Raw genomic sequence first — 72,089 nt, 5'->3', positions numbered from 1 at the left:
CTTTCAATTTCTTGAATGATTCCTCACACTCCTCTGTCCATTCAAAGTTCACTATTAGCCTGTAAAGTGGTTGGCCTATTATAGCGTACATGTAAATGAATCGTCTATAATATCCGCAATGTCCCATAAAGCTCTGTACTTGTTTCGCATTGGTTGGTCTAGGCATATCCACTATAACTTTTATCTTCTCTAAATCCGTGGATATTCCGTTTTGTGAGACAATATGTCCCAGAATTCTGCCCTGTCGGACCATAAACACACATTTCTCAGGATTGAGACAAATGCGATATGTCCTACATTTCTCAAATACTTTTCTTAGGTGTTCTAGATGCTCATCTCTCAGTAGAGAATGTACACATAAGTCATCCATGTAGATTTCTAGAAACAGCCTTAAGTATGCTTTGAAAGCATGCGTCATCAGCCTCTGGAAGGTTGCGGGAGCATTGGTTAGACCAAAAGGCATAACTCGATAAGCATAAATTTCCCACTCCGTTGCAAAAGCTGTTTTATGTTGATCTTCTGGTGCTATGGCTAGCTGGTTATATCCTGAAAAACCATCAAGAAAGGAGTATGCTATTTTCCCTGATACACGCTCTAGAACATGATCAGTTATCGGCAGGGGATAATTGTCCCTGATTGTTGCAGCATTCACTTTTTTTAAGTTGACACACACTCGGAGTTTTCCGTTCTTCTTAGGTACTACTACAATCGGAGATACCCAATCAGTGTGTTCAATTTCGTATATGAATTCAGCTTCCATTAGCTTATCTATCTCCTCCTTGATTCGCTTAGCAAAAGTATCATTATATGTGTATGGTCTCTGTCTGCTAGGCTTTGCGTCTTGTTTCAATGGGATTGAGTGTTGGCATATCGATGGGTCAACTCCCTTTAAGTCCTTATAAGACCATGCAAACACATCCCTGTACTCTCTGAGAAGACTCAAAAGTCTCTCTTCCTCGCTTGGAGACAAATCTGTGGCTATGTAGACCGGTCTAGGTGGCTCACCTGGAGCTGCTAAATTAACTTTTTTTGCATCCTCCGGTCCGTCATAAGATTCGTTCTCCTTCCTCTCTCGAATAGGTGGGGTTAATATCACCTTCCTATCCTCTATTGTGAATTTCCTATAGTGAGAGGGAACATCCATGTTTTCCTTGATTTTGACGTTTTCGTCCTCTCCACTCTCAATTTCTGTCGTCCAAACTTCCTTCAGAGTTTTCTTGAGCTCTCTGTACTTGTTTCTACGTTCTAACTTGGACTCCGTGTATTCTCTGTTGCGATTGTTCTTTTCTGATTTTTCTGTTTCAGTTTTCGTTCCATTCTTTTGAACTTGATTTCTTGAGCCTCTTTTGTCTTTTCGTAAGCTCTTTTGATCACTGCCTCTCATTCTTCCAGAAATCTTATCCTTAACACAATCTTCAGCCTTTACTAGCATTAGGAATTGATTTTTTCCTCTTATTCTAGGCATCGGATTGGTTCTAACCCCTTTTGTTTTTTTCTTTGCTCTATAGTGTTTCTGGCGTTGTTTAGTTTGGTTCGGAAAATCATAAAATCGGACATCCATTATAGTTTCTTCGTTTCCACTTGAATTGTCCGTTGACTCGTTGTCTGCCTCATTTCCCCACTCTGGATGATTGGGAATGTCGTGAAACACCTCTTCTTCATCTTCCTTTTGCAGTGTATTGTTCTTTTCAGTTTCTTTTTCGAGTACAGTTCTCAACATGAAATATGGAACCACGTCGTACCCGTCCTTGTCGCAAAATTTCGTTGTGGGACCATCCGGAATTGCACAAACATCTAGGGTTGCTAGAATGTGTGTCCATTCTAATGGTTCAAACGTGTCCTCTGGAAAGGGTTCTCCTACATAAGTTTCGTCTTCGATAGCCCTTTCTAAAACACACTCTTCTCGTTTCACACTTCCACATTTCAAAGCTCCACACATCCATAACTCCTTGGGTTTACCTAACCAAGCTGGAAATTCGGATCCCGCCAAAGTAGCTGAATCAAACTCCTCTACCGGTGTTCGGTTTACATCTTTGTAGCTATGGTCTTTCAGGTTCACACGTGTAGTGGTTTCCATATTTCTCAAGTATATGTGATCGTAGCCCCAATCTTGGACCATTTTCAACTGTCTCATGAATGGTCTTCCCAATATGATATCATAGTTATTCTCCTTGGCAAAATCGACAATAGCAAAAGTATGTTCGTATTCAATGCCGCAAGAAGTCACTACAACTTCCTCTAATAACCCCATAGGTTTCTCCATGTGTCCATCTGCTAATTGGAGTTTCAACCTAGTCTTCCTTATTGCTGGTTTCCCCCATTTTTTCCAGATTTCTTTTGTAGCAATGGCTACCCCTGCTCCGCTGTCTAGTATTGCCATCGTCTTCACTCCTTGGAATTCAACTGGTAAGGTTGTATTCCCCTCTTCACCTTCGCAATACTCTCCGACCTTGTTTAAGGGTACAGGCTTAGCGTTCTTTTGTGGCTTGCTGAGCTCCTCTATGCTCTCTTACAATCTCAATGTTGGATCTTTTATCCCGAATTTCTCCAAGCATTTTCCTACAGTGGTCCACATATGTGGTCTTAGCCTCAAAAGCTCAGCTAGAGTGATAGTGCATGTCACTGGTGTTGACAAAATCTCTATCAATCCTTGCGAGTCCATGACTTTTTCTGATGAGATTTTTCGTGAGGGAAGTGCTCTAATCTCGGATTTTGCTTCATACTCTCCTAAGTATGAAGGTAAGGTTTTCAGTGAATGAGGTTTGCTCTCCATTGTTCTAACAGAGCCCCCATCTCCCCAGTAAGATTGCAGATCCAAGTCCACTTGAGATCCTGCCTCAAATTCCACTATGGGAGGATTCCTGATGTCCTTTTCCCAATTTGTCTGATTAGCTTGGCAACTTAGCTCGTTTGCAAAGTTTGCCTCTCTCACTTGTTTCCAAAATTCATTGTAATCCTCATCTTTTCCGTAACTCCTCTGTATGACTGGATGAAAACTCTCTATCTCCTGATCGGTTGTGTTCAATACTATGCGGTCATCCTTTTGTGTATTTTCAGGCTTTTGTGCACTGGGAGTCTTTTCAGCTACCCGTGAAACGATAGTCTCTTGCTGAATTGGGTTTTCCTTCCCACAATTCATTGTTTCTTTTGGTGGTTCTAATAAGGCTTGTGCAGTCTCGATCATTCTCTGGCACATTTCAAGTCTCTGCTTTTCCAATTCCGCGTTTGGGTATGTCATCCACCTCTGTTCTTGTGTTTGGTTGTTCTTTAACCTAGCTTCGTAAGCTCTCATCAGTGCGTCCAATGGTTCGTGTACTTTGTCGACTAGCACTGATCCCCCTGAGCTTAAGCTCGTTGTTTCTTTGATACTCTTTTGTTTCGTTCTTTCCGGGCTCATCTCTCGTTTCCCGTTTTGACTCTCAAGTTTTTCTAATCTAGCTTTAGTTTGCTTTAGTTCCTCAGCTAGAATAGCGTCTTCACGTTCTTTTCTCAACTTCATGCGTGCTTTTCTAGCTTTCCATGTGTTTTTCTGACTCCGCGGTCCTTGACTAACCACTTCAGTCGCTAACTTTCCATTCTCAGGTTCTCTAGTGGTTTTCTTAGCTTGAGCTCTAGTAACAACTTGCGTTGGTATCAGAGTTTCATTTTCAGACCCACTGCTGGTAGGAATAGTTTCTAACATATTCAATGTCGTCTTTTGCACTTTGTTTGGATTCTTTGAACAATCCTCAATGAAGTGAGTAACCCCACACTCAGTGCAATAAGCGTTAATTCTAATGATTTCCGTATGTGGGCAAACATTCATCAGATGGTCACCTCCACACTTGTAACAGGGTCCTAGTGCTGGTCTTGGTCCCATTTGATTCGTCCTTTGTGGATAGGATGGTCTTTGTCCTGTTAACCCTCCATGAGCTATGAACATCAATGTTCTTGCGTCCAAATTGTATCTCTCTTCATCAGAAGCACTTGTAATTGTTGGTGTTCCAACATTCCCCATCATGCCCCATGGTTCTGGTTGTTTTGGTTCTTCTGGTGGGTAATACACTGTCGGAGACAGGTGTGCACCCGATTCTTCGTAATAGGCTTGAACAGGCACTAAGGCTTGTTCTTCCTGATTCTCTAAGGTTGGTGCATATCTAATGCCCACTGGTCTTGCTCCTGGTAAAGGTGGTTGTTGTCCCAATACCGGTTGCGGTCTTTCTATCCCCATAGGTCCCGGTACATTTTCCGTTGGGTATCGAGGTACTGGATGTATCTGAGGTGGTGCTAATTGAGCAGGAGGTGCATACGGGCGCTCCCTTACATACCCTTTGTTGTAATAACACTCCTCTGTTGGATGATTTGTCCATTTTTGTTCAATAGCACACCATTTCAGTGTTTTTGGCAATGGTTTTTGGTATGGTGCCATCCTTTTTAGAGCATCTTCTATCATTTGCTCTACATTTGGCATGGTTGTTGTTTGAACATTCTTTTTAGTGGTAGTCTCACTCGCTACGGAGGAGGAGCTACTGGATGCAAAATCTGTATCCGCTGACACCTCTCCATAAACCGTACAGTTATCCACTAAGTACAATGTCTCTCTCGTTACTTGCTCGAAACTTGTACAAGCTTTCAAGTGCAAGTCCTTCTTGAGAGTGTCGTTCCTCAGTCCCTCAATAAAGAGAACAGATAGTCTGTCATCTTGTGGTCGTTCACGTACTGGACATCTCTCAATGTATTGTTTGAAGCGAAGTGAAGCTTCCTTCACCTTTTCGTGTTCTCTCTGTTTAAAAGCATATATTTGTGAGACCGTATTGTGCTTAATCCCTCGTTTTGAGAATTCCTCAGCAAACTCTCTTAGCAAATGGTCAATGTCATGGAATCCCCCTATGTTCATTGGTTGAAACCATGTCAATGCAGTACCTTCTAGAGTAAGACCAAATCCCTCGTATTGTGTATGGAAATCTGTTATCTGCTCAGCTCTTAAGACTTGCTTAAAGAGTGACACATGTGCATACGGATCTCCTGAACCACCATACTTCTTTGGCACACACTTGGCTACTTGAGATGGTCTCATACGTCTATGATCTGCTACCAATCTCATTGCTCCTGTGTCTCGGCTAAAGCTTTCTCTAGCATCATGGACTTCATGGGTTACCCTTGTCGGTTCCTCTGCCCTGAATCTACTACTGGGAGGTAAATGTGATGGTTCCGCTTCAAACCTTGGACCTGGAGTGGTATAGGTGGGGATTGGAACTGCACTACCTCGATTCGTCTCCATTGACTCTCTGGAATGTAATGATCCCATTGGTCCGAGCTTCGAGTCCCAAGGTTGACTGAAAGAGTCAGCAACCTGAGTTCTTTGTCCTCCTGTTGTCATTGAGTTTTGCACTCCAGTTGGTGGTGCTGGTCTATGTGAGCTAGAAGTAACATAATACTGATGTAGTGGTCCCCCAAAGTATGTATATCCTTCTAATTCTTTCTTGCCCATTGTTGAGTATTGCCTGCCATACTTATCGTAAGCGGCAATTTTCACTTCCGATCCCTCTGTGTAGGTAAAGACATAGAGTCTTTTTTTGTCTGTCAACTCTCCGGTGTAGGGTTCTTCACATCTATAATAGAGATCTTGCTCCCCATTATTATATTTGTATAGCCCCACATAGATGTTATCAGTGTTGATCCTTGTAGTTTCATTCTCTCTTCTTAACCTCGCATTAGGGAAGTTCATTATTGGTGCTTTCTCCTCGAGTTCTTCATCTATTTTGGCTTTGGTGCCCATCAATCCCCACTTGTCCACAATGTTAGGGTTTAGGACTACCAAGTACATGGTACCCTCGTCATCTAGATATCTATCTCCGCTATAGCTCACAGGCACTAAGTCCTTGAACTCACTAGGTCTCTCTTCTATCTTTACACAATAGCGGTCCATTCCATCTTTGTAGATCTTGGCACCTTGCTCATTGTCGTACTGGTATTTTATGAACAATAGCTTCATGGTGGCGGAAGGGTTTGATGATCCTGCTGCCATATTTTCTCTGTTGTTCAGGTTCAAGTGTTCCAGTTTTTCGGTGAAAATCTCGTAAGATCTCTCCGAAGAAGTATCAGAGACACTTCCTTCAAAGATCGGCTCTAATGGTTGCACCCAACTTTGGTTTACACTTCCCTCGGTTGATATGACACTTGCTGGTTCCCCTTGTTTTGGTTGATTATTCCGGAGATTCCTGCCCGATCTCAAATTCATCAATTCCCCTGAAGGATTTTAACTTTTCCGTCTCGGCAATTTGTTTTCCTCGAGTTTTTGTGGTCAGAATTGATCCAAACTGATTGATACTTGGTCAATTGTCTAATCTTGTCAGTTGGACAACTTCTGTTTCATCACGTGAGAATTTTGTCGCAGTTATGCTGAAAAAGACATTATACGCGTATGATGTCTTTTTTTCACAGATTTTGACTATTTTGGTTATGCTCACTCTCAGTGGCCCCTTTATGCTCTGTTCACTCACAAAATTCAGTTTGAACTCTGTTTGAGCAAGTTATGGCTAATTTAGGCTTTTCTTGGCAATTTTCCGCTTTTGACTTGTTTTTTGGGTCAATTGTGATCCAAATGGGATGAAACTTGAAATATAACCTCTAGACAGCTATTACAATGGATCTGTGTTAGCAAAGTATCAAAATATGTCCAAATTTAGGTCAAAGACATCATACGCGTATGATGTCTTTTTCATCAATTTGGGTCCAAACTTGATATTTATGCTTCCAACAGTGCCTGTAACAATCTTGTCAGGTCAGATATCAAAAATAAGCAGTGGATGTGCCAAAAGACATTATACGCGTATGATGTCTTTTGTCCCAGATTTTGACTATTTTTGGTTTTAAGCCTTCTCCAATGTTTATAATTGAGTTTCAAGTGTTTTTGTCAGGTTTGAATGTAAAAACAAGATATGAATCCAAAATTTCCTATTCTTTGCGTTTCTTGGACTCCGACTTGTCTTTTTGGGTTTCTTTGAGTGTTAATGCTCTTGTATTAAGTTGATCTTAGGGTAAAACCCCCCTTCTAAACACTCTGGCAATGTCAAATTTTCAATTTTAGTCTCTGTTTAGGTCCTAAGACATCATACGCGTATGATGTCTAAAGTTGCAGATTTCCAGTTTTTCAGCACAGAACTCTTCCAATAGCTCTTTTAAGTGCTCAGCAACAATCAATTACACAGAAAATTTTTCTGAACTTTGTGTATTGCATATTTCACTACCAAAGCAACTTTTTCAGTGATCTAACATGCAATCAAACACATCAAGCAAATAGAACACCAATTGATAGCTCTAGATCAGGATCAAATCAGGCCCTACCTAAGCTACTTCTAATCATAAAATGGATTTTTTGCAATTGAAAATATAAAGACATTTACTACCACACAAGGAGTAGCAAATGCTTTTTATGTTAACAACCACTTAACCACCATCAAAAACAATCTAATCTAAGCTAAACTAAAAATACTGTCAACACGGAAGACCCAGGAATACCCCACTTCCTAGTATCTCTCGAGACCTTCGGAGTCCACCACTCCTAGATCTTTTCTAACTAAAGTATACAAAGTAGTTTATACGACTCACCTCGTAGGATTAGTCTAAGGTCACCTACTTAGGGCTCTCGTCCCCGGCAGCGGCGCCAAATGTTAAGGCGGTTACGCCGCTAGCGGAAGCTAAATAGCGAGAACTCAACCAACAACAGAATTTGTCAGACGAGGACGGAGCTTGACCCGCAGGCGCATGGAAACAACTAGGTGGGTGTCAAATCACCTACTCGACCTTCTAATGACAATCACTACTAAGGAAATCAAATCTAAGTTCTAAAATACGCAAGTGACTGAAATCCGTACTACGAACGAATGCTATACGAAACAGGATCTAGAATCATCGAATCGATCTCAAACTCAAGGGGAAGTCTATACACTAGGTAAGAACAACACCCTAAAGACTTGAACTGCAAAATCAACCTATAACCACTCCGTGCGGTAAACGCGTATGAAGACAGGCCAAAAATTACAGGCAACCGAAACTTGACCCCGATGGTACTAATGTGTAGCTCTACTCGTTGTGGTTCTATAGATATGCTGCATACTCTATTCCGACACACGAGTTGGAAGAAAACTCACACCGACGCTCGTAGGAACTTACCACACGTAGAAGCCGATAGTGCGCACTCTTGGTATCTGTGCATAGCTCTCACCGTTGCTAACACAATGGCGGTGTCACTTCTCCAATGGCAGCCCCGTAGCTCGCGTAGCAAGAAGATAAGACTCTCTCTCTCTCTCTCTCTCTCTCTCTCTCTCTCTCTCTCTCTCTCTCTCTCTCTCTCTCTCTCTCTCTCTCTCTCTCTCTCTCTCTCTCTCTCTCTCTCTCACTCAGACACAGTCACGGCGCTCAAAAACTCACTTTGATTAATAATTGAATCCCTCTTAGGTTACAAAACTTTGGCTTATATACCTCAGCCTTGGAGGTGAGAACATCTCTAGCTATTTACATCAACAGGTGAAATTACTTCGGGATTACAAGCTGGAAACTCAATTGAGTCCCGTTACTTAATGAATGGCTCAAATCAAAATTAATGTCGGAAAGACATTTATTACAATCAATGGTTACAAAATGATGGGTGTGAGCAAAAATGTGGGTGTGATCCTCTGCTGACTCAACAGCAACTACTGACAGAGTTAAAGCAGGGAGATCTACTAGACTATGCCACTTACAAATCCAAGTCTGTGGATTTATAGGAGCGATGGGTTGGCTCACTGTAGGAAGATGAAGGAGCACCTAATTTTCTGAAGAAGGACCATTTCATTTTTTTCGCATGTGCCTCTTAAAGAGAATGTGAAGGGGAGATTCCTGTAACATATGATTTGGCAGTGGAAGTAGCCCGTCTTAAAGAGAAGAATTTGCACATGCAAGCAAGAGTCAACAAGTCAGAGAATCAAGCTCAGTCCGACTAACCCCAGTAATTACCAACAAGTCGCTCAAAGAACCCAACCACAAGAGGCATCAAAGAGCAGCAAAACCTGTTGAGTCGCATCACTACTCAGTTTGAGAATCTATCTGTGCATTTGATGCAACAAGGGTATGCACACAACCTCAATCAAGAGCAAGGGAGAGGAAAATGAAGGCAAAACCAAGAATACCAGTGCTATAATTGTGGGGAATATGGCCATGGCATGTATTACTGCCCGCACCCAACAAGAAGAATTTCAACAGAGGAGCTAGACAAAAATAGGTTTCACCACCAAGAGCAAGACCGCCACCATTGAGGACACCACAACAAGCACCACATTTGCAAATCCTACAACCACTTGTTCAAACCACATCCACCACTACAACCCTCATTCCACCCTTACCCCCACCACCACTCGGTAACCAACAATAAGTGTCATTAGTCTTGAAGGTAGGGAAAGGAGAAAGTGGAGGAGGATATCAAGGGAGTGGCAAAAGGTAAGGCCAAGGTTAAAGGGGTAGATACCATGGGGTAAAAGCACGCTAGGCATGGTGAATCTTCCCAAAAGGAAGAAAAGATGAAAACTAAAGGAGAATCTAGCAAAAAGCCATCCAAGTCACGATGTAAAATTGACATTGTATATTTCTCTTTGGGTGAATGTTCTAAACCATATGATTTGGTTCAAGATGTTTCTATACAGGTCCCAAAAATCACGTGGCCCCAGTTACTACACCTAGCACCTAGGGTGAGGAGAAAATGGACAAAGATGGTTAGCACGAGACGACCAAAGCCAAAGATATTTGGGGCTATCTCTGGGAGGAATCTAGATGACATACTACCAGTGATGGATGCTAACATCAAAGGGAAACACATCTCCAATATTTACATCAATGGTGGCACACAAATATGGTGGCACACAAATATTTACATCAATGGTGGCACACAAATATGCGCCATGAGTGAAAAAATGATGCATTGTTTGGGTTTAGAGGTGAGTAGGCCGGAACCATGCCAAGACAAAATGGAAAATAATGTAAAATTTCAATGCGTTGGTGTTATAAATGCAGTTAGGATAAAGGCGTTCAACACCGAGGTAGAGGTGGACATCTTTATCATGCCACAGAAAGGGGAGGGCTATCCTATCATTCTAGGGAGGCCTTCGCTTATGGCTATGAGAGCTAAGCAAGATTGGGACACCGACATAATCCAGATGAAGGATGCCAAAGGGAAGCCAATAATTTATGACATGAAGACAGGTCAGCAATGTGACATGGATCTAGAAACCTCTATGGATGAGTTTAAGGTATATAGAACACAATCAAAATTTTCCTAAAAGGTAATTACAATGTATAATCTCAAGGTGTAACCCCATGAGTTCAAATAAATTAACAAGATTTAGTCTAAGGTAAAGGCTTATGAGTCATCACGTCCATAGAGGAGTTTAAAGGTAAAGGTTTAAGGAACATCAAAAGACACAATCTACAACAGCTCTAATATGTATATCATGAGCCAGAATCCTCCATTGGGGCAGTACTTATCCAAGAGTTCACCCATCAAACAATAAATCATTAGCCTCATCATAGTTCAAGTAGCAACCCCTATAAATCAAGTATAATGTGAGTGTAGCTAGATGTACCAATCATAGTCAAATGAAGTGACCAAGTGTGTTGTGTGGTGTGTGTGTGTGTGTGTGTGTGTGTGTGTGTGTGTGTGAGTGTGTGTGTGTGTGTGTGTGTGTGTCCACCCTTATCCAAGCACCATACTCAATGTTAAGGGAGTAGGTCCGTACTCATGTTAAGGTAGTAGGCCCATTGAGTATTTCATAATAATCAATATCTAATTTCTCCTAAATGATTTTCTCATGTTAAACCTGATCATTTAGTATGGGGAAGTGCCAGGGAGAAAAAGCTAGAATATTGGTTAAGTTAGAGCAACCTTCCACAGTAGGGATTTAAAGGAGGGAAAATAGGGATCCAAAGGGGGGCCATCTGCAAAGATCTATGTGCACCAATGGGCTTAAAAGACCCTAAGGTTCAGCCCCATTAAGACTTCCAAAATGTTAAGGTTCCAAAATTCAAAGGTTGTGTCCAAAGGTCAAACATTAGGGAAATTGGATGCTTTGTGTGTGCCCCGAAAGTCTTCATCCATCCCTACATAGGAGGGGGCGAGCCTTGCAAGTAGGGGATGAGAGAGAAAATCACACACACACACACACACACACACACAACCTCCCTTTACACAAGGGGAATGAGGGACACATGTCAGCTCCCTAGCCCAAATGCCCACAAGGTGTACTCAAATCCTATTGGATGGCCTTGGAGGTGGACCAATGAGAATTAGGCTGGAGTAAATCTAGTTTAAGTAATTTAAAAACACTTAATAAAAGAACCAATGGGAATTAAGCTCTCTAGAAGACTATTGGACAGTCTCCCAAGGGGTCCAATGAGCATTCAGCAGCCCAATGGCTTGCCTGATTCCTATTGGCCACGCGGCAAAGGGGTCCAATGAGAGTTTAGTTGCATTTATTAATTACCTAAAGCTCTCACAAAAGGGGAAAGGGGGACACATGTCGGAAGGCTATCACTTATCCTGCTTAATTACCATTGGCTAAGCCTGGGAGGTCCAATAGGATGCTAGCAAGAGCAAATAGCAAGAGGGCGACCAAGAGAGAGAGAGGGGGCTCATTTTTCAAAGGATTATCACCTCACACTCACACTACCTCATGTGTGAAGTAAGAAGACTCTCTCTCCTCGGGGGTTTCACTATGTGTAAAACTACCATATCACGTGCGTTCAAGACATGTTTATAAAACCCCTCATCTGTAAAATTTTTTAGGAATATAATATACCCTTTTCTCTCTTAAATCTGTAAGTTTTTTCAAATTTCAAAAAATAATGCCTTCAGTATATATATTTCTGTAACTTTCAAGAACTTTAAATACCCTTCTGTTGAACTCACGTGATAGGTTACATTTTTTATTAGGTGGCCTCCCGGGTCTCTCTCCTCTCAAGCTTTAATGGAAAGCTTGTCACCTACTCCAAGCTTGTGAGAAGGAAGGCCTACACCAACAACTCTTGGCTTTGTGATGCAAATCCAACTCAAGATCCAAGCTTCAATGCATGCTTATCTCCTCTACCATGCTAATTACTAAGCTAAGCTATGCTAATATGAGTGATTATGTGAGGAGATGTACATCTTTCTAGTAAGAGAATACTCCTTCTTCCTCTCATCTACTCTCATACCCTGCTAGCTCTCACCATCTTTGAAGGTGTGTGAGGTCTTGGGCCTGAGACCATGAGGGATTGAATGTTGTGTTTGATAAGTTTTTTGCTTAGTGTATGAAGTTCCATCTTCATTTCACTAGCTACTATTGAATGAACACAAAGAATTGTATTGTAAAATGTCTCTCTTGATGGGAGAAACCATATACAAAGCCTTTTGGAGTGGGACCGGATCCATGCAAATCCGGTCCTCACTGTTGTCAATTGCTTAATTTCTCTCTCTTTTGAAGTATTGTTCATGCTATCTAGCTAGGTGTTATGATTTTTGTTGCTATCTCCACCCAAGAACTCTTGTTATTCTCATTAGGAAGTTGTTCTAATGAATGCTCACTATGTTCATTCAATTTTCCACTACACACAAGTTACTAGACCATTAAATGTTACATTGGTATCAGAGCACAAGGTTTCTCTTTTCTTGCTCAAGAAGGGTGGTCCTCAAGCTAGAATAGGGATTTTTCAGCCTTGCAGTGGGCCTGCCTTGTGCAGTTAACAGGGCATCACCGTCGAGAGCTATTCTTAATAGTGAGTCCTAAGGCTTGCCTACGGCTAACCACTTTTTTGCTATTAGAAGCTTGACAGGAGCCTGTTGTTTTGGTGTTGACGACCCCCTCTTCTATTCCTTGCAATTAATGGTATGCGAGCCATGGGTACAGTAGATTGAGTGCTTTTCTAAAGGGGTAAAGAGTAGCAATAGAAACTAGGCTTGAAGTGCCAAAGTACACCTAAAAAGTTTACACCTAAAAGTTGTTAGAATGGCTGACAATAGTAAAGAGAGTGAAATCAATGTTGATAACTTTGATTTTTCTAATGAGCAAGCTACTAATGATGCCCCGATGCTTGTTAACTATTTTGTTTCTAGGCTTCAACAAGCCATGGGCAATCCATCCCTCCAAAGTGAAGTGCAACGGCAGCTCCGTGCTCATGGGATTCTCCAAGCTCCCCACCATGATGAGAGAGCACCTAGGAAGCATCCTTGCGAGACTTCTAAAAGAGGTCTCTCTCCGATTCGGGAAGAAGAAGAGGATCCCTATGAAGGGCTCATAAATTTGCTCCTTGATGACACATCTCCTTCTCAAAGGAGAACTCAAGAGCCTCCACCAAAGGAACGAGAAAGAAGTGAATCTCCCGCCACCTCGGTAGAGATGGCTCCACGAAGACGGCGGGCTAAAGGCTCTCCATCGCCTCCAAAACGGAGAAGACCATCACATACTTCTCCACACCATACTTCAAAGAGGGATGACAAAATGCAAGAGAAGAAAAAGGCAAGAAAGAGGACATCCTCTTCTCCATCTTCTTCATCCTCTTCCTCTTATGAAAGTGATGGTGAAGACAACAAAGATCAAGGCAAGAAAAAGGCGAGAAAGGGGTCACCCTCTTCTCCATCTTCCTCAAATTCTTCATCTTTTGAAGAACGTGATGGTGCAAACTTTGAACCATAAAAAAGAAGAGGCCATAGGAACTCCTATGCCGCATGGAAGAGGTCATCCAAGCTCAAGAAGTTCAAAGAGGGAGGGAAGAGCATCTCTTTCCTTACCTACGATGGCACTTTTGGTGCTACGGACAAAGTCTTGGCCTTTATCCAACAATTCGATGCGACGTTTGGAGATGAGGGCTTCACGGTGTCCTCTAAGCTATGCCATGTAGCTATGCACTTTCAAAAGTCCGCCAGACAATGGTGGTCTAGCCTACGGGCCAATGGTGAAGCTCCACGAACATGGAAAGCTTTAAGAGCTTCCATTATGAAACAGTTTTTGGCCACCAATGCCAAAGACAAAGTACTCACCGAATGGCGAAGCTTAAAGCTCTCTCCCTATGAATCCATCCACAAATATGTAGACAAGTTTTGGAACTTACAACTCAAAGACATTGTCTTCAAAAAGTTGGATTTTGGAGAGCAAAAGCAGCAATTTTGTGCGGGCTTAACCGAAGAAATGGCGGAGTATGTCAACTCCCAAAGGCCACGCACCATATCGGCGGTAATACATCATACTATGGTGGCCTCTCAAATCAATTTCCAAACAGGGACTAAGAGGAATTCTAAGCCCCTAAAAACAAGGGTTCCAATGAGCCTAAGGGGAAGGACAATGTCCAAAAGTCTCCTAAGGGCAATTCAACAAAGCTAAGGAGAAGGGAGTTTACAAAGGCAAAAATAAACTCTCTCCTAAAGAGCTTGAGCGTTATCGCAAGGATAATCGGTGTTTCAAGTGCAGCGAACAAGGGCATGCGTACCGCACTTGTCCCCAAAAGAACAACCACCATGATCCTCCTAGAGCTACCTTGGTCGAAATCCAAGAGGAGGAAACTCACCACAAAGGATCTCCTCTATGCCATGCTTGGGGAAAGGTAAGAGAACATGATTCTTTTATTCTCTTTGACCCTGGTTCTACTCACAATTTTATATCTATAGAGTTGGCCACCAAGCTAGGCATACAAGCCTATGAGATGGGAGATATCCTACCCGCAAACGGTGCTTTCAAGGGGCAAGAAGCTTCAGTCACTCCCTTAATCGGGAAATTGAGGCTCCATGTACAAAGCTATGTGGACAAAGAGGAATTCTTTATCTAACCTCTCAAGCATGAGGATGTAATCCTAGGGGCACCATGGTTTGATCGCATGGCTGCCAATGTTAAATTCCCTGAAAGGAGAATCTCCTTTAAGTCCAAGGAAAAGGATATGTATATAGATGCTAAGGAAATGGGTAGCACTATACCCATTGTACATACACAAGCTTTCAACAAGTCAATAAAGAGCTCTATTTCCGTGTACATGATTTTTGTTAAAGATTCTCAAAATGAACCTAATGTTTTAGCAAAAGAAAATATACACAATCAAAAGGAATTAGAGTTATCCAATTTTCTCAAGGGGTTTCAAGATGTCTTTATTGACGACATCCCTTGTGAGCTACCTCCTAAACGAGGCAATGATGACCATGCAATTGAACTTCTTCCAGGAAGTTCACCGCCTAACAAACCTCCTTATAGAGTTTCTCAAGCTCAACAAGAGGAGATTATGCAGCAAGTGCATGAGTTAGTTGAGAAGGGCATGGTTAGGCCTAGATCATCTCCATTTTGTTCTCGTGTGCTACTAGTGTAAAATAAAGATGGCATATATCGTATGTGTGTCGACTATAGAGCACTAAATAGGATCACTATCAAGAATAGGTTTCTCGTTCCACGAGTAGAAGACCTATTTGATAAGCTACAAGGGTCTACCTACTTCAGTAGGATTGACTCAAAAAGTGGCTATCATCAAATAAGGATAGTTGATCAAGACATTGTAAAGACCACATTTCATGCTACGTTTGGTCTTTCCAAATACATTATCATGCCTTTTGGCTTGACCAATGCACCAGCCACATTTAACCGCTTGATGGAGAAGCTATTCAGGCCTCACCAAACCTTTACTAGAGTGTTCTTTGATGATATCATCATCTACTCTAATTCATTACCCGAACACAAGCAACACCTCCAGGTAATATTTTAAGTTTTAAGAGAAAATAAACTTTATGTTAATCGGAAGAAAAGTGATTTTTTCCTTACAAGAGATTCAGTATTTAGGTACATTATCTCTCAAGATGGCATCCAAATGGATCCATCAAAGTTAGAGGTAATAAAAGGATGGCCTAAACCAAGGAACCTTCATGAATTAAGAAGCTTTATAGGTACGTGTGCATACTATAGACGCTTCATAGAAAATTTCTCACTAATAGTAGTACCATTACATGACCTAACAAAGAAAAACGTTAGGTACACATGGTCTACCAAGGAGAACAATGCTTTTGAAAAGCTTAAAGAAAAGCTTATCTCTCAACTTGTGCTCACATTACCGAATCTCTCATAGCCATTTGAGGTCCAATGTGACGCTTGTGGTGATTGCCTTGGAGTTGTTTTGCTTCAAGAAGGGCACGCCATAGGCTATGAAAGTCGAAGGCTCGACCCTGTTGAGCAAGATCTAGGCATATATGAAAAGGAACTCCTTGTAGTTCTACATGCCTTAGACTCATGGAAGCACTATTTATTGGGGACTCCTTTCATTCTGCGAACGGATCACCAAAGTCTTAAGTACTTCATGACGCAGACCAAGCTCTCCGACAAACAAATGAGGTGGGAAAATTATCTTTCGCAATTTCATTTCATATTGCTCACATTTCTGGCAAGCATAATTAAGTAGCGGATGCACTCTCAAGACGATCAAGAGTGAATGCGGTTTCCATAGCAACTCATAATGATCTATCTTCTATGATAGATGAGCATGCTATTGATCCCAATTTTAGAGATGTGATTTCTGCCCTTGCACTAGGGAAGAAAGAGGAACCATTTACTTTACAAGATGGTTATCTTCTCTGTGGCAATAGACTACGCATTACTAGCTCATATGTGAGAAAGTAATGTATGAATCTCATGCTCCTCCTTATGCAGGGCATAGAGGGACTCGGTCTACCAAAAGGGGATTGAAACATACTTTTATTGGCCTACCATGAAACCAAACATACAAGAGTATGTTTCTAAATGTGTGGTATGCCAAAAGACGAATTTTGATAGAGGAAAGCATCCTGGATTGCTTCAACCTTTGCCAATCCCTAATTCACCATGGGAGAGCATATCCATGGATTTTATCTTTGGATTGCTTAAGTCTATCCATGGGAATACGGGAATACGGACGATAGTAGACAGGTTCAGTAAACAAGCTCATTTTATACCTGTCAAAAAGATTATCAAAGCCCATCAAATGGCAACCCTCTTCATTTCACAAATCTTCAAGTACCATGGCTTGCCAATGTCCATAGTGTCCGATAGAGTGACTAGTAATTTCTGGAAGGGTCTCTTTGAGAATTTAGGAACAAGGCTAAACTTCTCTTCGGCCTATCACCCGCAAACGGATGGCCAAAGTGAAATAGCTAACCTAACAATTATAGATCTACTAAAAGCCTATGTAACAGAAGTAGATCAAAGATCCCAATGGGAGAAGTACTTACCCTTAGTGGAGTATGCCTACAATAACACTGTACATACTTCCACGGGAAAATCACCTTTTGAGGTAATTAAGGAAGATCAAAAAGTCCCTTGCTACTTAAGGTACACGGGAAGATCTTCACTGCAGATGAGTATAGCCAAGACCTACAAGAATCTTTTCAAAAGATAAAGGATGCTATCTCTATCCCATAGCAAAGGCAAAAGGCTACTGCTGACAAGCACAGAAGATCCCAAGCCTTTAAAGAAAATGATTGGGTCTTGCTCAAATTTTCCAAGGCTTGATTAAGGCACACGACAGGCAAGAATCCTATGGGACACCAAAAGTACTATGCTAAGTTAGCAAAAAGGTACTATGGTCCCTTCTAAATTCTTAGGCCAATCAATGAGATGACCTATCAACTCAAGTTGCCTAATCACTGGCTCATACACAATGCTTTCCATGTGAGCCTATTAAAGCCTTACAAAGGAGAGCCACCTCAAGAACCAACTACTGAAGACCCACCGGAGATTGAGGACCAAGAAGAGGTGCTGCAGCCCAAGTCCATTCTCCGACATGAAGACAAGGTACTAAGAGGCGGTAAGACTATCAGACGATATCTTATTAAGTTTAAGATTATCCTTTTGAAGATGCTAGATGGATGCAAAACATACAATTAAAGGATAACCTAAACCTTGTCAATGCTTACAATGCTTTCCAAGAGTAAGCAAATGTACAAATGTTAAAAATGAACAAAATTTTTGTCTTATAAGACTCTCTTTTTCTTTATTGTGCACAAAAATGAAGTAGTATGCATGTATTAGATCAAGTTTGCAGGGACGACGTCTCTCAAACACCAAGTAGAGCTTGTCACTCTGCTATGGAAGATGATAGGACTAATATGCAGACATGTTTGCGGCAACCTCAGGCTCTCAAGCACCAATTGGACTAGTCATCCATTGTGGAACGATGTCGTAGGGTAACATAGGGATCCTCTACCCTCTAGGAAAAAGGACTAATGAATATGATTTATCTTCTCTATCCCATAGTCGAGGACAACTATGATTTCAAGAGAGAGGTAATGTCATAATAATCGATATCTCATTCTCCTGAATGATTTTCTCATGTTAAACTGATCATTTAATATGGGGAAGTTCCAGGGGAGAAAAAACTAGAATATTGGTTAAGTTAGCAGACCGGCCACAGTAGGGATCCAAAGGAGGGAAAATATGGATTAAAAGGGGGGGCATCTACAAAAGAGCTATGTGCACAAATGGGCTTAAAAGACCCTAAGGTTAAGCCCATTAAGACTTCCAAAATGCTAAAGTTCCAAAATTCAAAGGTTGTGTCAAAGGCAAACATTAGGAAAATTGGATGCTTTGTGTGTGCCCCAAAAGTCTTCATCCATCCCTACATAGGAGGGGGCGAGCCTTGCAAGTAGGGGATGAGAGAGAAAATCACACACACACACACACAAGCTTCCTTTACACAAAGGGAATGAGGGACACATGTCATCTCCCTAGCCCAGATGCACACAAGGTGTACTCAAATCCTATTGGATGGCCTTGGAGGTGGACCAATGAGAATTAGGCTAGAGTAAATCTATTTTAATTACTTTAAAAACACTTAATAAAAGAACCAATGGGAGTTAAGCTCTCTAGAAGACTATTGGACAGTCTCCCAAGGGGTCCAATGAGCATTCACCAGCCCAATGGCTTGCCTGATTCCTATTGGCTAGGAGACAAAGGGATCCAATGAGAGTTTAGTTGCATTTATTAATTACCTAAAGCTCTCACAAAAGGGGAAAGGGGGACACATGTCAGAAGACTATCACTTATCTTGCTTAATTACCATTGGCTAAGCCTGGGGAGGTCCAATAGGATGCTAGCAAGAGCAAATAGCAAGAGGGGTCAACCAAGAGAGAGAGGGGGCTGATTTTTCAAAGGATTATCACCCACACACTCACACTAGCTCATGTGTGGAGTAAGAATACTCTCTCTCCTTCTCAAGCTTTAACGGAAAGCTTATCACCTACTCCAAGCTTGTGAGAAGGAAGGCCTACACCAACAACTCTTGGCTTTGTGATGCAAATCCAACCAAGATCCAAGCTTCAATGCATGCTTATCTCCTCTACCATGCTAATTACTAAGCTAAGCCATGCTAATATGAGTGATTATGTAGGAGATGTACATCTTTCTCGTAAGAATACTCCTTCCTCTCAATCTACTCTCATGCCCCGCTAGCTCTCACCATGTTTGAAGGTGTGTGAGGTCTTGGGTATGATACCGTGATGGAATTGATGTTGTGTTTGATAAGTGTTTTGCTTAATGCATGAAGTTTCCGTCTTCATTGCACTAGCTAGTATTGAAGGAACACAAAGAATTGTATTGTAAAATGTCGCTCTTGATGGGAGAAACCATAATACAAACCCTTTTGGAGGGGGGACCGGCTACATGCAAATCCGGTCCTCAACTGTTGTCAATTGCTTAGTTTCTCTCTCTTTTGAAGTTTTGTTCATGCTATCTAACTAGGTTTTATGCTTTTTGTTGCTCTCTCCACCCAAGCACTCTTGTTATTCTCATTAGGAAGCTATTCTAATGAAATGCTCACTATGTTCATGCTATTTTCCGCTACACACAAGTTATTAGACCATTAAATGTTACAGAGTATGGGCTTACTGCCTTATCAAGTTGATGAGAGTAAAATAGCTGAGTCTGAAGCTAAGCGGAGATGTACCACCACTCTAATCCAAGAGTTAAGGCTGCATATTCTGCCTCATTGTTGGAGTGGGAATCCAAGAGATACCCAATGAAGAATACCCTTTCCCTTTGTCCGTTGAAGACGACAATGCCTGCTGTAACTTTGTCCATTGTCCTCTTATGGGCTCCATTAAAGAAAAGAGAGTAATCCCTCTCTATCTTAGGGACTTCCAACATAGGTGTTACTTCTTTGTCACGTGTCTTGATCTTCAACTTCTTTTCATAGTGGCAATGAGTGAGAATGCCTCCTAGACTGGCTCTTGTGGAGTCTGCTACTTGCATTGTGTAGTCAAACTCTTGCAACCTTGTGAGCCATTTGGAAATCCTAGAAGAAAAATCCATGTGCTGCATTACATAAGGAAATACCTTTTCCACTGTTAAGTTTATGAATGGTCTAGACAATAAATAAGAGAGAAATTTTGTGGTAGCAAACATTAATGCAAGCACCATCTGCTCCACTTCCGTGTAGGGTCAAAGCATGGTTTGGTGGTACAAAAAGTAGTGTCCTTGACACAACATATGCTTGGTGATTCTTGTGTGTAAAAACCATGGGCATTTTTTTGGAATTGGGGAGGGCAAATAAACTTCTTTTTTAAGTGGACGTTTTTTTAACTTTAGAAGCATGAAATCCTAAGAAGAGGTGGGGGTGACGGTGGGTCCGGGGGGTGGGGTTACGGTTGGGAGCCTTCACTCCAGCACCTCTCTCTCTCTCCCTCCCTCCCTCCCTCGCACGTCCCTCTCCCTGCGTGTCTCTCTCAGTTTTGAACCCTCTCGCCTTCCTTGCCGCCTCCATAGCCACCGAGCTGCTGTGTTTGATCTCTCTCTCTCTCTCTCTCTCTCTCTCTCTCTCTCTCTCTCTCTCTCTCTCTCTCTCTCTCTCTCTCTCTCTCTCTCTCTCTCTCTCTCTCTCTCTCTCTCTCTCTCTCTCTCTATGAAAATGGATAGTAGCGCAGGAGATTATTGTCTTGGTGATGCTCAAAACCTTTCTTTCGATGACATAGAAGGTGATGCTCAGGACCTCTCTTTCAACAAGCTAGAAGGTGATGCACAGCTCCTTTCTATCGACAAGATGGAAGGTGACGCACAGTTCCTCTCTTTTGACGAGGTACAAGGTGGCCCAAGCAATGTTCAGCAGATGCACATCAATTCCATTAGCACTAGTATTCCAACCGGTAATCAGGCTTTTCTTGTGATTATTGGGCTGCAAAGGAACGGGCACAAAGAAGCAAGGAAAGGCATCCTACGTCTGCTCTTGGATTACGGGAAGCCAGGTCAAGAAAGAACATTTGTGCAGCGGTGGCTCGATGTTGGCGCAAGCAAACAGTAGGGATTGCAAAGAATGAGCAGAAGGAAATATTCCGGCAACTCCTAGACCACCAAACATTTTCCTTGCTGCAACCATCAAATTTCAGCAAAGTCGAAGACACTGTTGTATCGGGTGTGCGCAACACTTTGACTCAAATCAAGGTCCCTCATTCAGCAAGTGAACTTTTTTGTAAAAAGAAGCTCTTTGGCAATGATTCTGAACAATAGTACAAACTCACAATCAGTAAACCAATCCAGAATGGCTAGTATCTTGGGGATCCATCGAAGGAATATAGCTGTAGCAAGCTCACGGCTAGAGAATAAAGATGAAGATGAAGTGTTGCCATTGAGTGCTTGTGAGAGACAATTGCCACGAGGAACCGTTATTATCAATGAACAAGAGATTTGGTATATGCCTTTTGGACATCAGAGAGCAGAGTTTCACCCAACAAGAAAGACATATGCAAGATGAGAATTGGAAGGAAAAGTGTCGTCAAACATCCTATACATCTACTCGATGAATCTCAGGTACCAACAACTTCTAGTAATTGTACATCCTGTTTGGTGCTACTTAAGGCTTATTTGGTCCAGACAGTACCAAATTTGGTAGTCTGATGTACGGCAAAGGGTGTTTACAGTACCAAAGAATATCCATAAAGTACCAAATCCTAGCTATCAACTGTCAAAGCCTATCCATAGAGTTTAAAACCCTCTCTATAGAGTACCAAAACCTAATTATCCAGTACCAATGCCTATGTATAGAGAACCAAAAGTCTATTTACAGAGTACCAAACTCAACGGATACCACCAAAGCCTCTCTGTAGAGTACCAAATCTTATCACTATAGGACCAGGATCTATTTACAGGGTACCCCACACTTCTGATACTACGAAAGCCTATATGTAGAGCACCAAATCATGTCTATCGAGTACCAAAGGCTATCTATGGAGTACCAAAACACATCTGTAGAGTACCAAATCCGGTGTATCTAGTACCAAAGCATATGTATGGAGTACCAAAGCAGATCTGTAGAGTACCAAATCCGGTATATCGAGTACAAAATCCTAGCTATCGAGTGTCAAATCCTATCCATAGAGTTTCAAACCCTCTCGATAGAGTACCAATACCTATTTATCCAGTACCAATGCCTATGTATAGAGAACCAAAAACTATTTACAGAGTACCAAACTCATCGGATACCACCAAAGACTATCTGTAGAGTACCAACTATTCTCTGTAGAGTACCAAATTCTATCTGTAGAGTACCAAAGCCTATCACTATAGGACCAAAGTCTATTTACAGGGTACCCCACACTTCTGATAGTACCAAAGCCTATATGTAGAGTACCAAATACTGTCTATCGAGTACCAAAGGCTATCTATAAAGTACCAAAGCACATATGTAGGGTACCAAATCCGGTATATCGAGTACCAAAGCCTATCTATGGAGTACCAACTCAGATCTGTAGAGTACCAAATCCGGTATATCGAGTACCAAATCCTAGCGATCGAGTGCCAAAGCCTATCCATAGAGTTTCAAATCCTCTCGACAGAGTACCAAAACCTATTTATCCAGTACCAATGCCTATGTATAGAGAACCAAAGTCTATTTACAGAGTACCAAACTCATCGGATACCACCAAAGACTATCTGTAGAGTACCAAATCCGCTCTGAAGAGTACCAGATCCTATCTGTAGAGTACCAAAGCCTACCACTATAGGACCAAAGCCTATTTACAGGGTACCCCACACTTCTGATAGTACCAAAGTCTATATGTAGAGTACCAAACTCATCGGATACCACCAAAGACTATCTATAGAGTACCAAATCCTCTCTGAAGAGTACCAGATCCTATTTGTAGAGTACCAAAGCCTACCACTATAAGACCAAAGGATATTTACAGGGTACCCCACACTTCTGATAGTACCAAAGCCTATATGTAGAGTACCAAATAATATCTATAGAGTACCAAAGCCTACCGACAGTACCAAATCTACGATACCATATTTGGAACTTTTTGGTACTGTTGAACTTGGGTGCACGTCTGTCCACTATTACAGTACCAAATTTGGTACTTTTGGGTACTGTTGAACTTGGGTGCACGTCTGTCCACTATTATAGTACCATATTTGGAACTGTCGAAAGCTAGTTTTGGCACTACTGCAGTAGTGAAATTTTACCAGTACCATGATGTTGGTTTTTTTCTGAATCGTTTGTTTTTGTGCCATAGGTTGAGCTGTACCAAAGATTCAAGAAGGCTCACCCAACAGTGGTAGTGTCTCTTAGATGCTTCGAGGCATTGAAGCCATACTTTGTACGGAAGTTGAAGGACAAAAATACTTACTGCTGTGTGGTTCATGTGCAGATGCTCTATTTCAAAGAGGCCCTTAATCAAATGTGGCAGAACAAGTTCGGGCACCATGGGAAATTTCACCTTTGCACTTGCTCCGTTTGTTGCAGAGGTGATGAGAGAGGAACGTGTTTTGCAAACCAAGCAGTGTGTCAGCACATCACCGTTACGTGGGAATCCATCATGTGCCCAAAGCCTCCAAATTGAGAATACCATGCAAAGAAATGCTTGATGGGGGACTGCTCACAATGTGGAGTACGGAGGTTGACATTTTGTCCCGATGATATAGCAGAGGATAGCAAGGAGGTGTCTATGAAGGTTTTCATGGAGGTTGGAACAGGACAGGTTCATGAAGGTGGGAGTGAGAAGAAGAGAAAGGACTTGATTGTGCAACGGATGAAAAGTGGGACTTTTCTTAGCCTATTTTCAGCCCATCTGATAGGCTTCATCAGGCACAACTTTGTCTTCCGCTGGCAAGCCCAACAATTCAAGGACTGTTTGCAGAATTTTCCTAGCAACATTGTAGTATCTGTTATTGACTTTGCGGAGAAAAATTCCTTTAAAGTTCAGAATGAAATTCAGTCAATGCATTGGTGGTCTACCCAAGTCACAATACTTGTGCACATCACTTATTTAAGAAATGCAGCAGGTGGTACACAGAAGACGCTACACTTCTACATATCGGATGACAAGCAGCATGACACATTGTTTGTACAACATTGTTTCTTGCTGCATGACAAGTGGCTAAAAGAACGAGGACATTCTCTGCAACAACATTGGGTTTGGTTAGATGGTGCTGCTTCACAATTCAAGGCCCGTAGACCTTACTATTTTGTGGCCAGGTACTATCAAATGACAAACTTGCACGTGATGGATAACTTCTCTGCATCCGGCCATGGAAAAGGTGAACATGATGGGGCAAGGGCAGTCATCAAGAGAACTTTGACGCATAAGGAATTGAAACCAGATGGCTGGCGTATGAAGTGTGCAGCCGATGTTGTCAACTTTTTGAAAGCAACTTTTCAGCCAAGAGAAGAGTCTCAGAGGTGTAATACGCAAAGAGTCTTTTGGCTTATTGGCGCGAATGAAGTGCAGCGCAATCTGCAATGGGACTGTGAGCGCATCGTTGGCTCCCACTCATTTCATTGTGCTGATGGCTATTCACAGGACAACCGCACCGCCATACGCTTTCGATCACTTTCATGCTTTTGTGATCCGTGTATGCGTGGGTTGTGGAGAAGATGCACGAACAGAATAAACATTGAAGTATGGAAATATGTTTGCATCAAACCCTTGCCAGAGTCCGGGGATACAATTAGGGATGACGAATCAGATGACGAGGAGGAGGGTGGAGATTCAACATCGATTCCGATGAGCCAAGTGTCCAGCCTGCCACTATATGAAGGATGCCCTGAAATGTTAAGTGGCATGTTGTCCATAGGGGATAATTTTGCAGTAAAAGCAGCTGAGGCAAACGAAGACTTCTACATTATCAAATGCACAGAAGTGTTGTACCAAACAGTGAAAGCACAAAAGGATAAGTGTCATAACAAAATTGTTAGAGGAGGGAAGGTTGTTGAAGGCTTTTTTTATGGCCAAGTTGAAGGAAAAGCTGATACATACCGGCTATTGGATCACACATCTCCGGTAATGATCTACTCACATCTTGTTAGGGCCATACGTTTCCCGATGGAGCCCATTGCAGGATCCCTAGGTCAAATTTTACAATACAAGTTGTCTACTGAAGTATATGAGAGGATATACAATAGCATGCCATATCATGATGATGAGAGTGACGAAGGTGCATCCATGCTACTTGAGGGAAATGAGAAGCCCTGATTGAACAACTGAATCCGATAGTCAATAGTACCAAATCTGGTAGTCAACAGTACCAAGTGTATTCCGCACTATGTGCTTTTTAGTGACTGAGTCAACTTGATTTTTTGGCCCTAAGCTTTATCTGTTCTCTCTATCTAGTTCTGTGTTGGTATGTTACCTTTCATTACATTACTGTTTCAGTTGTCCTCACTATATGTGTATTTGGTACATTTTGGTACTGTTGAACTTGGGTGCTTCTCTGTCCACTATTACAGTACCAAATTTGGTACTGTTGAACTTGGGTGCACGTCTGTCCACTATTACAGTACCAAATTGGAACTGCTTGAACTTGCTGTATCACTTATGGTTTACTTTATCGCTCTATCTGGTTCTATGTTGGTATGTTACCTTTCATTACATTACTGTTTCAGTTGTCCTCACTATATCTCTACTTTTTGGTACTGTTGAACTTGGGTGCACGTCGGTCCACTATTACAGTACCAAATTTGGTACTTTTTGGTACTGTGTTGAACTTGGGTGCACTCCTGTCCACTATTACAGTACCAAATTTGGTACAATTTGGTACTCCTTGAACTTGTTGTATCACTTATGGTTTACTTTATTTCTTGGTATTTTTCAGTTTGTCTATTCGTATTTGATACGACCACCTTGAGCAATGTCTAGAACTACGTTGATAACATGAAAGGTATGCCAAACATAGATGCTATCTGCCTCAAAAATTAAAATGTTGGGCAACCTGGTTAGCTCCAAGAGGTTTCAACAGAATTAGTCAGAGGTTTCAACAGTAGAGATCAAGATACCAATACAGTCTGAACAAGAGAAGTGGTTTTCCATTATGTATAGTATCAAGTTACAAAATTCCACTATTTACATGATTATGGCAATCTGCTACCTCGGGGGATCAAATTTATAGGAGTACCCCTCCATCTGTATGAAGTAATCAGTAATGTACCTAGAAATATCGTCTTCAGTGTTAAAGACTAGGTTTTTGCGAGTGTATGCTGTTGGGTACCGATCCCTTATCCACCCGAGCAACCAAGGCAAAACAAAATCCAGCAAGTAAAACAGGTAATCGGTTCCTACTACCATGGGATCGTATCATCGGATTGCCATACAGTTTTCATAGTCGTTTTTAAGAGACTTGTATCTACAATCATCTACAAGAATAGTGTTGTTGGCATCGTACTTCGGGTGCCTTGCCCATAGCGTCCGTAGCTTCTTCAGGAAAACGGGCTTATCGCCCATGTGTTTGGGCACAACCGGCACCTCTGACATACGGGCCCGCCATATTTCACAGTCCTCTTGGGAGAGAATATCTGCTAATGCCAAAAAACGAGGTTAAGAGGTATGCGTAACTTATGTCCTGCAACATTCAAAGTGGGCATGCTTTACCTGCAAAATATTTTTGCCTTCTATGGTTTGGGAAGCACGCGTTCACCATGTGTAACAGTTTTTCCCTTCTACATCAGGACCACAACACTAGGCTGGCTTTCTGTTTAAGCCGTAGGATGAATTGCTCCGCATACGGCCTTACAAGACAAATTACATTCCCTCCGAGATGGACTACCCGTGGCGTGTGCTCCTTTGGCAGGCACTCAAGTTCCTCAGGGATTTCTCTGCAGCTGGTTAGTAGCACGCCATTAAGATCAAGCACAATCATCCGCCCACGTCTAGCATCCACATCAGGCTGCAACAATGTGCTTGCCGGTGTCTCATCCAGCCACCAAATTACTACAGCACCAACAAACATAATGAGTGGGGACAAATACACAGTGCAAACATCATATCTAAAACAGAAAACTAATCCAAAAACTACCAAATTCGGTACTGTATTGCACAAGTGATAAGGACTATCCAAAATCGCAAGTTCAAGAAGTACCAAATTGGTACTGTAATAGTGGACAAACGTGCACCCAAGTTCAACAGTACCAAATTTGGTACTGTAATGCACATATAGTGAGGACAACTAAAACAGTAATGTAACGAAAGGTAACATACCAACACTAGAAAAGATAAAGCTCAGGGCCAAAAAATCAAGTTGACTCAGTCATTAAAACGCAAAAAGTGCGGAATACAATAGATTCTCACTGGCTACAATTTGCATGCACGGGATAATTGATCACGGGCGCGATTGCGCTTCTTTCTCTGCAAACATAAAAGTTCCTGCAGGGTCACGGAATCAGGGGAATCACCTCTCCGCTTCGAAACAGTATCGGCAGCAGTAGAGTCAACGCCCCCGTCGGTGCTGTCCACAACAGTATCGTTCGCAAGTACTTCTTCCTGCTCATCCTCGGCCTCCCTCCGATCTTTGTTGCCTTCCGACCCCTCTTTGACCTCCCCTTCACTCCCCTTTGTGGTTTCCACCCCCTCCCCAACACCCCCCTTTGTGGGTTCTTCCTCTCCCTTCTTGGTCGTTGCTTCATCGAGCTTTGTGTTGGCAGCATCCTGGCTTTCCTCCGCATCCAGCTCCACAACAACAGGGACTTTACCTTCCTCCTTGTCCTTGGTCTTTTTACCATCTCTGGCCTCCTCCTCAATTTTACTTTCGCTGTCACCTGTCTTTTTATCATCTCTGGCCTCCTCCTCACTTTTACTTTCGCTGTCACGTGTTGCCTCACATCTTTGTCCCGTCACATTGTCTTTCCCTACAGAATTACCTTGCTTTTGATCGTGGAGAACATCTGATATCTCCCTTGTCACCTCATCCACGTCCCATATTCAACTTGCAGCCGACTTTGTGGCGTGCTGGTCAGCAACTGCAGCATCCTGCTCCTCCGCAAACACAAAGAAAGACAGCACATACTAACTTGTATGAAAACCTCACTGAGTTTCAAGTGCGCATATGTATTCAAAAATGCACACATACTTACTCTTGACAACTTGAAGCCCACTGGCCCAGGACTTTGCCAAATCAGAGATTACCATATTACAACCCGGCTTGACACACTGATCCCTGCTTTGTAACAGAGCACTGAAGCACAAGGGATGATACTGGTGTCGGCACTCTAGCATGAAGGTTCCGACTACATGTGCGCACTCCAAGGGCTCACCGCATGCAACACACATACCAAACACCGGGATCACATTTACTGAATCATTAACCTGGGGCCTAGGATATAGTAGGAACCTCTTCCCAAGCCTGATATCAGACAACATCTCCTTCACAAATAGGGTATGCTCTTGACCTTCCTTCCATTTTTTCTCCAGAGTGTCATACTCATCCTGTTGACAACCAGCGGTCCCCATTAGTTTCAAAAACTACCAAGAAGTCATACCGAGACTGGTACTTCTAAGTACTGTACTACGAAACAGAACCCAAACTACCAAAACCACCAAAACTACCAAAAACTACCAAACTCGGGAATCATATAGTACCAAAAACATATAAATATCCTCAATGCAGAACTAAACTACCCAAACCTTATCAAAACTACCAAAAGCCACTTTTTGCAGCACTTTCAAATAGTACCTAAAAGTACCAAAATCAAACTACCAAAAACCACTTTTTGAAGCACTTTCAAATAGTACCTAAAAGTACCAAAACTACCAAAATCAAACTACCAAACAAGCTTTTTGCATCACTCTCAAATAGTACTTAAAAGTACCCAAAACTACCAAAACTACCAAAATCAAACTACCAAACAAGCTTTTTGCATCACTCTCAAATAGTACCTAAAAGTACCCAAAACTACCAAAATCAAACTACCAAACAAGCTTTTTGTAGCACTTTCAAATAGTACCTAAAAGTACCCAAAACTACCAAAACTACCAAAATCAAACTACCAAACAAGCTTTTTGCAGCACTTTCAAATAGTACCTAAAAGTACCAAAACTACCAAAATTGAACTACCAAACCCACTTTTTGCAGCACTTTCAAATAGTACCTAAAAGTACCAAAACTACCAAAACTACCAAATCAAACTACAGAAGCCACTTTTTGCAGCACTTTCAAATAGTACCTAAAAGTACCAAAAGTACCAAAACTCCCAGAATCAAACTTTCAAATAGTACCAAAACAACCAAAACTACTAAGACTACCAAAGAAAAACTTTTTACAGCACTTTCAAAAACTACCAAAATTACCAAAATCAAACTACCAATTACACTTTTGCAGCACTTTCAAATAGTACATAAAAGTACCAAAACTAGCAAAACTACCAAAGCTATCAGAATAAAACTACCATAACACCTTTTGCAGCACTTTCAGAAAGTACCTTAAAGTACCAAAACTTCTTCATAGTACCAGAAATACCAAACCATAAGACAGAAGGAAACCATAAACTACCTAGAATAAAAACAGTTCTACCATGAGTACCTAATACTACCAATCCCACCAAACCAAGCATAAACAGTTCTATCAAAGGTACCTAACACTACCAATCCCACCAAACCAAGCATTAATAGTTCTACCAAAGGTACCTAACACTACCAATCCAACCAAACCAAGCATAAACAGTTCTACCAAAAACTCCCAAAACTACCAGCACCTGTTGCTCTAGAATCTCCTTGTCGAGCAATGACGTATCTTCACTGATTCTGTATCGACGTACAGCCTTCGACTGGCAGCCAAATCAGCTTCTATCACATTGATTTGTGCGTCATTGCCAGTGTTGGCCTCTCTCAGCGTTTCCAGTTGGGTCTCATATTCCTTGATGTCATCCATAATCTGCTTGACAAGTTTATTGGAACCCTCTGCCCTCAAGAGTGTTTCCTTCTTCTGCTTCAGAGACATTGTCAGCTCTTTCAGCCTATCGTCTACCCCAACACATGTCCGAGGGACTCTCCCAACCATAGCTTCAAGGTCCGCAATATAATCAGGTGTCTTCTCCTCATGACGCTGTGGGGGGACTTTCTGTGTAGGGGTCATACTACCGACTGGCGTAAGTCGGGGCTTCTTGGTATTTGACGGGTGGCCTTCTTGGGACGCACCGTTTGCCTTTCGCCAATTCTCAACCTTCTTTTCCAAGCCTCCTGGTCGGGAGGAACACATGTTGAGTACACTCTCACCAAACCTGGCCCATGCAACCCTATGGCCCGCAGGGTCCTTTGTGGCTGCATGACACTTCTCATATGCAAAACAGCGGGCAAATTTTGTAGTGATCTCCCCACATGATGGTGGGGCTTGGTACACCTTATGGAACAGGAACCTGCATTCATCCTGAAGCCGTGGCTGCACGTGATTTAAGTAAATCTTTGTCTTCTTCTGGCTGGAATGTCTGAATACAGTGAGCCACTGGTCATCGGGGATGTCATCTTCTGTAAGATCCTTTGGCAGTACCCCCTCCATGCTCAAACCATACTCATCATGAAGCTCTTGTGTTGTATAGCAGAACTTTGTCAAGATAGGGTACTCCTCCATCTTGTTTTTTCCTGCGATGTGGAAACAACACGCAAGTAAAGACATGCCCTCATTATATGCCTCATTTCAGTTGTGCAAAACAAAACACATGGAATGAAATGAATGTATGTCATTCAGGTGACAATTGCAACATTCAGTTGTGTACAAAGCCTATTTTGGTTGTGGTTAGTATCAAATTTGGTAATGGTTAGTACCAAATTTGGTACTAACCAAATTTGGTTATGCTAACATCCCTACTGAGCTTCAACTTTGTGCTATGCTCATGCACAACATATACTGATTTTTGCACTTGCATGCATGCAAGTTAGCAATCTAAAGAGCAGCTTATACATGTAACTTTGTAACTTTCCTAAACCCTAAATTCCTAAGAATATCCCAAACATGCACATGTACTTGCTGCATGCAAAAAAAGCAAATGTATACCTCATCAGATAAAAGACATGCAGAAGCTTGCATGCATGGAAAAGAAAATGGTAAATCACCAGAAAACGCACAGCTCTCATAGCACCTACCTTTAGATGTTGTAGATGCCCGTGGAGTCTCATCATCGGCAAAAAGAGGCCCAGGCTTAAATGAAGTCTCCACGGACACAGCAAGTTTCTCCCTCTCCACAAAGGAGGCCCCCTTGCTAGCCCTCGTATTTGGGGTGTCGATGTTCCGAGGGGATTTTGCATCCATTGTCCTCTTCTTCTTTTTCCCATTGTCCGGTGACGCTTTGGCTGCTGATTTCCTCGCTAGCGTACTCATCTTCCTGATTGTGAGTATCCGGGGAGCTTGTTACCTGCAACTGTAGTGGTTTGCAGAAGGCGATGTAGTAAGAGAGCAAGGCGGAAGCTGGAAAATGTGTTGAGCAACTGCGCCACTCACAAACACAGTCTGTGATGGGACTTTTGGCACGGTTTCAAAACACCACTCCCATTACTTATTGCCCCACCCACGTTTTCTTTCACGGAAAGTTTAAATCATACAAATTTCCCTCCTACCATTCTTTAACATAGATGAAAAAAAAGGCTCCCTCCAAAGTGTGGACATATGTAGAAGTACCAACCAAGTAGAAGCAAAATAGGTCCTTTTTTTGTACCACCAAACCATGCTTTCACCCTGTATCCTTTTTTTTATGGAGTCATCATGTGACTAGAGAAGTAGATAGGGTGCATTAAAGAGGTTTGAGGATCCTTTTGCATCAATACCGCCCCAAGTGTGTCATTGCCCACACCAAGGTTTACATAAAATGGCTCGTCCTACTCTGGAGGTGCAATGGTGGGAAGTGAGGCGAGAATTTCTTTTACCTCATGGAACTGTTGTTCATTTTCTTCATTCCAAGTGAAGATCTCTTGATGGGTAAGTTGTTGTGAACCACTTGAGAGAGCAGGTGAATGAACCTACTCAAACACCTCACCTTTTGTGAAGAAAAAGAGACCAATTTCTTTGTTGTGGTGTAAGAGGGTAAAGCCACCAAAGCTTGAACCTTGCTTGGGTCAGCTTCAATGCCCTTGACAGAGATCACATGGCCAAGAAGAGTAACCTTGCTTCCACCAGTGTGGCATTTCTCCACGTTGAGTTGGCCACCGAAAGCTTGCAGCCTACCTAGACCTTCATAAATATTCTCCAAATGAAGAGCGCGAGAGCTATAGATACAAAAGTCATCAATAAAAACACGAATTGATTTTCCAAAGGATGGCTGAAAAAAAAAATTCACATAGCGCTGAAAAATGACTGGAGCATTGGTGAGACCAAAAGGCATAACTCTATAAGCAAAACATCCCCATGGTCTGATAAAGGTTGTCTTCTTTTTATCTTCTTTAGCAATGCTAATTTGGAAGTAGCCTGAGTAGCCATCGCATACCATGTAGCGCTCATGTCCTGCTACCTCATTGATAATTTCATCTTAAAAAGGAAGAGGAAAATGGTCCCTCTTTGTGGCTCCATTAAGGGGCTTGTAATTAACACAAACCCTCCCTTTACCATTCTTCTTTGGTGTGACTACCACTGGAGAAACCCACTCTGAGTCTTCAACAGGATAGATGAAACCTGCTTCTAGGAGTTTTCTTTCCTCTTTGAGCAAGGCCTCTTGTTGAATTATTCCTAGCCGCCTGAGCTTTTTGCAATATAGGTTTACTTTCCTCCTTGAGCTTAATGTGATGTTGAGCTACTGTGATGCCAGTGATTTTATCATATTCATCAATGAGCAATGTGGTAAAATTACTCAGCATCAAAATACTTCACGCTCCTTCCCACACAACTCACTAGAGAGCATTCGATGTAGCTTAGTTGCTTCTACCAGCGGTTGCATACCTGTCTCCCCTTGGTTTGATGATGATGCATCACGTTGTTCCATCCTCTTAGGGTCCTTGAGAATGAACCCCATCACCTCAATGCTATTGTCGCTTTCTTCAATCACTGTTGACACCTCCTCTGAAGTAATTGAAGAGTGTAAATTGCATGAACTTGGCTGCATTTTCACCCACATAAATCATTTGTAGTCATGATAGCAAGCGAAGAACCGCTATCGTCTTACACATTTCCGCAACTTATTGACTCAATAAAACTCCCACATTGACGAGCACCTAAAGAAGCCATGAAAAAAATGCAACACATGCTGTGACAAAAATGAAGATTAGTTCATATACACGGTTTTTATTAGTGCAGCATAACGAGAAGTGCTAAGATGTATACAAAGACAGACAATGAGACTACTACAAATCTCTAAATGCAAGATGGAAACAAAAACCAGTATGGAGAGTGAGCAAAGATACAAGAACATTGGAAATAGGAATGAAGCTCACTGTCCTTACCAACACATATGCTGAAGAAGCCTATCTATGGTTGCTTGTACAGTGCAGGGCCAATGCCAAATTTTTGTGTGTGCTCTTGGCTATGGTCTACAGCTCGCCATTTGACCAAGTTTGCAAAGAATTGATGCACTTTAAGCTTGGCAAGGGCCTTAAGTCTTTATGAGAGGCTTCTATGGGAGATGTCTATCTTGATGTCAATATCCATTGTTATGCCCGATCTTCTTGCAGAGGTGACTGAGGGTAGAGCGTCATTTAGACTGTGATGAATGAGGTTGCACCAACGGGCTTCATAGGCATTGGGTATTGCTTGAGGTAGAGCCAGTAAGTGAGCATAATCACTTGTCAAGTTAAGGGTTAAGGATGGGGAGATCCAAGCTCGACGGCTCCGGCGAGGAGCTCCAACATCGATTGATATGATAGAAATATCATATGATAGAAATATCTGCGTGGGAATCAGTTCATGTTCAAAAAAATTGAAAGTTATAAAAAACAAACTTTAAAATCATCGACAATGAGGACGAGATGGCCATCACGTGGAGCCGCCCACCATGTTGAAGAAAAGGACCATTGGTTGCCATGCGGAGAGAGTTCTCGAGGCCACCCACTTGCAGAGGGCCAACAATAGAGGGGAGGAGCTGGCGAGTGCTATACTGCTGGGGAGGTAGGGAAACATCTCACAAAGGGAGAGCTACAGAGAGGATTCGGGAACAGGTCGAAAGAGAGGGAGCTCGAGAGGGATCTCATAACGGGCCTGCTCTTCATCTGGTTAAGAAGGCTGGGCAGGAGTGGCCAGCACAGGAGAGGATTGAGGGGGAGCAGATGAAGCTATTGTAGAGCATGTCGAGGGGTAGCACTACCGAGTGGAGGTAGAGGTTGGGGGCAACCTACAGCAAGAGGCAGCCAGAGAGGTGAGAGAGCTCAAGAGCAACGGCGGGTCGAGCAAAGCCGCCATGAAACGAAAGGAGCTCAGCTTTCCTTGGGGGCAAGAAGGGTGAGCTACGTCTTCAGGAGCTCCGAGTGCAGCGCCAAGAGGTCCTAGCTGATCAAGGGAGCACAGGTGGAGAGGCACGTTAAAGCAAGGGAAACTGTCATAGGAGTAGAAGGACCCCTATATTCTGAGCATTGCAGGAGACCGTAGAAAACCCATGCGAAGCCAATAGGAAGGGAAGATCTTAAAGCTCGCCCTGAAGGCATCAAGAGTAGGAGCAGTGGCCAATTTCCTAAGTCAATCAATGGTGGTATTTCAGAAGAAGAAGCGATTTCACAAGCATTTTCTCTTGTGGCCCTTTTTAAAAGGAGATCTAATGAAGGGGTCACCAAAGGGGAGCCATCGAGGAGCATTCAGGGAAAGATTCAATTGAGAAAACCGAGCGACAATGATAGACCAAAGGCCAAAGGTTTAGTTGTGCAACGAAAGGTAGAAGGGCATCTCCAAGGCTCATCATCAGAGAGCACCCACGGCATCAAGCATTTAGTTTAAAGTTCTTTCGACTTGAGTTCAATGATTCTATGTAGATATGATCATTTTTGGTTTAATATGCTTTCAGTTTTGGCACAAAAACATCACCATATATGTGAGTATTATAAGTTCGAGGGGTACCAAAGCTTGTGGATATCCGGTGTGTGCAAGTCTACAAGCTTGAAGGCATATATATTCCTGAGGACACACACTCTCATGTTCTCTCCAAACTCATGTGTCCTCAGTTACAGCCAGGTGATGTTGACAAGAGCCTTAGAGTGATGGGAATGCTCGAGCAGCTGTACTATCTATTTGAATGCTTGACGATGTGGGCGAGCTATTGAGAGGTAGTATCTTGCTCTACCCTTTTTCCTGTCATCGTTTTGGTGCCCCCACGGAGGATCGAACTCTAGAAATTCAGTTCACAATGGTCTTGTGCTACAGGTGATCCAATATGGATATGGCTGCAAGCAGGTTCTTCACAGGTGCCCAACATGAAGATATTGTGGCATGGTTTCTCCTTGTGGAGTACGAGTTTGCTCAATTGGAGTTTTATGATGACGAGTCGCAAGCAGATTTATGCATGGCAAGGGCTTCTTTGTGATGCATGTTACCTTTATTCCATGCTATCTGAGGATGAACAATGGAGTTGGCAAAGCATGAAAAGGGCTCTTTTTCTAGCTTTCTATGATCCTCCAAAGTTGTTTTGTACCATTGAGAATGGCTCTCAACTCATCGAGCCTTGGAGAGAACTTCAGGCAGTATAGTGGGAGAGCTTGGAGACCTCGGCATCTCAGGTATGCTTGCCCCATGATGGGTTTGGTTTTGATATGCATAGTGGAATGGTTACATTTGATGATGAGGGTTATGAGAGCGACAAAGAAACGTCTTCATGTAGTGATGGTGGGGAGAGCTTTGATGACGAGTTAAGGTCTTTTATCCTTTCCGAGTTTAAAGACAAGGAGGCAATTCATCAAAGTTTGAAAGCCTTGGAAGTCAAAGCTGGGTTTAAAGAGAGTGATAGTGAGACAGCGAGCACTTGTGACCTATCATTAGGTGGAAATGACACGGAGGTTATGCATGACAAGGCAAATGGTTTAACTGTTTCGGAAAATATGTATAATAGTGTGTATGAGGATGCTTTGGATCTTAACTCACAGGAAGAGGGAGCGCAAGGCCTTGTCTCCCATGAGGTGTATGTGCGACCGGTGGCAGGGAAGAGTGAGAATGCTTCAGCTGAAGAGGTAGTTGAAGAGGTTATGAGTCTTTGTGATGAGGAAAATGTATGTGAAGAAGTGGTACAGGTTGAGGGTTTGTTTCATGGTGCAGTTATGATATCTGTTTTTTTGATAGCCTCATGCATGAAGCAGGTGATGGTGTATCCTTCTTTTCTTCCTTTGATACTGGCATGTCGAAGATGTAACTTGTGAGGTTTTTGATCGTCTTCTTGATGAAGAAATGCCTCTTGAGAGAATTACGGGTGCTTCAAAGAAGGATGATGCTTGTGCAAATGTCTCCAATGTGTTTAAGGGTTTCGTATGCCTCTTTGCAAGGATGTATGCTTTTCAATTCCTTTTGAGGGCTACTTTTGTTACTCATAATTATGCTACAAATGTTTCCACGGCTTTCGAGTGCCATATGCCCTATGTTGGCCCAAATACAGCTTTTTGTGCAGGGAATAATAAAGAAGGAAATTTTATGATGCACATGCAAGTCTATGGCAAAGTAATTGATGGTTTTGTTGGTGCAAGGTTGGTATATGGCATTTCTACAGGTTTTCCTTGGGAGCCAGGTGGAAGCTTGATTAAATTTTTGATGTATGGAATGCCAAGTGTTTTTGTGTGGGATCCAGGTGGAGTGAGCATCTACTAGTGTTGCTGTTGAGCATGAAAGCTCTAGCAGGCTATGGGGGTTGGCAAACTATGAAAGGAGTTTTGTGGTTTGAAGTTTGCCGGCTCATGTATATATGATGCGCTCGCTTTTTCCACTTTTGAGTGTGCTATGGTTGCTTGTATAGTGCTGGGCAATGCCAATTTTTGATGTGTGCTCTTGGCTATGGTCTACAACTCGCCATTTGACCAAGTTTGCAAAGAATTGATGCACTTTAAGCTTGGCAAGGTCTTAAGTCTTTTTAGGAGGCTTCTATGGGAGATGTCTACCTCGATGCCAATATCCATTGTTATGCCTGATCTTCTTGCAGAGGTGACTGAGGGTCGAGGTTCATTTAGGATGTGATGAATGAGGTTACATCAGCAAGCTTCATAGGCATTGGGTATTGCTTGAGGCAGAGCCAGTAAGTGAGCATGATTGCTTGTCAAGTTAAGGGTTAAGGATGGCGAGATCCAAGCTTGACGGCTTCGGCGAGGAGCTCCAACATCCATTGATATGATAGCAATATTTTTGTGAGAATCAGTCCATGTTCAAAAAAATTAGAAGTTATAAAAAACAAAATGAGGACGAGATGGCAATCACGTGGAGCCACCCACCATGGTGAAAAAAAGAAGCGTCGATTGCCATGCAAGAGAGTTCCTGAGGCCACCTACTTGCAGAGGGAAAAAAATACCAACAATAGAGGGGAGGATCTGGTCGGGCCTATAGAGCTGGGGAGGTAGGGCAACATCTCACAAAGGGCGAGCTACAGAGAGGATCCGGGAGCAGGTCGAACGAGAGGGAGCTCGAGACGGATCTCATCACGGGCCTGCTCTTCATCTGGTTAAGAGGGTTGGACAACGGTCAGTGCAGGAGAGGATTGAGGGGGAGCAGATGAAGATATTGTAGAGCAACTCAAGGGTAGCACTACTAAGTGGAGATATAGGTCGGGGGCAACCTGCAGCAAGAGGGAGCCAGAGAGGTGAGAGAGCTCAAGAGCAATCAGTCGAGCAAAGCCTCCATGCAACGGAAGGAGCTCAGCTTGCCTTGGGGGCAAGAAGGGTGAGCTACGTCTTGAGGAGCTCCGAGTGCATTGCCAAGAGGGGGCTAGCTGATCAAGGGAGCACAGGTGGAGAGAATGCTACAGGGCACGTTAAAGCAATGGAAATTATCATAGGAGTAGAAGGACCCCTATATGCTGAGCATTGCAGGAGGCCGTAATAAACCCAGTGAAGCCAATAGAAAGGGAAGATATTAAAGCTCGCCATGACGGGGAAGGCAACCAGCTTAAAGGGGCCTTGATTGCACCAGAGAGGAGATCCTTCAGGAAGGAAGTTCCTTACTGTCATCAAGAGTAGGAGCAGTCGCCAATTTCCTAAGTCAATCAATGGTGGTCTTTCAGAAGAAGAAGCGATTTCACAAACATTTTCTCTTGCGGCCTTTTTAAAAAGGAGATCTAATGAAGGAGTCACCAAAGGGGAGCCATCGAGGAGCATTTAGGGGAAGATTTGATCGAGGAAAGCGAGCGGCAATGATAAACCAAAGGCCAAAGGTTTAGTTGTGGAACAAAAGGTAGAAGGGCATCTCCAAGGCTCGTCATCAGAGAGCACCCACGGCATCGAGCATTTAGTTTAAAGTTCTTTCGACTTGGGTTCGATGATTCTATGTAGATATGATCAATTTTTGTCTCAATATGCTTTCAGTTTTGGCACAAAAAGTCACCATATATGTGAGTATTATAAGTTTGAGAGGTACCAAAGCTTGTGGATATCAAGTGTATGCAAGTCTACAAGCTTGAAGGCATATATATTTGTGAGGACACACACTCTCATGTTCTCTCCAGACTCAAGTGTCCTCACTTACAGCCCGGTGATGCTGACAAGAGCTTTCAGAGTGATGGGAATGCTCGAGCTCTACTATCTATTTGAATGCTTGACGATGTGGGCAAGCTATTGAGAGGCAGTATCTTGCTCTACCCTTTTTCCTGTCAACGGCTATGAGCATGAATAAAGGTTGGTCAACTCGCATACATAAAATGTAGCAAGTATGGTTGGAGCAAAATTCTCTCAAGCCAAGAGACAAACGTGCTCCTCTGAAGCACAACTTGTATGCCTATATATATGTGTCCATACCTTCGTTCTAACCTGTAATGAGGTTGGAGAGCTATGTTCGCCCTCTCTTTATGTCTAGTCGCAACCGGAGAGCTACAATCTCACTATGTAAAGTCGTCGATGTCAAACGTGCTCGAAAGTGCAATCCGACGAGAGTTCAATCCCCTCTCTCTCTCTTATTAGGAAAAATATGAACCCTTTAGGACCCTTTGGGATTAAGGTTAATTAGAGGCCATCCAATGAGAAGAGGGTGGTGGACACACTCTATGCCCTCAAAAATGTAGGAGGACAAAGTAGTCTTACACTTCTTCATGGCCTCTTACCTAGTGAGAAGGTGGGGTGGCGGGGGCGGGGGCGGGGGGGGGGGGGGGGGGGGGGGGGGGGGCAATATGGAACCTCCGACTTCCTCATTTTTTATCCGGTTTTGAAAAAATCTCAAAATTTTGAAATTTTTCAAAATTTTCAAAACTCAAATCTTATCTTCTTAAAACCCCATAAACCTATTTTATGGTCAAAAAAAGAGTTTTTGACCTCAAAAAGTCAAAACGTGCACCCAAAAACCCTAAAATTCAAAAACTTTAAAAAACTTTTGAAACATCTTTTTTTACTATCCAGACCCCCCCCAAAAGTAGTCCTTAAGCAAAAAGTGATTTCCTCTCTTTAGAACCCCTTTTCTAACCCCTCCTTGGTTGCAACCATCACACTCACCCTTTACTCCAACACTCTCTTTCTCTACACCATTTCCATTGCTGTAGTAAGGAAGCTCCTCTCTCCTCCCCTACCACCTTCCATTGCCACACCAAGCAAAGGTTATCCACCTTCTCCTCTCATTGCCACACCAAGCAAGGGTTAACCACCTTCTCCTACCACTTTATCCCACCTACATTGTAGCATCAAGCAAGGTCCTACTCCTTCTCCTAATTTTCTTTGTTTAACCATGGTCAGTTATACTTCGCAAAGGCGGCCAAAGGATGAGGTCACAACATTTGCATGCCACAACACAAGAGGTATAGATGATGAGTGGGTGCCACAAGAGTTTACCAAAGGTTCTTTGCAACCATCTGCTATTGGCCCTCATCGTGTGCGGAATCGTGCAAACTTGAATCATCATTGAAAAGGAAAGCTCCTTGGCTTCAAGAACTGCAAAGACAAGGGGACCGTAGCTATTGTGCAACACGTTTTCTCAATGTCAAGCATGCAATTGCAACAACCGCTTCGATTTCCAACACATTGTAAGTACATGTTTTAAGAATACAAAGCTAGGTATAAAATCACAGTGTAATGTCATTATGGATTCATACTTAAGATTTGCCATGCATTTATAGTCATATTCCCATCCACATTGGTGGAGGAGCAGCCAATACATAGTCTCTCCGGCACGTTCAATGCTATACATGCGGATATTGGAGCAACAATGTTCGCACATCTTTGCCCAACCAAACTGGTTCAAAGAAGGATTTTCTTCTATTCTCACTCCTATATTGTGCCTACTTCTATAAAAGAGTTTGGAACGCTTGAACCCATCAAAGTAACTTCCTTATTAAGTATGGAGTGGCCACAATCAGATTTGTGGTCGGTAGCATCTTTCAAACAAAAGATGATAATAGATGTCCAAAACTCTTTGAAAACTCTAAAGCTTCTAGGTCTGTGGGCTTGAGTTGGTGTTTGTCTATTCATTGTTTTGTGCACATTTTTAAAGAGTTTAGATTTGTGGAGACTACCACAATGCATGTATGTAAAGATGTGCAATATGAGGAATTAGGAAGGCTTTTAGAAGAGGACTGGGGTTTTGTGGAGGGCATGCACAATGGAGACCAGTACCGTTGTAAGATTGGAGCTTCAGGATTGGGATGAGCTATTTAAAATCTTGTCCATCCTTGTACATACGATTCCACTATGATCGTTGGATGTGCAAGCTTGGAGTGTGGACTCCATTACAGAGTGTAGACGGCGCTATTGCAATCTTTGACATTGCAGTGAGGATGCCCAACAATGCTTTGGAGGCAGTCCAAGTGAACAAGCATTGGACTCTCAGTAATGTGCAAGAACATTTGGTTATTATGGATTTTGAGGCCCTTCAACAAGCGCAATTTTGTTTACAAGGTCACAAGGTGAGAATCCTTCCACCACATTTTCAATACATCATAGTTTGTCGATCATTGGATGCTTATTGTAATGAATGTCCGTAGATTGAGAAGAGAATGAAAGAAAAATTGAAGGTCGAGGAGGACTAGGGCATGGATGGAACTATGCTATCGCTCTTATAGCTTTGTAAATCTTGCAATTTTGAAAACAATCCCCGATGTAATCAACATGATTTGCTTCGGCAAATCATGTCTTTGAATATAATTTTTCACATTGAGATGAGGGATCATTTTTTGGTGAAAGTGCCTTTTTTTGGGAAAAGTATCTTTAAGAAAGGGAACATTATAAAAGGGGGGTGGCATAACTCATTCACACTTTTCACTTTTGCAACACTTGAGCTCCTCCACTCTCTATCTGCACCCAAGGCTAGACATGGATTCCTCCATAGCCTCTGCATCTGCACCCACATCCACCCCTTTGTCATGCTTTATCCTCTTCCTTGAGGACCCCAAATACGAAGGGAAGTTGGACCTCCACACCTTCTTTACTCGTCTCCCTGACCTTGACGCCACAATTTCCCTTCACATGGATGCATTTGCCAAGATTTCTGCGTTCATGGAGGAGCACATCATAAAATATTCTATATATATCTCCCTACATGCAGGGATTTCGGCGCCTTGCGATCTTTTGCACTACATACACAAAGGTGATTGTCCATTCTCCAGACGGTTCCAAGAAATTATCGTCGATGCAGACCATTTCTTGGATGAACAAGCCCCAGGGGTGTCAGCGCTCAAGAAGTGTAAGTTGGGGATGGAGTCCCTTTTTCGACTGGCAACATTCATCTTCTTGGTAAGCGAAGAAACTGATTTGGAGGAGCTCTGCCTACCACACCTTCAGGTTGGGTCCTTCATCAAGGACACCAAGGAGCAGGTGGTTGATCCCATGAACCTTGCAGCAGAAGGATAGTCACTTATGCTCGAGTACCCCAAGGGGCTCGAGGAGGTGGTAGAGACATCCATCATCGTGGCTGGCGCTAGTGACACTATAGTTCCACTACCATTGATGGATGAGGCTATCCCAGAGATGGAAATAGGCCACTTCTCCTCAGTGGTAGTGGATGGGGAGGAGTATGTGTTTATCCATGATTTGGAGACATTTAGCATGTGCATGGATGAATGCTTGAGCGTGCTATGCAGCAGCACCAAATTTCCCTTAGACAATACACCAAATGCCCTTGAAAGCAAGATCTTGCCACTTGGGGACTCTGTTACTAACACTATTGTAGTTGTGTGTGTGGAGGTCCTAGTAGCAGAGCAATTGCACGTGGCTGAGGAAGAATTCCAAGCCACGCAAGCCAAGGGTGAGGCCGCTAGGATGCCTATGCCAATACGTAACCCCCCATATGATGATCCAAAGCTCGTAGGTGCAGTGCAAGGGAGCATTGACTTGGATGGAAAGGGCAACAGGGAGGAGGACAACAAGGAGCAAGAGGTAAACTCTATACTAATTTTCATGTAATTTTTTTTATCCTTAATTGTCTTTTCTCTCAACCTTGATTTGTTTATGACAGGACGTCGTGGAGGTTGATGATTTTGTAGCAAGGACGGGTGGCAGGCAGATGGGCTTTGGACCTCAGTCTTCCCTTGCGCATTACGTAGGACAACTCCCCCCTGGGGATGTTTCCATTGTCCATAATGAATTTACTCCCCAAGGCCATTTTATGACGTGGTCATTAAAAGCTTTGAGCAAGGTTTTGTGTTTATGCACCGTTGCTCAAACTGCGCATCTTGTCTTGCTAGTGCGTAGATCCCTTGTATGCACAGCATTTGACACTGGCTTCCATAGTAAAGTGCTTGCCCAGATAGGGATACATGCTTCCATTGGCTCAACTGACCCAAAGGCCATAGCGCAGTCCCTCTTGACTGGGGAGTTGCCTTACGCGCAAGAGAGGCGCCAGGAAATGGTCAAGAAAATTATGAACTCCTCAGATGTATGATGTGAAATCAACTTTTTGGAAGTAATAAAAAATATTTTGAATTGTCTCTCTATCTTGTACATTCTTCTAAATGTGATATGTCAATCTTGAAAATTGTTGTAATCGGTGATATGTTTTAATAAGCTGTGTCTTTTTTGTTTGAAGTAACAACACAGTGGAAGTTGGATGCATATGATTACTCCTTTCAACTTACCTTAATTCTGGGGACAGAATAAAACACATCTGAGTGAAAAGAAGTGGTATCTCTACAGTAATGCTGCAAAAACAATTGCTTTCACTTAATCTATATTTTTTAAGTTTCTTGGGGGGCAGACAAGCCTACAAAGTGCAAAAAAAAGGGTGGCCACAAGGGCGCGCAAATGGCCCATCCCTCAGTTTCGGATGGCTGTCCTGCGCACCCTTGTGGCCACCCTTTTTGCGGCATATGGAACCTATGTTTTCACTGAAGGACACTAGAAAAGGTGCAGAGATCAACTCAGAATTTAAGTTTTCAAGCACACTATCACCTCCTTCAACTCTACCTAATAGTTCCCTGCACCAAAAGGCCCAATTACATTGGATAGTTTAAAAATCTAATTTAATGTTGTAGACACACTTGGTTTCACTATATGTTAACTTTTTTGGTATCCTTTGGGGTAAACAAAGCTAGAAAATGCAAAAAAAATGGGGGCCACAAGGGCAAGCAGGTCAGCGATCCAAAACTGATGGATGGACCATTTGCGCACCCTTGTGGCCACCGTTTATTTTGCACTTTCTAGGCTTGTCTGTCCCATAGGATACCCAAAAAGTTAATATTTGATTTATATTTAACTCTTCATGTTCAGAAGCAATAAACTCAAAACACATGGATAATAGACACAATAGACACAATTGTTAATCATTTTGTCATTGCAAAGTATCTCACTAAAAAGATAAGGGTGTGCAATCGGTTAATGCTCGAAGCCCCATCGCAATCGACGTGCAAGCTACATATCTTTTGGCTGTATTGTCACTCGCTTTGCATGTATGACACATAGGTTGGTATCTTCCAACCCCGAAATGATATGGGCCTCTGCAACTTCTTAAATAGCCTCTAGCACTATTTCTTGCATTCTATACTGATTTCCATAGCTTTGAAGCACCTCCTTCACTGTGCGAGCAAAGGGGATGTGTCGAATTAAAATCTTTGTAGTCTTCTGGTAGTGTCGGATTTCTGCAAATACCCTTGCTATTTTCTAGCGTCATTGAGGTTGTGGGGACACTTGCACATTTGCTGGCTGGCGACGTTTACGCTTCTTGAAAAACGTTGACTTGCACATGTTTACATGCTTAGGGGTTGGATCTGCATCCTCTTCTGATTCATCCTCTTCCCTTGGCTCCCGATCTTGTGCTGTGGGGAGAGCTCCCTGGCCTCAAGGCAGTGTCTTCCCCCCAACGGGTACCCGGTGTATGGTATATCAGCTCATTGCCATGGTGGCTCTGTCTTTGATTCAGTGTTTGTATGGACCACTCGAGTTTTGGATGGTCCTGCTTGTGATTTGTAGCGCGGCGGCTCCTCCCTATCGGACTCTTGTGTTTGTTGGGCCTCTTCTTCTCTCCACCGCTGGACGCGTTGCTTCATTCTTCATCTAGGTGTTTCTTCTTGTGAACGTAAAGATTCTTCAGCCCTCAATGACTCTTGTGCCCTACTACCATGCCCACTGCTAGAAGAGTGCTTGGAACGGCTAGGTGTTTGTGGCCGTTTTCTTGTGCCTTTAAGCCATGCCGACTTCTCACATCCTTGGAGGGTGTTTTTGTTGGCAGGCAGATGCTCTTTTGCGGTTTGTTTGGTGCGCGCCATTTGGTATGATAAGAGCTCCCGTGTGCTTAAGAAATGAGTGGTTTATGAGAGCATGTGATATTTATAAGGGCCCATTTTAAAAGGACCATGTTCACACTAATTTTGGAAAAAATCTATTATTTTTTAAATGAACATGTTGTTAAGAGTTGGACCCTACGTTCACGTGTAGTCACTCGCGCAGAATCAACTTAGACCCTTGTGGCACTCTGCATTGGCGCCATGCTGCATGCTTGCGGGGCCATGCGACATTTTCCACTTGTTCCTATACTCTTAACGACTCCATTTCCGCACTTCAATAGCAATCTTGGATTGTCTCGCACGCTCCATTGTGAGCTTACGAGCAAATGTTGTGCAAAAAAATCAGTTGAACATCTCCTCCAAATAATTGGATTGCACTATTCCACCACCATGTCGAGTATTTTTGAAGTACACCCCCCTTGCTCGATAATGGGACTTCTCCATGCCTTGAGTGCTAAAAATTTCAAGCGATCCATATTTGTGCATAAAAAATGCACCATGCGCAAACAAGATATGTTATTCACATGAGTAAACGATCCACATTATTTAATGAAAACAATCCCTTGTAATAAGTTCATCACGTAACATGGCTTACCATGTAATGTGTGATGTTATTTTCACCCCAGGAAAGGGTTAAGACCTTGGTAAAATCCGCCAAGGCTTCTTGAAATGATTGGCATTGTTCTTCTGTTGTGTATTAAGGCCCATAAGCTTGACCCTTTTTTCAAAATGTGCCCAAACTTGCTTGTGCTTGTTTGCAAGCTCGCCATTTGAATCATTGTCAGTAGTAGCTTTGCATAACTCCTTCCAAAGCTCCCAAAGGTTACCTGCCTGCTGGTTGGAGCTGTTTTGAGCAGTATATCGACCTGGCTTTCCTTGGGAAACTTTCTTCAAAAAGTGTGTGGCAAAAAGTCCGTTAGGTTTTTACCCTCGAGTGCAAAATGGACAAGGCATGAGAGAAGAATCCCCTTGTTTGCAGCCAAGCAAACACTTTATGGTCTTCAAGTCCCCACCTAAGTGCCACTCCACATCATAGCTACCAAAACCCTCAACCTCTGACTTCTCACCTGCAATTTGGGAGTGTATTACTTTTGTGATCCATGGAGTTCTCTCAAAAATCCATGAAAGTACCCCATTGGTCTCTTTGGGCACCTCAATAGCGCCCAACCACCAAATATCTTTCTTTGATTGCATGCTAAAAGACGGGGTGGGAGATGGCTCGACTGAATCTCTTCGCTTGGTTTGCAAAAGGGCCTCATTCATTAGAGTGACACTTAGCCTCTCTAACCTTCAACCTTTCACTATTTGACACTCATCAAGTTTCAGCACAAAAGTGACCTTTGTGTCAAGCACTGCAAAATAAATAGTACCAAAACCTTATACTTCAAAGTCTATGATAAGAGCACAACCAAAAGAAAAAAGTATAGTGTGTCACCTTCTTCAGGTAACTCGTAAAATCTAAGCATGGTTTGTTGAAGCCTTCTAAGGTCCACAAAAATATTGTTCCACATTGTGTAAAGGAAGCCCTTCTCCGAAGGTCTTATGGAGTGTTTTTTACCTTTTTCCCTTGCCTTTGTTGTGCACGAAGCATAAAGGGAAGTTGGCATGTATCCTCAATGTGTAGGTATGTCCCAATGCGGGAGAACACATCTTCGTTTGTGGCCTTCTTTGAGAGGTGACCTTGTGTGGAACGGGAAATAGGTTTTCCACAATGCGATGCTCTTTGAGGGCATCCTTTAGGAGTTGAAAAATAGCCTGATAGGCTTTGGTACTGATTCCAGCCTCATCACAAGCTTATTGCACATCATCATCACTAACCACATATCTCAATTTACGCATAAGGTCCTTGGTGACTGCATCCCCAATGTGCTTACCTCAGGTGATTGTAAGATAGAAATCACATCCAGGGTATTGAGACAACTAGTGAGAAGGTTGATTCGTTCATCTTGGCTTGTTCCACCGCATGCCTCTTGGATGAAGTTTCTAGCAACCAATAAAAATAAATGTTAGAAAATAGTGTGAAGTAAGAATGCATCATGCAAGTAAAGACCAAATCACCTTGTGGCTGTCACTCGTTGTTTGCATGCTCCACCCAAATGTGCGTGAGTTTCAATAGATGAATATGTGTGTTTGCGTTCCCTTGCACCAAGGGGTGTTTCTTTCAAGTATGTGATGGTGTTAGCAAGCTTCTTAATGTGAGAATCCTTTTCCTGCATTTGTTGTTGAAAAGTTTCAACCACCCTCTTTGAAGAGGCAATACTCTCTTGTAATGCCGTCATCTTGAGGTGAAGAGCTTAACATTCGTGCATCCACATATGCAAAGAAGCACCTGCACCCATACACAACCGCTTGCAATAGCCTAACAAGCCTGCTTCTCCCCTCCCAAGATATCGAAGAAATGTCAAAAAGCTGTCAAAGGATGGATGGAAGTGGCTTATAGGATCGTAAGGATACACATAGCCATCCACCCAAATGTCAAACTTCGTCTCACCAGCGGCGCGATATTCCTGTGATGACCTTTGATCACCCTCACATGCGGCCTTCAGTACAAACATCGTTGGTAAGCGAATATGTATGCTTTTGGTGTGCGAAGTACCTGGTGGTGGAAGAAAACGATTTGTGATGTTTGTGAGCACCATGGTAGCTGTTGCGTGAGGAAGCAAAGGATGAAAAGATAGAGGGGGAGGGGGAGGGAGGAAGATGGGAGGAGAGAAGGGGGGGGGGGGAGGGAGAGATTGAGGAGGAGGAGGAAGGTAGGGGCAGGGAGGGAGAGGAGAGGGAGAGAGGAGGAGGAGGAGAGCACAAAGTATTTTTTATTTTTTTGGGAAAAAGTTTTTTAAAAAAATGGACTTTCTAAGGTTGTGGGTAAAAAAAGGTCAAAAAATGATTTTTGGATATGTATATATATTGGGAGGGAGTTTTAAGTAAAAAATAAGTTAAAATGAGTTTTTTTGTTTTAAGTCAAATTTTGACTCTTAGTGACCCACGTTTTTGCTGATGTGGTCACACCCCTATACTTCCTTCACAAAAAGAAAGCTAGAGAGAGAAAGTAACCCCTTAGATCCACATCCTACATTTGTTTACATAAAAGGCTAGAAAAGCCTACTCAAAACTACCTTCTTTAATACCCTTATCCCCTTAACCTCACACAACATTAGCCTTATTCCCTAAAAATTAGGATTCCTTACAAAACCCATGCAAGGTCCATATTTCTCCTAATCTCTCTCTCTCTCTCTCTCTCTCTCTCTCTCTCTCTCTCTCACTGCTCCAATGTGTATGTGTCCTTGAGTCCTTCAATATTTAACCTGAGATGAAGCTAGCTCTCTCTCTCTCTCTCTCTACACTCTCTCTCCTCTCTCACTCAACTCAAATACACAATATGTTATGAGAAACCATCTTTGTGTTTTCTATTTCATACTTAAGTGCACCCCAAATCAGTTGACAAGCTCTTCTACAAAGTCATAGAGCTCAAAGAGAGCTTTGTTTAGATAAAAGAAGTTTTTGAGTCAAAGGGTTTTAGCTCAAGTTATGAGCAAAACAGTGACCTGCTACAATTTGCCCCTTAATTGAGCAACCTGCTTCTCTCTCTCTTTGAGCTTGTAGAAAGCTCAATTTTCTCTCCCCTTTGTGGATTGTGGATTTCATCTCCTTGCCACCTTAAGACATGAGCTCTATGTGTCAAGCTCACAATGCCTTCATAGCTACCGATGTGAATCTTTCCGAGAAGAGGGAAATGCTGGCATCATAACCTTCCACTTTGATACAACTTGTAGAGTAGCGGGGTGCGCAAGTGGTGCATGCGAAGTGCGAGAGAGGAGAGGAGGAAACACACAATATAAGTGGAGCTACTCACCACAATCTATGAGAGGGCCCCTTGCTCTTCTATTTAGTAAAGAATAAGGTGTGTACAAATGATGAGCGGTTGAATGTCTCTGATGTATCCGACTAAGGTAAGAGACACACCACCTTTACCCCAACATAAGCCTCTTTCCTCTAGGTAGGAGGGTGTTGAGATACAGAAGAGATGCAAAAGCTAAGAGATTAGGGTTTCCAGAGAAGAGAGAGAGAGAGAGAGAGAGAGAGGGTTTGGTGGATCTTCTTGTCACACACTATGTGAGCTCCTTATTATTGTATATTATCAACAATGAAGAATAATTAGAAGTTAAAGTTAGTGAGCTGTTAATTTGTGATGCTATTGGGGGCCTAATGGCCTTTATCTCCAATAGAGGGACTTCCCACTTGAGTGTCACAAGGCACGTCACATATACACAAGGTAGCCTATGTAGCATGCCACGTGTATTGACCAAAGGCCATCCCACCTTCTTGTCTTTAGCAAGACACTCGCCCTTCAGACCTGTCGATGACATGTGGTAGAGCCATGCCCTAGGGAAAGTTTCCACTTATTTGCAAATAGACCCTTCACCTAACATCCCCCCCCCCCCCCCCCCCTCCCTCTTTAAGAGAGAGTTTCTGGCTGGCCAAACATCATTGCGTAGCTTTCTACACATCGATGTTTTCAAGAATAGATTTTCTCACCGTGTGTTGTGAAAGGACATTACGTTCCATGTACAAAAGAGTTTTCATCTATGAAGTGATTAGTGGATGTAAGTAATTGTTGTGCAGAATTGGCCTGACCAAAACATGTGTTTGTACTTTACTAACATAAGTACGAGCTAGGTAACTTACGTTGCCAATATCTCCATAGAGAACTTCTTACCAATCTAGATAGTAAGAACCTCGATGTGGGAAACAAGCTGTAAACAAACCGGGTGTGAATACCTTTTGCTTTAACCCCTATTTGTGCCCTTGATGCATGTTACCTTATAGCTATGCATGATCTTGTGACTTGTAAAGATCTTGTTGAATGAAGTTTGTCAAGAGTATTTATTCGTGCTGAATAAAGTCTATCAAGAGCATTCATTCTTGGTAATTGAATTTTTCAACAGCATGCATTGAGCTTGTGGTGAATAGATTAAATCTTGCTGATGCGAACACCTTGTTCGTCAAGGTTGGATGGTTCCTTGCCTTATGTGAAAACCGGTAAGCACTTTGGTTTTTCTTGCAACAAGGCTTTGCCTTGAAACTCTTGTGTGTTGAGTTGTCGAGCATAGAAGCACAACTTCCGTGTGTTAATTTCAAGCCGTCCTTGCGCCACAAAGAAGGTTTTGTTAGCTTGCTACAAAGCTAGACGTGTTTAACAAGATCTGTGGAAAAATATTGATACAAACCTTGCTTGAGACAGATTTAAAAAGCCATGCTTGATAAGTTTTGACGTGAAAACTTGCTTTCAAGCCTTGTTTGATGAGTATTCATTGAAAATCATGTTTATCAGGATGGCTCCCATCATATGAGATTATCCTCTCATGTCAATCAATATAGATGTTGCCATCCGTAGCAATTAGGTAGACTTGCATCATGTGCATGACATTCAATTGCCTCACACCATGTCTGGCTATTGAAAAATGCAAATCTTAGCTACATGCAAGCATAAAGGCAACATGCATGAATGCTAAGAGATCTCAAGATCCCGAATCAATCTTAATTTTCCTCACACTCCTAGCATGCCTTGCCCGGGCATAGGCATGAGTTTGAACAAGAAGTTCTTGAATTAGAGCTTACCTAATCACATGCACTTCCATGCAAGAGCTAGATTGTAAAATTTGTATTGTAAAGACATTGTTGCTGGAAGGGTTTATGGTTTAGGATTTAGGATTGCAACAAACTATAGCCATGCCATGCAAAATTTTTGTTTGTTTAAGAATATCTATTCGGCTCTATATGGGCTATAAACCTGAGCTCTAATACCTAATTAAAGTGTGTATGAGGTAGGGAAGGAGAAAGGTGCTACATACCATAGACATGCCCAGAAACACTCAAATTTACATTGTAGAAAACACGCACATGTGCGTACGTGTGCACTAGGACATGTAGCTTTGTGCTCTCAACATCTCCACGTCTAGCTAACTTAATTATCTCTTGAATGTAGTTCTACATCTTTCACTTTCAGGTTCGACGATTGTGTTGTCCGTCCATGATGACTGCAAAGCAAAGATACTGTCATGTAAGAATTCACTCAACTAGCTAAGCATCGATTTTGCAATTTTGAACATTTACTCCACGAGGAAATTATCATCTTGAGCTACCATTTCTTGCTCAAAGAGCTAAACCACTGCATAAAATTCTAATTTTACTTGCATGGCCTTTGGTCAACGACTATCAGTAAGTAAATGAACTTGAGAGAAACCTTACTAATGCTTGGGCATCCCTTCTCCGATTCAACCACACTAATTGAAGGATTGTTTCATGCTTTTGCAAAAACATAGCGATGAGCCCTAGATTTTGGTTGGCGCTTAGAGCTTAAAATTGTGCAATTGAATGCAAAACTTAAAGTGTAATGTAAGTTCAAAATTTGATGTGCAACCTCTGCATCTAGATGAGATAATTGTTTCCAATTGATGTATCTGGTTTTTAGCAACAATCACTAGGTTGATTCGTCAACTTCATTTTCATTTCACCTTCAGTATATGGTGGTTTGGGTGTTATAAATGCTCCCAGATACAGATACTATACACATTTAGTCTCCAGATGTGGGACCACAATTCGTCATCCTCATCCCAGCTTTTTCCTTTTTATTGCGCCTAAATATATAGCTAGGTGTAGAAAATCAAGGGTCATAGTGATTGTCTATGGTCATTCTCAGACATCTACCTAGAGTGATTTCTTGGATTGTAAATGAAAGTGAAAAGGAGTCATGCATCCTATTTGCAAAGAGGCAAATCTAGCATCATATAAATTTAAGTCCAAAACTTTTGCTTTTCGAGATTACCATAATGCTGCTAAAGGGAAAAAAGACGAACTTTTAAAATAATAAACTAAACCCTTTCTCAACTTGTATGCTAATCATGCGCTACTCACAAGGAGATAAAAAACAATCTTGTTGGTTAGTACTAAGCCCGCTAGCAGCTATGCCTCAATCTGTAATCTTGATGAGATATAGTGAAAGTGAGAGTGATTAGTCTGTATAATATAAGGATGAGGAGATTATGCATGATGTAAACTAGATACGCTAAGAAGACTCTCAATCATCAAGTTAGACTAGCTACCTTGCTTTTCCTCTTGTGCTATGGTCTTAAAAGATTGAAGTAGCCCTTCTAGTGACAAATATAGTGATTATCTCCATGTATAAGAGAGGGGAACAATATATAGGTTGTGGATACATATGGACCCTTCTTGCCTACTTGCTACCTTTGGCCTCAACCTATAGGTTGTGGATATATATGGACCCTTCTTGCTACATATAGGTTGTGGATACATATGGACCCTTCTTGCCTACTTGCTACCTTTGGCCTCAACCTTGATTCTTGTCCACTTGATGTGACATCTTATCCACTCACATTTAGGCTTTTGATCCTTTACGATAATCCACACATTAAAACATAGTGCAAGCTTTAAAGAGAGCTCAAGGACTAGATGCATGTGTTTTTTGAGAGAAAACTTTTGGCTAGGGTAATACCTCGCTTGATATGCCTTAATTTTGGCTACTTCGGCAAATTGAACCTAAAACATAATTGACGAGGTAAAAATGACCTTTGGCCGTTACGACATTGATTATGCTGACATACCAAGAGATTAATGAGAGTGAGTAATATAGCATGCCTAAACATTTTATATTTTTCTTCATACAAACAAAGGGACTAACTTCTACATCAGCATACCATCTTCTATTTGGCCACACATTTACACTTTTTCAAGTTAGCTTGAAGGGCCTTCTTAGCTGTCCAGATGCCTTGATGTAAAATAGTCCAGGCCAAAAAACTGTGCTTGACATGGATGGCAAAGCTCCAAATAGTTTTGAGCCTGTATATCCACTGCTTGGAACTCCAATTCAGTCCCCCATTTCTTGTTAAGCCTCCTCTTTTATAGAGCTTGTGAGGCAATGTTGCAGCTTCTTTCTTTTCTAATATAATTCTTGTTCTCTCTCAAAAAAAAAAAAGAGAAACTTTCTTCATTACTGTTAGTGAAGAGGCGTCCGTTATCCAATCATAAAAATCAACAAAGTAATCGAATCACTCAAAACAAGTGACATACCGCATTGCCTCTTGCACGTGTTGACTGAAGAATTAATTTCTAAGTGGCTATAGACAAAGCACCCTTGACCAGTACTACCTTTCCCATCTTTGGCACCTGGAAAATCTACCAAGTCTATTTGTAGCAGGTATTCATCGCCTTTAAAATATAAATTCAATTGCAAAATTAACCCTTGTCAAAGAGAGCAATTTGCTACCTAGTGAGTCTATCTCCAAGGTGCAGTGAATGCTGATTTCGCTATGCTCTCTATCAGCATTTTTAGTGAGCCTGAACATGCCTAACCTTGCCTCTGTTTTAAGCAAAGGATCCAGCACATTGCAAAGAATCCATCACCTTGCCTCTGTTTTCAGCAAACGATCCAGCACATTGCAAAAACCTTCCGTTTTCTTGACTTGCACTTCGGCATCCCGATGTCAATACAGCATTAAGACTGTAAAACGCTAACTTGTACTGACATGATAGATCAGCTTACTTTAAAAGATCATAGACACCATTTGCAAACTAAACTAGGAAGCCGTGTCACATTGGCTCCCAGAAATAGATTTCCATCAATCCTTACAATAAGCTGTTCAGAAATTCTAGCAACACCATCTACGATGAGATCGCATTCCTAGCAACACCTGTAATCAAAACGCTAACATACACTGACGTGATAGATCGGCTTACACTATCTGCACAAAACTAAGAAGCCACATCACATCGGCTCCTAGAAATAGATTCCCGTCAATCCTATCCTAGCAACACCATCTACAGTTAGCAGAGCAATGAGGAGTAGGCTATCCTCGAACAGCAAAATGCAGCGACACAAACTTGGATATTCCTGCCGTGCTGTCTGCTTGAAGTTGGATCTGCAGTATCAAACACACCGTCAGACTCTCTCCTTCAAAGTCCATGCAGAGTTACAACCTGTTGATACTCAGCTTCCCAAGACTGGGTCTTATGCCATAGCTTACCCAGCACTACACGTCAAGAAATGATCCAGTCAAATGAGTTCTTCCTTCATCGTCAGCATGCACCAGAATTTCCTCTTTGCCCTTCAACGCCCACGAGAAGATCCAAGCATCAGAGTTGAAGCGGTAACCAGGTAAGACAGCTTCCACCAAGCATTTGAACACCTTCTTTATTACAAAAATCTGCAATTCGGCCTTTTTAAGGACTGTATCATCACACCCAAATTTTGACTCTCCAAATGATACATTGAAAGTTCTTTCCTGCAAATCAGAGCTCCCTCTGACATCCACCTCTATCATCGTACGATAGAGATCAAAGTGCGCAGCTACCAACATAACCAAGGGTGCATTGTGCTGCCAATCCAAAGCCTTTACAAAATCTTCGACAGGGATCTCATCATCTATGCCGTGGACTTTAATGGCGCGTACCATAGCTATGACATCGTCCAAACCTGCTATGATTGATTCCTTGCCCGTAAACCTACTCGGATATTTTGGTGCCTGATCAGTTGAAGCTTTCACTTGGCTATACACCAGTTTAAGAAGTATTTTGACGTCATCCCAGGTAGGTGGCACCAACCTTCTGGATGCACTTATGTTGGACCTTCTCTTCTTTTTCCTTCCTCTGCTGCTTACCAATTCCAACAATCCATTTGCACAAGCTTTGCAACTTCTTGCTTCCGATGCTGGTAGGTGCTCCATCTTCCCCAAAGCCGATTGAAAACTTCTAGAGAAGAGAACGATTGACTTCTTGAGATTTTCTCTTGTGAAGAGCTTTGGATATAGGTTGCTGTAGATCATATTCTCCACATCCGTCATACTGATATCGATTTGTAAATGGCCAAAAAGGTGTCTGCACATTTCTGCAAGGTTTGTAAATTTCACAGAGCATCTTGCCTGCACACTTCCAAAGTGTGGCACCACCTGTTTCTTTAGAAACCTCCTTGCTGCTATCTCAGCTTGATCGCCAGTCAAGTTTCTCTGGGTGTGCCACTGTACAGAAAGGTCCCAACTTCTCCTTCAATGCTTGTTAAGCGTTCTTGTACCTTGAGGAGGGCATGCTCTGACGCCTTGCATGCTTGAAGCTTTGATATAGCATGCCTCACATTCCTTTTGAACAACACAATGGATCTGTTGCAAGAGGATTGGGGGGGGGGGGGGGGAAGCAAAGACTTGTCTATAACCAGCATAACACAGACTTGTTGTACAAGAAGCTTTCCTTTAAGAAGATCAAGGCCTACCTGGGTAGTAAAGGGTTCCTCCTTAACCTTCCGAACCTGGCCCTTTGCCTCAGTTTCCAGAATGCTTTAGCAACGCTTTCTGATGAGGCTTGCACCTGAAAAAAAGCATGAGAAACTAGAGCTTAAAGTCTGCATAGGAGATACTTGTGAGTTCGACCTAAAACTAAAGCTTGAATAGTACCATAGCTGGTTTGAGTCAAACAGCACAGAGAGAATGGCTTCACTTGCACTACTATGGATGTGAAGATCTGTGAGGAAAAAATTTCCAGCATTGAGGCTGTGAAGAGAACGTTTGCATTTGCATGTGTACGAGGCATCTTTACGGCCAATTGATGATGTTTTACAGTCTCAAGAAAATTCGAAGAAGCAAGGAAGAAGCTGCTGAACATGCAGGCTAAGAGCTCGTGATACTCACTTAGTATCACCTGTGACCCCGCGTAAGCTGATTCACCCTCACGCAACCCTCACGCAATGGCACTGATTGGTCAAGTGCAGGGATATATCAAACTGGAAACTGAATGAAGCTTTGAGCTGCGGATGACGACGCGAGATGCTCACCTGAAATTATCATCATCCGCCATAGCTGCTGCGCTGCACCTTCATGTAACGACATTGATGCAGCTATTTGACTAGCAGTCTCTCTCTCTCTCTCTCTCTCTCTCTCTCTCTCTCCTCTCCCCCCCCCCCCTTTTTAATAAAGGTCTTGTCTAGACATCTCTCCTTGTCGGCTAGATCTTTAAGGTCTCTTGGGATAGTTCCCTACGACATTAAAACTCTCTTCTTCTTCTTCTCTCTCTCTCTCTACTCGCTTATTGGTTCGATTTTGATGGAGTGTGCATTGTATTATGAAGTCAAGGTTTGCCGTCCTCTATTGGCAGCAAATGTAGGTTTTGGAATTAATTATGACGTGTTTTTAATCCGTAAACACCTTTGCCATGTGTAGTAACTTTTTGAAGGAGGCAATTTAACCTCAGCTAATCTTCCATGATTTAGTGAGGGATAGTTCTAAATCGACGCCAATAAGCGGAGAAGTAAGTAGAATATGATGGCTCTACCCAATGCCATCAAGTCACGACAATATGCAAAACGCTCAAGAGGTAAACCCTTCGTGAGAAGGTCAGCAGGGTTGCCATGTTTGCGCATCTTGACAAGCTGGATGCACTTGTCCTCGAGCATCTCCCGAATGAAATGATACTTGATCTCAATGTGCGTTGTCTTCGCATGAAACACACGATTTCATCCCTATTGAATAGCACTTTGACTGTCACTACACAATATCAAAATCTCATCATTAATGCCCAAATCTCCCCCTTGACGAATAAGCCAAATAGCTTCTTTGCAAGCTTCAAAAGCGGCCATACATTTTGCCTCAATGGTGGTTGATTGAGCAATGCAATCTTGCACATGAGATCTTCGTGATATTGCACCCCTAACAAATGTGAAAACATAGGCACTAGTGGACCTTCTATTGTCCACATTCCTTCTCTCATAATATTCTATCCTTTTCATCCTTATCACATCCTTTGTTTCCAAAGCATAAGCATTTGTCCTTTGTACAACTCAAACTCTCATCACTCCTTTCAGTGCCTCCCACTGCATGGATGTAAACCCATTGTTTTATTTGTTTCGAAACTTAAAGATAGGCATGGCTTCATCGTCATTGCTAGAGATGTACAATATCTTGCTATCCATGAGGGTTGTTGATCTTGTATTTCTCACCCATAACATTTCATTTGAATCCACATTTCCCTAGTAGTATACACCCAAGCTCTCATTGTCTGTTTTCAAGCGCCTCATGATCCCAGAGTTGATTAATTTTGTAATTTAACAGCATATGGAAGGCGGCCCTTACATGATATCTTCGCTATTTGTCCACAGTGTATGGGTTCTTTACTACAACATACATAGTTCCCTTAGAATCCATGTAGGATCCCCTCTCTTTATTAGTCTAAAATTATTGTTCAAGCTCTATCTCATGGACATCTATTTTCGCACGTGGTTTATCGTATGTATCCAAGTATATATATGGTTCGTGATCATTTTGTTTCAAGAAACTTGTGATCCTCAATACAATACCTCAGGGGTGGGCTTGAATCCTCAATCCCAAATCTATTTCCACTGACATAACAAACATTTTTGAGCTAGTATGTGTCGAGCACTTCTTCAGAGATGGTAGACAACCTATCTCCCTAGTTCACACTCTCTTTTATCAAGGCTCTACTGAAGTTTTCACCAAATGTACCAAGATTTTCCAGCACTTTACCAGATCTTAGGTTCATAAAGATTCACATTTACTAATAGTCAGGTGGATACAAACCTACGATCAACTTCTTTGGTTGGAAACTCTTCCTCTAGAGAAATCATCGATTAGTTATCTGCCAACTAGCCAATTTTACTCCAATACTACAATCAACTCCTCTTAGGAGGTACAAAATATCCAGCAATGGCTCTACTGGCTCCTATCACTATTAAGTGCACCTAATGTTGGAGTGGTCTATTTTGTGGGATTTTTGGACTTTAATTACAACTTATGTAAAAACAAATACTCAAAGGTCACGACCACTCAAGAGTTGCATCTGTAAAAGGGTACAAACTATCTAATCAAACTAATGCAAATTGTTCTCAATGAACCTACATATTGTGTCTATGAGTTTCGTGTTTTGATTCCCAGACACTAATGTTTGTGCACACAATCTCAACATGGTGTTTGAAACAGTACACATGGCATGCTAGGTAGGCTATCATATGTACATGTGGCATGCCTTGTGACAATCAAGTGGAAAGGCCCTCTATTAGGGATAAGGACATTAGGCCAATATTATCACAGATTAATAGCTCGCTAATTTCATAAATTCTAATTATTCTTCATTGTTGGTCCACCAAAACCTCTCTCTCTCTCTCTCTCTCTCTCTCTCTCTCTCTCTCTCTCTCTCTCTCTCTCTCTCTCTCTCTCTCTCTCTCTCTCTCTCAACCATAAACTCTCCTTTTACATCTCTTCTACATCGCACACTCATAAACACCCTCCTACCTAGACGGAGGAGGCTTCCCAAAATTGAGGGAGTCAATGGAGGTCTTCAATTTCCCACAAATGGGAAATTAAACTTGAGATACTTTTCCTTGGTGTTAGAATTTTTTGTTTGAGGTTTCTGCCATGTGTGTGTGTGTGTGTGTGTGTGTGTGTGTGTGTGTGTGTGTGTGTGTGTGTGTGTGTGTGTGTGTGTGTGTGTGTGTGTGTGTGTGTGTGTGTGTGTGTGAGAGAGAGAGAGAGAGAGAGAGAGAGGAGATATTGAAAGATCGGCACATAAACAAACAGGATTAGATAGTGAAAAATGATAAAAGAGGTAGAAATAGAATATTGCTTTGAAGAAAACCTTCTTCTTCACCAAGAAAAGCTTCAGTAGGTAGTAGATTTTGGTGGAGAGAGAGAGGGAGTTCCTTTAGCAAAAGGCACAACCTAACGTAACGTACATTTGACATATATATATTCTCTCTCTCTCTCTCTCTCTCTCTCTCTCTCTCTCTCTCTCTCTCTCTCTCTCTCTCTCTCTCTCTCTCTCTCTCTCTCTCTCATCAAAGTAATCAAGCTCAATCACAAGTAAGTAGAAGAAACCAAAAGATATGTGGGGCTATTGACCATATGTAGGCAAGGGAAAAAATATATGGAGAGTTGGTATATCAATTCAAACTTGAACTGTGAAGTGATTTAAAAAAAATGAATGGACGAAAGTATTGTTCCGTTTTTTGTTTCAACTTCAAATTGCATAGTTTTGTTTGTTTTTGTTCCTAGTTTCTTTCCAGAACTTAGGAGTAGGGTAAGTAGAACCCAAAACCATCAAATAAAATTGAAACGGTCAGGGAAAAAAAGGGCTAAAAACCATATTTTGGCAAAAATGACCATAACTTTGAAATTTAGGAAATTTGATGGTAGAGACCCAAAGTTGATCAAAAATCAAAAAGTTGGCATCAAAGGACCTCACAAAACTCACAAAAAGCCATCTGGTAAGTTTCATTAGATTTGGTGGTGGAACGTGGATTGCGATCCATGTACCCCAAAGTTAGACTATGTCAGATTTGATACCATTTGATTGATAGTGGCTCCAATCAATTGAAATCAAAGTTTGAGCTGAAATTGCATCCAAAATCACACTCAAGTCATAGAAATTGGGAAAAACCCTGCATGGCAAAGGTCACAAAAGCTCAAGAAGTTCAAAGAGGGAGGAAAGAGTATCTCTTTTCTCACCTATGATGGCATCTTTGATGCTACCAACAAAGTATTGGCCTTCATCTAGCAATTTGATGCAGCCTTTGGAGATGAGGGCTTCACTGAGTCCTCAAAGATACACCATGTAGCTATGCACTTCCAGAACTCGGCTCGTCAATGGTGGGCTAGCCTTTGTGGCAACGGTGTATCCCCAAAGACATGGAAAACCCTATCAATTTCCATCATGAAGCAATTCCTTTTTGCAAGTGATGCAAAGGACAAAGTTTTTATCGAATGGTGAAGTTTAAAGCTGCTCTCCAACGAGTCTATCCACAAATATGTGGACAAGTTTTGGGATTTACATCTCAAGGCATCTTTCAAAAGATAGACTTTTTTGAGCAAAAGCAATAGTTTTGTGCAAGGCTACCTGAAGATATGACCGATTATGTGCTAACAAAATTTCAAGTCAAAATGAGGTCAAACATGGATCACAATCTATGTACCTTAGCTTATTTTTGGCTTGAAAATTGAGTTGACGATAGCTGAGACCTATTGAAGCATATTTCGCAAAAGAGACACTAGCAAGAAAGTTGAATAAAGAGGGCAAAAGAACCAGAAATAACACATAGTCAAAAACCATCAGAGTAGACACAAATTCTCACTTTTGATTGGCTAAAAGTTATCCAAATCCAAAAAGATTTTGGGGATAGGCTAGAAACGGCAGACTTGATCAGTTGGAAGAATTTCAAGCCCAGAACCCAGGGGATTCACTATTAGTAATGGTGGGATGTCACCTGTGTGCATCAAAATTACAGAAACCCCCCTATGTACGGTATCTTACTTGCTAACCTACCCCCCTACATACGGACAAGATATGGACGTTCTCGCAATGAGCCATCCCCCCTCATACAGATTTCGTACGGAATGTAATGACCCACTATTTTTTATGTATACTAGTAACATAACAATTTTAGAAGCACATGCTTTTGCAAAAATACATGTTGAACTGCAAATGAATAGAAGTGTACATTGTAGTGCTTTTTCATTTGCAATAGATGTTAAGAGAACAAACCATGAAAAGCAACAAATATAATGACTACTAAATTAAAATAAACCAATTGTTTCAATGTAATTTGTCAAAAAACAAATAGCTTTACCTTGTAAACTGATACAAATCTCAATTTCAAAACATATGATACTAGCCACCTACTTAGTAGGCTTCCCACATAGGATTTAAGGCACACATATAAAATGGATTGTTCTCTAAATAACAAATAATGCATACTCTTAAACAACTATGGAAAACTTCACTCATCAAATCAAAACACATTACAAAACAACCCATTAAAAGATTAATATTTTTGAAAGACAATTATATGTGATATGAATGCACGTCTATGCTTAAGCGAAATGCAACTTTTAAAAAAGCACCATCTGTATTTAATTTTGAGTTTGTACATAAAATATAAATCTTAAAAATTTTGCCAGAGTCTCTTTTGTACGGAGACCTCTTTCTCAAAAAAAATCACTATACCCTTTTCTTGGGCTCCCACACGGGATTTTCATCACATAATTTCTTTTTCCAAAAAAATTGTCCACCTCATCTTGGGCTCCCACGTGGGATTATCTTACACATTAAAATCAAACACATTTTCAATAGAGTCAAAGTAATCTAACTTCAAAGTGGAGGTATGACCTGCATATCATAGCACATAGGAAACCCATTTTCAATAGAGTCAAAGTAACCTAACTTCAAAGTGGTGGTATGACCTGCATATCATAGTACATAGGAAACCTCCAATCACATAGTCTAATCACACGATTACCAAAAGGCCATGTCCACATCGATAGGTGATCATGTACAAAACAAACACAAAATGAAAACATAAAAGTAGCCTACCAAATCAACTTAAGAACCCTCAAAACCAAACTACATTCCAAGTGCTATTATGTCATGCTTCTCATACTACATAATCAACAAAATGGCATGTCCATGTCATATGGCTGCTGTGTACATAAAATACATAAATCAAAACATCAAAATGAAATGTCTGAAGAGAGTTTCCTAAATCAAATGTGCACCCCTTAATCAACATTTCACTGGTCCACATGCCATGTCGGACAAACATCTTTCGTAGAGCACATCGTCTTTTTATGCAAGTACTCCTATCTAGGTACTGAGCACAATTCTAAGTCAATATTTTCAAAGCGTAGTCATCCCTCATCTTTGCCACTTGCATCCAGAATAAGTATCAACCTGTAAGATTCAAAATAGTTATGCCTAGAATTAGCAAATAAATATAGCTCTTTATTGCACAAACCAATCCCATGAACCTTTCTCTTGGACATGCTTGAACCTAATTTGCAAATGAAGTCAATTTACCTTTCATACTCATTGAAGACCTTGTAGTCCTTAGCATCAAGCTGGTATTCTTAGTCTCCAAATCATACTCAAGTTTGCAAGTGAAATTATCGACTCCAAGGATACACATTGATTGTCCACAAGATTGTATGTATAGCTCCTTGCACCCTTAGCTTTTCGATACCATGCAAGATGTATCTCTACATTTGTAGGTCGATCAAGAAGATCAATAGGACCCCTGGTCTCTTTCGTAGCAGCTCCCACTTTTCTTCTCATACACACAACTCTTCCAAGATACCATGTACCTTTATCTGCACCTTCGCTAGTGCTACAGATCTTTCCTTTCCTCTTGCACCTTGTGTCATCTTTGGAAGACAAACCCTCAAATAAAACAACACAATCTGAGCTACTACAAGAGAAGTTTCTGTTTGAAACCTGATCTTTTTATCCATTGAAGAATAAATCCCACTTTTCACCCTTGTTAGTCTGTCCTTAGACAGAGTTGGATTTCCATTTAGCTGACTCACAAGGGTACTCTTACACATTTTCTTGCCATCTATCTCTACAAAAGAATAGAAGTAGCTCTGAACTTTCTCGTCTTCATCAACTATCTCATCAAACACATGATGTAATTCACATTCTACAACTATCACGTCATCTTTGTCACATGTGCTCAACTCATTTGCACCTTCCTCTATCTCAAGAGGAGCGTCATCAACAACTCCATAATCCAAAATTTGGTCATCTACATTGGAAACCATTATATCTTCAAGATCTCTCTCTTGCCATGTGTCATGGCACCAAGAGATTGTAAGAACTAGGGAAACTAGACTTGAGATCCTCCTCCTAACCTCCCTTTATATAGGCGGGCTCCTAGCCCCTTGCCCTAGACGGATCCCCTGTCCACACTGCCTAGCCCGACCCTTGGCCGTAGTCCATGACTATCCTAGTTCTTAGGGTACATGACCCTTGTCCTGACATTACTCCCCCCTTAAAGAAGAGTTTTTTTCCTCGAAAACAAAAGTTAAAAACTTCTTCTTAAGAACATTAATGTTTTCCCAAGTGGCAGCTTCTTCAGGTTGGTCTTTCCACTTGATTAAGGCTTGTTGTCGTACATGATGTCGTGTACGCAACTCATGATAATCCATAACACGTTTAGGTTCATGCGGTAAAGTAGGAGGTTCAATGTAATCGACCAAAACCTGTTGGTCAATGACGTGTCGTCCCCATGTAACGCTTTCGAAAGACGGCTTACATTAAACACGGATGAATGCGATAATGTGATGGTATAATAGTTTGTAGGCACGATCATCAACTCGCTTGAGAATTTTGAAAGGCCCACAATATCGGGGAGATAATTTAGGTGTGCTGTCCATTTTCAGACTTTCTGAATGTTCTGGCACACGTAAAAATACTTCCTCCCCTTCTTCGAAGGTAACTTGCGGATGTTTCTCATCACCGTTTTCTTATAGGGATCAGTGCTTGCCGACATTCTAACGAGCAAGTTTCAGCATATCCATGTGGTCTTGGAGAAAATCCTTAACCAGTTGGAGTTTTTCGGTTGCCAACCCCATCGTAACTGGTGACCTAGGTTGAAACCCGTACATGAGCATGAAAGGACTAAAACCTGTTGTGACATGCTTAGAACTATTGTAGGCAAACTCGAGGATAGGTAAGTATTCTTCCAATCTGTCTGTTTTTGCTGATGTATGCTCTTAGCATATCTCTAGCACCAGTTAACCTGTTCCGTTTGACCATCTGTTTCTGGATGATCGAATGTACTGAGGTTGAGTTTTGTACCCCAATCGTTTAAATACAGCTCTCCAGAAGTGGCTGTTAACTTGGGGTCACGGTCACTAACAATGTACTTGGCAACCCATACAATTTGTATAGATTGTCCACAAATAACTTGTTAGTTCTGGTGTCTTAACCGTTGATTTGGTTGGAATAAACTTACATAGTTTAGTCAACCTGTCTAACGACCACCCATACTAGTCGTGACCTCGTATATGGTTGGTAAACCTACAATGAAATCCAGGAGATTTCCCATTTCCATTGGAAATTTCCAAAGGATGTAAGAGTCCTCTTGCTTTCAGGCGCTTTGCTTTGTTAACTTGACATTTTGGCAATGCAAGACATAAGCTTGAACAAAGCCATGTAGACCTGGCCAGTAAAATTGCATCGTACGAAGAATAATTTTTTCTAATCCTGGGTGCCCTGCACTTGGACTATCATGACATTCATAAAGAATTTGGCGCCGAATGTCTGTGTCCGTCGGTACACAAACTCTCCCCTTGTGGAGTAGGTACCCATTGTCGATGGTAAAATGCTTCCATCGTTGTAGTTCATCACTTGATAAAGGAAAACTAGGTGTGGAGGTAATTTACACTACCTGCATTGAGTGAGAAGGATCCCTCTTTTGAACATGGCTCACACTTTGGAATATGTTTCATCTTGCTCATATTTGCCCTTGAGAGATTCTAAAAATTCACTACGAAGTTCCATGAACAAGAGCGAATTGATCTCTGGCATTTGACTGAGAGCATCTGTCACTAAGTCGTATCGGCCTTTGCGATACCTTAACTTGGCGTCATATTCCTGAAGGATCTCGGCCCACCTTGCTTTTCGACCCCTTAAATCTGTTTGTCGTGTCACACCATTTGATGCTTTCATGCTCAAGCATAATTTCGAACTGAGCACCATACAGATAGTGCCACCATGTCTTTAAGGCAGACACTATTGCATAGAGTTCGCGTTCGTAAGTAGAATAATTCTGCTGAGCTACATCCAGCTTCTTACTTTAAAATGCAATTGGTCGTCCGTCTTGTAACAGGATTGCTCCAATAGCACGATCACTGGCATCCGTTTCCAAAACGAATGGTTTCAAGGGATCTACAATAGCCAGTATAGGACCTGTAGCTAATGCGTCTTTGAGTGTTTCAAAAATGTGCTGTTGAGCGGAACCCCACTGAAAAGCCTTACCTTTGCCTTTTAGTTGGTCCGTCATAGGTACAGCAATGTGAGCATAGTTTTTAACGAACCTCGGTAAAAACCTGCAAAGCCTAAAAAGATCTGTAATTCTTCCAGATTTTTAAGAGGTGGCCATTTCCGTATGGTATCCACTTTGGATTGATCCATGTATAGGCCATTAGCTGAAATAACATACCCTAAATAATGAATTTCCTCCTTGAGAAAATCACATTTAGATTCCTTGGCATATAACTTGTTTGTGCGTAACAACTCAAACACCTGCTTGAGATGTTGTAAGTGCTCTTCTTCAGAAGCACTATAAACTAGAATGTCATCGAGGAACACAATGACAAATTTGCCCAAATACGGCTTCAAGACACTATCCATAAGTGTCATGAATGTTGCAGGCACATTGGTTAACCCAAAGGGCATTACCAAAAACTCGTAATGTCCAAACCGTGTTCGGAATGCAGTCTTAGGTATATCGGCAAGCCGAATACGGACTTGGTGATATCCTGACCGCAAGTCGATTTTTGTAAAAATGCGAGCATGAGTTAGCTTATCAAATAACTCATCTACCCTTGGCAATGGGTATTTGTTCTTAACTGTAACCGCATTTAAACCCGAATAGTCTACGCACATGCGCATACTGCCGTCCTTTTTCTTCACCAAAAGGATAGGCGAAGCCCATGGTGAAGTACTAGGTTGTATAAACCCTCTGCTAAGGTAGTCAGCAAGCTGACGTTCCACCTCAGCAGCCTCTGAGTAACTCATATGGTAAGGTGGTTTACTAACATGTTTACAGCCTTCAGCCACGTCAATGCCATGTTGCACTGAGCATGTCGGCGGTAAACCTGATGGCAAATCATTAGGAAATACATCTTGAAATTCCTTTAACAATTTTTGCAACTGATTAGCAACGTGTGGAATTAGAAATTGGTGGAATAGAAGAGAGAGAAGCATGCAGCGTTGAGGAATGTTCAACAAACTCAATGTTAGAAAAAAATGATACAGTGAGTAACACAAGAAAACCTGTTCTATTTCATTATCAAAAACGAGCTGCATAAGCTCAGCAGTACAAATCGGTGGTGATGATGGTATATCCTTTTCTCCTAACAACAACACATGTGTGCCATGGGAATCGAACATCAAACTGTTGTGCTCATAGCTACACATTAGTGAAGGTCCTAGGCTATGCAACCACTCCCTACCAAGAATCACATTAGCCCTTTCCATGTTCATAACTTGAAAATCCAAACAAGTAGAGTACCCTTGTACTTCCAATGGAACAACTCAGCATTGAGTATCCCATATTTCACTATCATGTCCATTCATCATTGCTACCTTGTACTGGTGGGTACTCGGATTTTGAGGTAGTTTGAGCTTTTTCACCAACCTATAATTGATGAAATTGTGCGTAGCACCGTCATCTACCAAGATGCGCACCTTGTGCCCTTGCAATATCCATACATACGTACTAATTCATGTGGTCCAAAGGTTTGTTGCCACACGGAAGCTGTGAGACAACATTCATGCACCACCTCAGTGTGTGTTACTTCCACTATAGAGAACTTTGAGGAAGACTCGAGAGGTAGTAGTTGCACCGTGTGCACTGCTTTCTCCTTCCCCTGGGCAGCCGATTTCCCCTTGGGACAATCCTTTTTGCCATGGCCTCTTCCTAAGCATTGAAAAATAGCTTCTCTTTCTTGGCCTTATCAAAATCCTCAGGAGAGAGAGGACCCTTGGACCCCTTGGGTTTTTAGATGTATTTGAATTAGCAACTATAAATTTTCGTTTATTGTGCCCGTACTGAGTGCGTGTATTACCATGTATACTAGCAGGCACATTACTATTATGTGTTTTCTTATCATCAGGGTCATCATGAATATGTGCTTTCACTATGGATTCCTCAAGTGTTTTAGGGTCCTGGGATTTGACATACTTCTTAAGTTCTGGAGTCAGACCTCGTATGAACCCTCGTACTTGTTGAAAGGTATCCAAGCCTTCCAACTTGAGGATGACGTCCCTATAGTAAGAGATATATTCAAGGAGTGATGGATATTGGTGCATGGAACACGTGTCCCAAGCGGTCCAATTCCGATCGGCCTCATTTGTAGGCAAAAATTCTTTGCTAAACATTGATTCAAAGGCTGCCCAACTCTGTGGTACAATGTTCTTCTCCTTGAGAAACATCCACCATTTGTAGGCCTTGCCTTCTAGAGTTAAGCTCGTTTGCAGAGCTCTTACTGCATCCAGAGTACACCGTAAGGCGTGAATTCCATCCCATTTACTAAGAAAGATGTTCACTGCATCCTTATTGCGGTCCCGGTCTTCGCCCTTGAAAATTGGTGGTTTGAAATTCTTCAACAAATCATCTACCTCTTTGGGAGTGAGAGTATGCAGTGTTCATTAATTGGGCCTTGCCCTTGTGTTCCAACGTGCTCATGCATGTGGGTGTCAGCAATACTCTTAGTCTGCTGTTGCATTAATTGAATGACTAATGTGGAAATTTTAGTAACATTTTCATTTAAAGCCTTAAAATTTTCATCCATGAATGTCATGCATGTCTGAAGTGCACGAAATTCTTGAATATCGAGCAATTCATAAGTATCTTCTCCTGCCATAGCGTCGCGGGTACTCTCCTTGAGAGGATCCGGCCACGAGCCGTCATTGGCAGGATTAGGAGTACTTTGCTCAAAATCGAATGTCATGTTGATATCCGAATCCATGACTACACAGTGCAGTGAAAGAAGTACTCAGAAAAAAATACCTGATTTTGGTAGCACTTGCCAAGTATAGCTAACTCCCCTTTGCGCGTCGTAGCACTTAACCGTCAAATAAACAAGAATTTGCACCGGCGGCGTACAAATCGAACTCCGCACCATCGCCCGTGTTTCAAAAGATGACTGAATGCGTGCAATGTAGATGGTTGAAGCCTCACCTTTGAAAAGAATCTCAATTATTGAAAGCTTCAGCTATGATGTTGCTTGAACACCACTTGAATTCATCACAATCGGAAAAATATGCAGGTTCAGGAATTTTCTACATTAACTAAGTAAAATCTTATGCCATGAAGGTCGAGGGAAAAGCTTCGACAGCTTGTAGCTTGCTCTGGCTTGGTTGACCGCGTTGATTCGCCGATTTGCTTGTGGGAAGGGTCACTAATAGTGGCCAAGGCTCAAAGCTAATGGCCAATTGGCCCTTCAATGTGAAAAATTACGTTTTTTTTGAAGCCAAAAACGTAGACAGCGTGCCGCTCAGCGCTTCCAAGAAGATGGTGAGGGTGTGGCTTGCTCAGGCCTGTGGCGGCCGCAAGATGTTGGCAAGCCTCCTACCTCCCCATGGCGCTGCCTTCAAGCCAAACTCTTCCCGATTCCATGCACCCCACAGTGGTGTCCAAAATAGGAAAGACTGCTCGAATTGGAAAGAAAAAATGCTATTTTTGGAAAAGTCTCACCAAGGCCACGGTTCTCACCTAAAGAGCCTACTTTTAGGAACCTAAAGTGACCACGCCTAGAGAGAGAGTGGAAGAGAAACTCCTAAGCTCTGATACCAGTGTAATAACTAGGAAAACTAGACGTGAGATCCTCCTCCCAACCTCCCTTTATATAGGCGGGCTCCTAGCCCCTTGCCCTAAACGGATCTCCTGTCCACACTACCTATCCCGACACTTGGCCGTAGTCCATGACTATCCTAGTTCTTAGGGTACAGGACCCTTGTCCTGATAGAGATATTGTGAATGCCTAGTATTTTTCACACATCCTTCGCTTCACAAAAGTCCGAGTATCTTAAAGCTCGTACTATGTCCTCATCACAAGATAAGGACATGTAGTCACCAATATTGGCAAATGAAACGCCAGGTGCATGATTCATTACAGTCCATATGATTTCTTGCTTAGAGTGTCCTGCTGGAAAAACAAGCATGGAGCTTGATTGAATCTCAGCGATCCTGTTTACCATCATAACTCCTCTCATTTCTAACGATACCGCCAACTTTGCTAAAGAAATTTTCATAAGTGTCTGACCGCGTTGTAGACAAAGGAACTTCTAGATGTGTATACTTTTCTCTGAATAGCTTGATTAGAAGAACTACAAATTGGCAAGAGAGCTGAATATCAAGGAATGTTTCTTTGCTTATGAAATTCTCCTTGAGAGTGTATATCGCTTGTTTCATGATCCAAGTGCACCACATCCTGAGAAAACAATGTTAGATATTTCTTACAAAATGAATAACTATTGTCTTACTATTGTCTTATTTTAATGGAAAACATAAAGAATGACACCTTGTTTAAACATAAAGAATGACACCTTGTTTAAACACTGAGTACCTAAAAAACAAGGAAACCTTGGTGGAAGCTTTGACTCTCTCAAATAAGGAGAGAGTTGGAGACAAAAAATATCAATATATGAAGCTACTATTGAAAGATACATTTCTGTTCCAAGTGTTCTTTCTTGCTAAAATTGACTTCCAATGCGCAAATCCTTCAGACGCGCTTGCACCTTACGTCCTGCCAATCTTTGGGATGATCTCTAGTTTTGCATGTCCTTTCTCTCCACATCACCCTCTTGCAATCCATGCTCATCAACCTTAAAATGTTGATATACAAGAGCAACATGATTCAATGTAGCGATATCCTTGCCAAGGACAAGTCTTCTAGAAGCATTATCTAAAGGGTTAACCAACTTTTTCCCAGTATGAATGAAGTCCGAGTCATGCAATCCCAAGATACTTCCATCATAATCTATGCTCACTATTAATGGCCACCCCTTCCAAGGAATAGAGAATCAAATACCCACTTGAGAAGTGTAGTCATCTCTCATGAGTTTCCTTCTTCGAGCATCCCCATCAGAAGCATGCCCAATCAAAGGACCTACAATGTTTTTAAGATGCCGATTCCAAAGCAATGCTACTACATCCCATTGCGCTTTGATGAAATTTGAATTAAATCGATTACATGTCAGCTGGACCACCAAGACAAGCTTTGGTATATAATGAATAAGTGGATTTGCAAAAAGAACCCATGCATAGTGAGCAATAATATTAGCGTGGAACGCCTCAACAACATTGTTGTACCCGGCTTCACCAGAACCAATGATCACCACAAAATCTGGTAGACAATTGTGTTCTTGTTTCCTTCCACAAAAGCTGACAAGTTCATCATCCCTTGCATTCCACATGACCATCCTCTTTATAACAGTCTCATCTTTGGCAATAATGACATGAACATTGTCCATTGGGATGTTGTCTCTACCCATTTGATGCTTGTAAACCTCAGCCACATGTTGAAATATATCCTCCCTAACCGCTGTTTTATAACATATGGACTTCCTTGTTGCCCTCATGGTGGTTGAAATATGAGGTCCCCCAAGGTTCAAAGAGAGAAAGTTGTGCATTAATAAGGAAGAGACTCTTTGTTGTGCCAGAGTAACTCCTGCCTCGGGGATCTCTTCTAATGTTTTGCAAGATATCCATTAAAAATCTCCACAATGCTTGCTTTCCCTCAAACAAACCAAGATCGTGTGCATTGATTACATCCATGCAAAATATTTTCACATCTCCTCTTCCCAAAGCTTCGGAGACAGTATCGTGAAGGTTTTTGACTCTTACACTTAATGAAACTTTGGTTTTTGTGAACCACATTTGCTTCTTAAGTCTTCAAACTAGGATACACCTAGATCGTGCTATGCCAAGAATCTCTGAGTTAGTCATGTAATCGAGTCTTCTGCCAAAACCTGTATTTCTAAGCCCTCGACTATGTGTTGCCTAGGATTGGCGATAGACTCTCATCTGAAAATCTCGTTTCTTAGGAATGGAGGCACAATTTGAACACATTAGCCCATCAAATGGCATTCCCAGTATGCTTACTCTGCTACAATTTTTGTGACAAAAAGTTCCAGATATGTCGATGACGCATTGATCCTTATATAACATTGCTATGGTGTTTGGTTCACAAAACCAATTTGCCCCCCCTCTACTATCATCTAAAAATGATTTTAAGTCAATTGTGTTTCCTCCAAATGTGAATGATTTTTGCCAAAATCCCCAACATAGTGTTGAATATATCTTTTCTTCTATTTGGAGAAAAAGGAAAACAAAGAACAACAAAAGTCTTTTTTAATCAAAAACCGCTTCAGAAGTGGTACAAGAAAAAGACAGAGAGGTACTTAGAATGGCATACCTTCACCTTCATTTCTTTCTGGTGCACTCAATGACTTCCCGGAACATACTAGCAAGGACAACACACATTCATCAAGCTTGTCAACAAAAGATCTACGATACTAATAAAAATGTCAATAATGCAATTTACTTGAGATTGGTTTGAAAAATCCAGTCAACTCCTTTTGATGATCATCAAGTACCGGGAACTTACTTGAAATACCAACCTTCTTTGTCCCTTCATGAAAACTTGGAGCACTAGCCTAAATATAACCTTTGACTTTGTGTGCTCTATCAGCATTGTTTGATAGACCCTGTCTTTGGAAATAGGGGGATCCATTTTCCATCAACGTTGCACTTTATAAAGACTTTAGAGGTAGACTTATAGTCATCAATTGTCTCAAGCACCAATTCAAATTCTAATTTCCTCTCTTCTTCAAATGCATTGACCTCCTCCATTGCCTCAACCACCTTCTCTTTGTTTCTAGCAATAATCTGATCCTCTAGGCTTGCAGTGTGGAAGTCTGACCTTTTTGCTTCATGGAGCCCCATGGATTGCATGTGACTATGGTCTTTAAGTGTGAATTCATAAAATTGCATATGAAATCTGGACCTCCCTGCCCATATGCGATCTCGCATTCTTTGCACCAGATTTGAAACAGAGCCCTCCCATCTTTATCCTTTGACATTAGAGTAAACCTATTAGAGTGCCTTTGAATCGCAACTTCTCTTTGGCAGTCTTCACATCTCATTCCCACTTCTTGACTTGGGAGCATGTAGCAAGAATGCTCTTCATACGATCTTATCCTTCTCTCGCTTCCACAGAAGCATCGAGCAAGGAACTAAAGGGACATGTCTCACTTGTTGCTGCCTAACACGTTGAGAATCTCCCATTCACCTCATTGGATGCACCGCTTGAATCTACCCTAGGGCGCTTTGCAGGGGATGCAGCACCAATTTTGTCACTGGTCACCTTCCATATCTCCTCTTGTTTTTCACTTATTGGTAATATGCGTGAGACTCCCAGAAATCTATAGTCATTTGAAGCTAAACCACCAGAGTCAATCTCTTCTCTAATCTCCCTATATGTAGCTCCCTCTCTCCCCATAACAAAACCAAGTGTGTTTGTTTGCCCTGTCCCTTCATTGAGGTTAATCACAAT

At 41.9% G+C, this 72,089-nt stretch overlaps 2 protein-coding genes and 1 pseudogene across 2 annotated transcripts; 1 reads left to right on the top strand and 2 right to left on the bottom strand.

Annotated features, from left to right (window-relative positions):
* Positions 1–27,535: 27,535 nt before the first annotated feature.
* Positions 27,536–28,600, bottom strand: LOC147428806 (uncharacterized; annotated as a pseudogene).
* A 5,659-nt stretch (positions 28,601–34,259) lies between these two features.
* Positions 34,260–36,613, top strand: LOC147428805 (uncharacterized). Its single transcript, XM_086496910.1, has 3 exons — positions 34,260–35,404; positions 35,502–35,542; positions 35,855–36,613. The coding sequence occupies exons 1-3, from the start codon at positions 35,374–35,376 to the stop codon at positions 36,485–36,487; spliced, it is 705 nt and encodes a 234-aa protein (XP_086353036.1). The 5' UTR covers positions 34,260–35,373; the 3' UTR covers positions 36,488–36,613.
* Positions 36,614–53,553: 16,940 nt separating this feature from the next.
* On the bottom strand, positions 53,554–55,789 carry LOC147428804 (uncharacterized). Its single transcript, XM_086497562.1, has 6 exons — positions 55,653–55,789; positions 55,419–55,485; positions 55,238–55,332; positions 55,043–55,127; positions 54,088–54,989; positions 53,554–53,894 (listed from the first exon to the last, which is right to left on the bottom strand). The coding sequence occupies exons 2-6, from the start codon at positions 55,419–55,421 to the stop codon at positions 53,753–53,755; spliced, it is 1,227 nt and encodes a 408-aa protein (XP_086353688.1). The 5' UTR covers positions 55,422–55,485; positions 55,653–55,789; the 3' UTR covers positions 53,554–53,752.
* Positions 55,790–72,089: the final 16,300 nt, after the last annotated feature.

The sequence above is a fragment of the Adiantum capillus-veneris genome, chromosome 23, assembly GCF_014529385.1.
Source record: "Adiantum capillus-veneris isolate H3 chromosome 23, ASM1452938v2, whole genome shotgun sequence".
NCBI classification, from domain to species: Eukaryota; Viridiplantae; Streptophyta; class Polypodiopsida; order Polypodiales; family Pteridaceae; genus Adiantum; species Adiantum capillus-veneris.
The sequence above is the reverse complement of the archived record's forward strand: the minus strand, read 5'-3'. Positions and strand labels throughout refer to the sequence as shown.

Coding starts and splice junctions, on each gene's coding strand:
- LOC147428805 (XM_086496910.1), top strand. CDS start 35,374: ATGCTTGACGATGTGGGCGAGCTATTGAGAG. Junction 35,405..35,501: donor TGTGGGCGAGCTATTGAGAG/GTAGTATCTTGC, acceptor CTTGTGCTACAG/GTGATCCAATATGGATATGG. Junction 35,543..35,854: donor TGCAAGCAGGTTCTTCACAG/GTGCCCAACATG, acceptor TCGGCATCTCAG/GTATGCTTGCCCCATGATGG.
- LOC147428804 (XM_086497562.1), bottom strand. Junction 54,990..55,042: donor CAGAGCATGCCCTCCTCAAG/GTACAAGAACGC, acceptor CTTTCTGTACAG/TGGCACACCCAGAGAAACTT. Junction 53,895..54,087: donor GCTTGGATCTTCTCGTGGGC/GTTGAAGGGCAA, acceptor TTGATACTGCAG/ATCCAACTTCAAGCAGACAG.